Source organism: Schistocerca cancellata, chromosome 12, assembly GCF_023864275.1.
Source record: "Schistocerca cancellata isolate TAMUIC-IGC-003103 chromosome 12, iqSchCanc2.1, whole genome shotgun sequence".
NCBI classification, from domain to species: domain Eukaryota; kingdom Metazoa; phylum Arthropoda; class Insecta; order Orthoptera; family Acrididae; genus Schistocerca; species Schistocerca cancellata.
The window spans coordinates 113,255,330-113,327,418 of record NC_064637.1 but is presented as its reverse complement, the minus strand read 5'-3'; the positions used below and the strand labels follow the sequence as shown (position 1 = coordinate 113,327,418).

Here is a 72,089-nt window from a genome sequence, read left to right as displayed (position 1 = left end):
CAGAGGAGTGGAAAGTTACCTTGATACATCCACTGCATAAGAAAGATAATAAACAGCATGGAAACAACTACATAGTAACCTCTCTACTGTCAGTAGCAGCTAAGTATTTTCCAAAATTTTATCAAGCAGAATAAAAAACAACACTAGACAGCCATTAATGTGAATATCAAGCTTGCTTTAGATGAAGGGAAGGTCATGATCAGATCAAATATTTAATCTCAAGTCACTAATTCATCACCAATTACTAAATTCAAGGGATATTGTATTATGTTTGTGGATAACAAGAAGGTTTTTGATTATATTGACAGAAAAACTACAGATAAAATAATTTGAGGATTTGGTATAAGGTCTAAACTGACAAACCTAATCCATGAAACACTTACAGATACCACTCTGTAAAGTAAATCTTATGGAAGAAATTTCACAGTCTTCAAAATAAAAACACATGTACCACAAGGTGATGGCCTGTACCCACCTTTTTTATACTGTATTAGGGAAAATTGTAAAAATTTCTTACAAAGAATGTATTGAACTCAGCATTTTTCCAATAAGATTAGGAGGAGGAAGAAAAAAGGTCGAAATCAATTTGGAGGTGATTTTGTTATACCTGCCAAAAATGTGGCATCTGCTGTAACACAAACGAATTTCCTTGAGGAAATAGCCAGTAGAAGTGGTTTAAGGATTTCTACAGCATGAGGGGGGAGGAGGGGGGGGATGTTAAGAATGCTAGAAAATCCTTTAAAACCGATGTGGTCCAAATAGATAGGTTCACTGTTAAGTTGATACATTATTGTCGCTCTAACCAACACAGGTTCCACGTCTCAAACTTGGCCCTGGACTGACTGTCTCAGGACCAGAAATCAGGCCCTTATACATTATCACAATGATAGGTACTGAAACTACACATTGTTTGAAGTTTAATTTACAGAAATTACAATTAAATCTTAACTCGTTAAATTGACTGATTACATTGAAAAATTCCGTCTTTTTAACAGTTTCTTCTACTACAAGAGTTAGACAGAATTATTTGTTTAAATAATCAAATTGACAAATTAATGTATGCAAACAATACTTTGGACAAAGCTATTAATTACTTTGGGATTAAATAACAGATAATTTTGCTAACATGTTTCTGAATAGAGCCAAATAGATACTTTAAGATTACTAGTATTTTGTCTCCCAAATGTTTATAATTAGTACAGAATTTAGATTTGTTTATACATCAACAATAGAATTTAAGTTATGAAACAATTACTGATTTCACCTAATAATGGAAGATACTGACAAGGAATAGTCAAAATAAACTGGGAATTCAATTACATACATAAAATTAAGCACAAAATTTGATCTGATGTTAAGTTCTTTAAAACTGAGGGCCAACGTTTCTCTCTTATGAAAATGCAGATTATATTGACATATGTTAATAGTACTTAATTCAAAAGTGACAAAATGAATTTTAAGGAGGCAGATGGCAAAACAAGAATGGGAGTAAAACTATCCCAGCTTGCTTCATCACAAACACAAGACAGTAGATTTACAAATAAGATTTTAAAATAGCTGTGGGATAAGCAGTACAGAAATAACTGGGTCAGTGAAGTAAAAAAAAAAAAAAAAAATAGAAAGAAACTATATAAGGACAGAAGATGCTAACAGAGAAATCTTTCAGGAAGAACTATTGAAAATCAAATTATTCCGAGGCAGGGTAGCTAAAAAGACTGGTTCAAAATGGTCTGCAAAGAGACATAATATAGTGAACAAATGAAATCATAATGGAAGAAAAGGAAACAACAAACCGTGAGGATCTAAAATTGGAATGTGTTCCTCAGATGAACTATTCACAGGAGAAAAAATAAATAAATAAAAAGGTTATCCATGAACTTTTACAAACAGGCTTTTTCTGTTTGTCAGTCACTGTTTTCTTTTCATTTCAAACAACATATTTCAGTCACAAGATGTCCTGTGTGTATTCCAGAAAGCCAAAAAGTTATAAAAGTAAGTAGATTATAGACGATAAGAAATTTGCACTGTGCCAAATTTGTTCAAGAAAAGTTCTGTGCCATACTAGAATGAAACAGCATGCATATTCAGTCAAAATCTGCACACCAAGTAGGAAGAAACATTCTTTAAGCCAGGGGAGGTGCAATTTTGGAATTAAGCAGAAGTATCATTCTGGGCACCGTAATAGGAGAGCATCTGCAGCATATGTGAAAAGTAGCAAGGATGAACTTAGCACAAGAAGGGAACAAATGGCTACACCATACTTAATAGGGCTCTGTGAAGTTTATGTCTATGTGCTGGAGGGACTTTATATTTAGGCTCATCAGATAAAAAGGCCAGGGAAACTGCTGATTTGATAAAGTTATTTAACACATCACAATGACTACGGAATTTAAGACATTTTTGGCCTTACCTCTGTTTGACCTACACAGCTCTCTCTATCATCATCTAGTGGAACGAAGGGAAGATACTTTTTCAAGGTTCTTAGAATTTACCTAACTTTCACCTGCAATAAAAATAGGAACTTGGAAAAACTGTCTCTTAAATGAGTAATGATGCTTTTTCTGCTGCCAACCTTGAGGGATTTCAATAGTTCCCAGGAGGTTGCTTTGTCTGCATCCATGTACAGCCTAAAGTCACACTGGTACTGGTATAAATATCTATAGAATTTAAGAAGTATCAGTTCACCCTCCCTTTTCCTTTGAATAGTTTGCACATTCCAATGTCCTGAGGATTAGGGTACTGAATAGGTTTCAAGCCTAACCTTATTCAACTCCTGGGAGAGAGCATCTTCTCAATATACATCATTAAAAACTTTAAAAATGCATATTTTACTGTAATTGCTGCGATATTTTGGATGTTCTCAATGTATTGTGAGAAAATTTAGTGCACCATTGGGCATCCACTCACTGGAGGGAATATGTAACAACATGAGACTCAAAGCGCTTCTCGAATTTTCACGGATCATCCTCCTGCTGTTCAATCACCAATGCAAAACTGTCATCTGTACTAGTATAATGTTTAATGAACAAAGTTTATGGCTCTGTGTTTATATATTTACATGTTATCTTTGGGAGCGAATTCAGCTGTCACAAAACACATTCATTGAGGCCAACATACCTCGTAAGAGTGGTGTGCATTTTCTGTAATATATCTATTGTTCCTAATTTATATAAATGGTATGCCCTCTGTTTGCTGATGACACTAGCTTGGTAGTAAAGAATGTTTTGTGGAATGTTGGTATTGTTTCAAGTAGTGCAGTTTGAGATATAGGTTCATGGCTTGTAGAAAATAAACTAATGCTAAATCACAGCAAGAATAAGTTTTTACAATTTCTAACAAAAAATTCAACAAAACCAGCCATTTTAATTTCACAGAATGGCCGTACGATTAGTGAAACTTAACAGTTCATATTTCTATATGTTCAGATGGATAGTGAACTGTTGTGGAAAACTCGTGTTCAGGATCTTGTTCAAAGACTTAATGCTGGCATTTTTACTATTTGAATGGTATATGAAGTAAATGACAGTGTGACACAAAAATTAGTATACTTTGTTTATTATCATTCGCTTATGAGGTATGGTGGTATATTTTGGGGTAATTCTTCCATTTTCCAAAGGATGTTTCGGCTCAGAAATGGGTGGTTCAGGCATTAAGTTGTATAAGCTCGTGTAACTCCTGCTGACCCATGTTAATTAGTCTGGGTAATCTGACATAGGCCTCTCAATAAACACACGTTCTTTGCTGTCATTTCTTGTTAACAGTGTCAGCTTACTCCCAAGAATTAGCAGCTTTCACTCAGTTAACACTAGGAAGAAATCCAATCTGCTTATGGGGCACACTTTCTTGATTCTTGAGCAGAAAGGCGTGCAGTACACTGCGGCATCCATTTGCAGTAAGTTACCACAGGAATTCAAACCTCTTAGCAGTAATCCATGTAGTTTCAAATCAAAATTGAAGAGTTTCCTATCGTGTTGAGGATTTCCTTGAAACATTAAGCTGATTCCTGTGTTACATTCTTGATTGCATTTACATAAACTTATAGCTCCTCTTTTTTGGTTTCTTAAACATTTTATTTATTCTGGCATATTCCATGACCTTTAAGATTTGTACCAAGTATTGGTCCTAGAAAACAAGGTGTATGAAAATTAAAGCACTTACTGGACGAAAGACTGTTTGCCATGGTCAATGCAAGATCTGAAACACCATCACAAGAGTTATCATTTGATTTTGTTTCAGGTACCAAGACCTATCTTAATATCACTGACAGCAAATCCCAAAGGACAAAAGTAGCTAAACAGTTACATCTACATCACACTGCACAATTTGTGACACATGTGTTTAAGTACATTAAGGTAGTTCCATTGAATTACTAACCAACACGTGTCAAACACAACAACCACTAAGACAAGTAGATCTCTTGAAGTAGTCTCTTGGTACTTATTTAGCAACCAGGAAAGTATTTTCAGAAGACTTCAGGAAGTTTGTCATGCCATGATTATATGGAGGAGAATGAGTCACTTATCATTTGTGTTTATGATATTTGCTCAAAAATGAGGAAAACTCACTTCCAAACAGCAATAAGTAAGTATTTTAGACAACAGTAAGTGGTAGTTGTCATTCTGAAAGAATATTAATTGTCATATTTAATGAGTAACAACTATGATATGACCTATTGATTTGGTAAATTGTTTACCTCACCATGTCTATAGTACTGATGAATAGTGGTCACCACCATAAAGTCTTTTTTTAGTTCAAATGGTGGCTTTAAACTTTTATACACTTTAGGAGCTTTCTGTGCTGCACATGAGAACTGGTGCAGATTGATGTAGGATATCTGCAGGGTGAGATGACAATAGTTGCTTTGTCGTTCTTCACAGTACATGATGATTTGAGTGGTTTACTTCATACTGATGATATCTCTCCTTGGGTTAATTCCTTGCTGTTTCATTCTGGTTCAGCATTGTGGATTCCCCCTAAATCTGTGAGCACTGTGACAACTACCATTACACAGAGAACAAAGATGAAGTTGAGCTGTCATTAAGATTCTGCATACTAACCAATGACACACAACTTGACATTAATTATTAGAGTTACTTGTTTTAAATTAAGAGCCAGTATATGATTGGTCTTTGAGAAATGTTTTGGATCATTCAGCAGATAATTTAGACTTGAGATAGCATTTCAGTTTCCATTGGAAAAGAAGTTGTGATGTTTGTGGTGTCAGGAAACAAACTGGCATGGGAGATGTAATGAGAATGAAATGGAAATGAATAGGATATGAAGGAAGTAGTTTTTTTTTTTTTATTTAAGTAAGTGTGTAGAGTGCATGGCAGTACAGAAGAGGAGGAAGTATTGTAATGGCTAAAAGGCCAAATGTAATGAACTTTGTGAGCACCTGAAAAGAGACCAGGAAGTAGTGTGGTGTTAATTACAGGCCACAAAATCGAACTTTCTGCTACTGGTGAAACATACCATGGCTCCATCAGTTGTCCCGGTGCTCTTTCCACTTTCACCCTCCTCAGCAATAGGAGATAGAACGCTTTGAATTGTACCTGATTGACAGAAAAAATTTTGAGTTAATATAAAAAACTATCTGCAAAAGTAAAACAAATAATTGATTAACTAATACTGTTTCAACATGGCATGATAAAGAACAGAATCAATTATTTGAGTCTTGTAGAGTGCCTACTAATCAGTGAATAACTGAGCATCTAATCTACTCAATTATGTACAACAGTGAACATTAATAAAACCCTGTCTTTCTGGAACTCAGTTAGTGAAGTTGCAGGCTGCTATCTGAAGACAATCAGGGGAAAATAAACTTTCATTGTCAACACTTCACATAATTGCTGATCAATATTTAAAATGCTGTAATAATCTGCTACTTAAAACATATAATCTTATGTTACATGGTTAACACACTGTGGCAAGTTTAACAGTTAGGAACTGTGTCTATGCCTGTGTATGCAGCTTCACTCATTGCAGGCATATACCGACATTATATTCATCTGGTATTTGACAATGAGAGCACTTAGTGACTTCCAAAAAACTTCACCCATAATTTCAAATTATCATGAATTTTTCTCAGAGAGAGCCCACAGAAAGCAATAGCAAAAACGCTTACCAATTACTATATTTTCATTGTTCTACATTAAAATTGCCACATCACATACATACAATGTAACACACCTTTCTTTACTTACAGATGGGTACAAGTAGCCAGGAGAATGAGTGGCAGATGAGGTGGGGTACTTCTCAGGAGGATTCTTTGTAGAGGTGAGTCAGAAAGGAAAGATGATGAATATGGCAACAGAATGGAGAAGGAGACATAATAGGAATGAGGTTGAAATGTGTGGTGTAGCATCTGGCTGGTGCTTCACAATCCCTCCTTATGGCCAACAATGGAGGGCTTTCAGTTGCTGGCATGCTAACAGGGCTGAAACTGAAACTCACACTCAGTGCAGCTCATCTTTCCCATGACAGCCACTGCATAGTTTCCACATTTGAGCCATGTGACACTGGGCTTTACAGCATTTCTCCATTTCACAGACTTTGTAGGTCAATTCACAGTGGCTCACTTGCCATTCAAAGTTCCAGACTCGATATCAACTCTCTGCTTCTGAGTGCCATGACTATATAAATAAGAATGCAGCCCACAATATGGGCATTGCCAGTCCAACCTAAACTGTAGATGCCTACAGGAGTGTTTGTGACTTATTACAGACAGAGGGCTCAAGTGAACGCTTAAAGAATAGTTTTCATATTAGCGACATCTTTTAGTAGATCAGGGCATTCTCTACCTTGTCTTCACCAGAGAGCTGTTTCATTTTCTGCATGTTGGCATGTTCAATCTGTGTCACAATGAAAGACTATTCATGGCGAAAGTCGACTCCAGGAGGTATCAGAAGAGGGACGAGTCCCGTACTGTTGATCAAAGGTATCATCGAAGAAGGATGCATAGGCAGAGTGGCCATGCTTGGCAGACAAATGGCATGCATAATTGCTGAGGAGAAAGTTATGACAGTAGGACAGTTGTAGTTCAGCAGTGTCAGCATACAGACCCTAAACTGGGCTAGTGTAAAAGGTGTCCTTGGCCAAACAGATGCCATGATGATGGATAGTGTTGAGACAGCGTAAGAGGGATGGGTGTGCAAACTCCTAAACAAAGCACCCATAGTCGAGTTTCGAATGGACAAGGGTCCGCAACAAACTGAGGAGAGTGGTTTGATCGGCACCCCACGAAGTATCTTTGAGGACATGTAGGAGATTGGGGAACCTCGTGCAGCTGCGGGCTGCCAGGTAAGACACATGGGAGGACCAATAGAGTTTCCTATTGATCATGAGCCCCAAAAATTTCGTAGTTTCAATGAATGGAAGAGCAACAGGACGAAGGTATAGAGATGGTGGGAGAAATCATTTTTGCCGCCTGAAATTCATACAGATGGTTTTATCAGGGGAAAAGTGTAAGCCATTGTCAATGCTCCAGTAGTAAAGACTATCAAGACAGTGCTGAAGACACTGCTCAGTGAGACAGGTCTATGGAGAACTGCAATAGATGGCAAAGTCGTCTACAAAAAGAGAACCGGAGATGCCTGGCGGGATACGGGCCATTGCAGGGTTAATGGCGATAAGAAAGAGGATGACACTCAGGGTGGAATCCTGAGGCACACCATTTTCCTGGATAAAGATGTCCAACAAGGCAGAACCCACATGCAACTTGAAAACTCGGTCTTGTAAAAATACCTGAAGAAATCAGGGTTGGTGCCTACGGAAGCCCAACATTTTATGAGTACAGAGGATACCAGTTCTCTAGCAGGTGTTTTAGGCCTTCTCCAAATCAAAAAACACAACCCAGTCTAGGATTTTCACAGAAAACCATTCATAAAATGGGTGGACAACGTAAAGAGATGGTCAACTGCAGAACGCCACACTAAATCCACACTGAGCATCCATCAGTAAATTGTGAGATTCAAGCCACCACACCAGCCAGTCATGAATCATACAAATTCCATCACCTTGCAAATGCATCTGGTAAGATATAGGGGGGGTGGGGGTAGCCAGAAGGGAGGTTTTAGTGGAAAGCACTTGCCCACAAGAGAAAGGTGCTGCAACATCTGAATGTGGATGGTGTCTGGCCCTGAGGTGGAGGATCAGGATGAGCTGAGAGTATGATCTAGCTCTGTCATAGTGAAGACAGATTTGTAGCACTCATTATTCAGAGAAGGGAAGGGTCTCACCCGAGCCCCCTCCACTTGTTTCTGATGGAGGAAGGTAGGGTGGTGGTAGGAAGAGCTGGAAACTTCTGCAAAATGGCATCCCAAGTTGTTAAAGATAGCAATAGCGTCCACAATGAGATCATCAGCTACTGTCAAACAAGAAAACTGGGAATGGATCTTTGTTCCAGAGAGCCGTCTGATGTTGGCCCACATGACAGAGCAATGTGTGGTACTGATAAAAGAACTAGTGAATGAAATGCAGCTAGCTCTTTTGCTATCCTGAAGAACACGATGACTCTTTGCATGCGTGTGTTTATAATGAATGAAGTTTTCCAGACTAGGGTGGGGGTCAAAAATGTGGAGAGCACATCTACATGTGCAAATTGCATCGCAGCATGCCTCAGTCCATTAAGGGACTGGGACACGACATGGTAGAGAGGAAGTGTGGGGGATGGAATGTTCTTCAGCAGTAAGGATAACATATCCCAGTAAGGATAACATATCCCACAAATGTGGAGAGCACATCTACATGTGCAAATTGCATCGCAGCATGCCTCAGTCCATTAAGGGACTGGGACATGACATGGTAGAGAGGAAGTGTGGGGGATGGAATGTTCTTCAGCAGTAAGGATAACATATCCCAGTAAGGATAACATATCCCACAAATGTGGGATATTCGACCTAGTCATCACAACTGGGAAATCTCATTCTTTGAAGGTCACCAGGGAGGAAGGGAGGAGTAAAGCTGGCAGTTAGCCCTAGAAAGCTGTGATGGGCAAGCTGGGCAGTGTAGAAGGATAGGTCCAAAAGGAATAGGTGCACGAGGAGTTGGACAGAGAAGTGGGTGCTCCAGTATTAAGGCACAGGAGAGGTTAAGTTCGTTCAGCAGGTCAGCCAAGATGGCACCTCTCTGACAGGTCCTGGGGGGAACCCCAAAAGGGATGATTTGCATTAAAGTCACCAAGCAGCAAAAATGGGGAAGGTAGCAGCCAATAGTGACATACCCTATCATGTATTTAAGTGCCTGCCTCTCACTCAATGAAGCAGTGCGATATTCGCCTAAGTCTCTCTATATCTGGCTTACAGACATCACGTTTACTTGGCTTACTTCCATGTACCAGTGAACATTGTTGATTTTGTGAGGTTTTGCGAGGTTTTCACTTGTGACCCCATTGCTTATTGCTTGCTGTTCTTGGTGTCTTTCTCGGTCATCTGTCGTCATGCTTGTCCTTCCTGTCCCGTTCCTCCATTTTGTTTGTTCACGGTCTGCTCCCTTTCAGTTCCACCGCACTTTCCTTCACGGCCAATGCCACAACAACCCTCGTGAGTTGTGGTGACCCAGCCAACAGAGGCCAGTTCTGTTGGGACTCCTCTTTGCCTGATGTGTCTATGGCATCTGCGTCTCCAGTCGGCGGTCGGGCGGTCCACTTCCATCTTGCCCACAGTCCTTTACCACACATTCTCGAGCTGAATGTCCCCACCACTCAAAAACGTGTATGCTGTGTGACAACAAGGGCCACATCCAATCGTCTTGTCACAGTTGCTCGACTCGCTTCAGTCCTGCCCCTCCTGGGCCTCAAGATACCATACATGCTCTGCAATCGATTGTCCCACTGGATGACCCATCGGTGCGGTAGCTTTTAGCTTTTCCTCACATTCAGCCATTTCACGGAGGATGACAGTTTTCAGGTCAACACTGGGGCCACTGTCTCCCTAATTAATATGGCAACATACATGCGACTGGGTTCTCTTGAGTTGTCACCTACCTCTCGGCAGTTGGTCACCTCCAGAGATGGTTCAATTCCCCTTCATGGGCAGTTCATTGTCCAGGCAATTTACAAACACGTTCCCCAGCTCCTTACCCTATTTGTCGTCTACTATCCATTAGCTTCGAATATTGTTGACCTGGATGCATTTCAACTGTTTAACTTCTCAATTTCTGATGAAGTTGAGGTCGTTTCCACAGCTGTTCCTTTTCAGGACCTGGGCAATCTGTGCTCAGCTTCTGTGTCATTGTTTGTCACAGATCTTGGATGTGATTCAGATTTTCAGGCTCACATCACACTTTGGCTGGAAGTGCAGCCTCACTTTTTCTGGGCCCCACCCCTTCCGGTCAAGCAGGAACTGTATCGGCTCCAGGTTACTGGCATTCTGGAGCCTGTGACTTGTAGTGCTTGGGTGAAACCTTTGGTGGTCATACAGAAACCCAATGGGTCCCTTCGGCTGAGTGGGGACATTGTGCTACTGTCAATGCTCAGTCCCTCATAGACACTTACCCCATTCCCTGACAGGAAGACCTTCTCACCAAGCTTGCCAATGGAGAGGTCTTTTCAAAGATAGACCTGGCTGAGGCATACTACCAGTTACCCTCAGATACCAATTCCTGGAACATCATGATTATCAACATGCCTTTCTGATTGCACAAGTACAAGCACCTAACATTTAGTGACTATTTGGTGCCAGCCATTTTCCAGCAGTTCCTGGAGCAGCTTAGGCAGCCCTGCAGGAATTGTCTGAATGACGTCTTGGGTACAGGTCATTCCCGCCAGGAACACTTACAAAACCTCAGTGCCTTACTTCACACTCAGCAGTCTGCAGGTTTACGCTGTCAGCTAGACATGTGATGTTTTTCTTTCAAACCAGAAGTGGAATACTTAGGCCACTGGCTTAGCAAAGATGCAAAGATGGCATTTGCCCTTCAGGTCATAATGTTGTGGCCATTGAAGGCCCCCCTCATCCCAAGGACTTATCTGAACTCCATGTATTTTTGGGCAAGGTTACTTATCACTTGAAGCTCTTACCCCAGACTGCCTCTGTAGCTCAACCCCTAATTCACTTGTGTCACAAAGGGGTACCTTTTGATTGTGACCAGGCTTTTCTCTGTTTAAAGGTGATGCTTAACTCTGCCCCTTGCCTTACTTCCTTCTTTACGGACCACCCCTTGGTTGTGGCAGCTGATGCATCAGCATACGGCATTGGGGCCCTCCTCATGCATCGGAATGTCAATGGCTCTGAACAGCCCATCATTTATGATTCTAAGATGTTTACCCCAGCACAACAGAACTTCTCCCAGATTGGAAGGAGGCCCTGGCAATAGTGTTCGGCGTCCAAAAGTTTCACAACTATCTCTTTGGAGCAAAGTTCACTTTCCTGATAGACCATAAATCCTTAGTTATGCTTTTTGGGCTCCACTCCCACATTCCAGAGTGGATGGCTCATCGTATCTAGCACTGGGCATTTTTTTTATGGAATTACACTTACACCATCCAGTATAAGCCAACCACCTATGATGCTAATGCAGACGCTTTGTCACATCTCCCAGCAGGTCCCGAAACTGTGTTTGATGAACAGATGGTCCTCTGTTTCCACATTGATTCCACCCACCAGGACACGCTGAATGCTCTGCTTCTTATGGCTGCTCAAATTGCCATGGTTACATGCCGAGACCCTGTCTTGTGGCAGGTCCTCCGCTATGTGGTCCACTGGTAGCCCATCTATATTACTCGTTGGATGTGGACCAACTTCAGCCCCTGGCACCCACTGTACCACAGTCTCTCGATGGTCGATGATGTCCTTCTGTTAGCCATGGAGTCTGATCCCATCAGGTGGACATCCCTCCAGATTTGTGGCATCAAGTGCTCAGTTTGTTACACTGTGGGCACTGGAGTATGTCCCACATGAAATTTTTGGCTCGTTCGCACATGCATTGGCCAGACATCAATGATGATGTTGACCGGCTCATCCGTGGGTGCACTTTGTGTGCACGTCACCAGGCAAGCCCCTCCTCAGTCATTTGCACCCTGGCTTGTACCTCACCAGCCATGGCATCGCACTCATCTTGATTCTGAGTGCCCGTTTTTGGGGGCTGTGTGGTTACTTCTCATTGACACCTACTCCAAATACCCATATGTTGACCGTGTGGCGGCCACCGCCATGGAGGCCACACTCGTGGCCCTGGCCCAGGTTCTCACCACTGAGGGCCTGCCTCACACATTGGTCTACCATAATGGCCCACCAATTCATGGTGTCCTCCTTCCATGACTTCTGTCTGGCCAATGGTATCAAACATATCATCCAATGGCGCAGCAGAGAGGCTTGGCCACACGTTTATACAGCTGACAAAGGCAGTCTGAACATCTCCAACCACATCGGCCCTCACCCTGTTCTTGAGCACCTATCACACCACGCCATTTAACGGACGTAGTTCAGAGGAAATCCTCCATGGGTGACAGCCACAGACCCTGCTGCATTTGCTGATGCCATCCTCTTCCTGCCCCCGCTCTTGGCCTTCTCAGCATTACAGCCCATCACGGTAGTGTGGGCCCAAGTTTACAGGAGCAAGGCGGGTTGGATACCTGCCAGTCATCACAACCCATGGGTTGCATGTGACATCAGTGCACACGCTGAAAGGGTTGGAGTGCCGCCATCATAACCAGCTCAGCCCACGTTCCCCTGCGGGACTCCCGCCACCAACTCCTCAACCACTACCTCCTTCACGTACACATGTGGTCCTTGAGTCACCACCACTGCCCCAGTTGTTGCCTCCCTGCCAGCCTGACACCAGCCCTCCCCGCCCCGAGATGGATCGGCAGCTCCCTCAGCTGCCATGGGCTCTGGGTTGGCCATCATGAACACCTCAGACGTCCTTTCCATGTACGAGTGGCCTTTGTCGATTTATGAGGTTTTCACTTGTGACCCCGTTACTTATTGCTTGTTGTTGGTCTTTGTGTCTCAGTATCTTGCTCAGTCATCTGTCGTTGCGTCTGTTTTTCCTTTCCTGTTCATCTGCCTTGTTTGTTCGCGGACTGCTCCTATTCGGTACCACTGCACTTTCATTGACAGCATACCTGCAGCCATTCCGGTCATGGTTACAACAGGGAAGATCAAAGCAAATCAGTAAGAAATTTGAAAGCTCAAAGCGGTCATGAGGGCACAATTTCATTTCCTGAAAGCAGAGTACAAGGGAGTGCTTCAACACTAAAAGCAGTCACAAATCCTCATTGTGGGACTGAAGGTGGTGAATGTTTCATTGGAGAACAGTCATGATGAACAGGCGTTGCGATATCACCTCGGCAGATGCTGAGTGACAGCCTAGGAAGAGGTGCTACTACAGAGTGCAGACACAGGAGGATCCTGCTACATGGAGTCAGACAGAAACATCAGATCGCTTGTGCGGGCTGTCTGTGGAGTCCAGTGCCGAAAAACAGTTTTTAGTTAACATCGGCATCATGGAGGCTGGCCGGCCTAAGGTATTACGTGCCGACACCATCAAAGAGGATCTTCAGGGTGGCAAAAGGAGGACTGTTTGCCTTTGGAGGACTTCTTCGAGCCCTCCCAGTTGATAACTCAAGTGTTGTTTGGCTGGAGGGACGGAGTAAGTCTTCATGGGAGTACTCCTTCTGGCCTTTCTGGCCTACCGGTTGTGTAGCTGGTTGCTTGGGCCCTTGAGGCAAGAGTTCGATGGTTTCTTGCAAAGCAGGACAGAGGGATGGCGATGCTACCTTGACACTGGGCAATTTCATGTCCTCAGAGTTGAATTGGAGGTTGTATGTCTGCCTGGCCACGTCTTTCATGGAGTAAGGGGTAACAAAAACAGAAATAGATTCCAGACAGGAGAACACAGGGTTTGTGACTACCCAGTAACTGGATAAGGCACCTTTTCCTTTAACTGGATCTCTTGAACAACGTGCACACCAAGATACACTGGTCACTCCTAAGATGAATTCGCATGGCCGCATTTGCAGTTGATACAGCAGGGGGATAGAGGTGGATGATCGCCCTCGTGCGCATCCCTACCACAGGTGACATGTGGCTGGGTGTTGACAAGATGTTCTAGAGTGGTTAAAATGATGACATTGGTAGCAGCACATTGGGTTTGGAATGTATGGCAATTTGGAAAGTTTACTGCTCAAGCACACACCCCACCCTGAGACTGGCCTACAGCAGGAGGAACGAGAGAATCCAACCTGTCAACACGGGGCTGGGAATTATGAGTCATCCAGTTACTTGTTATGCACAGATGGGCCAGCCTTTAGGAGCACACAGGGAGCAAGAAGAGAAAAAGAGGACCCTCGAACGCAGAAGCGGAGGAACAAGAGAAGGAGAACAGAGAAAGGAAAATGGAGCGGAAGACAAACGTGAGATTGTTTGTACATCAGTGACAGAATGCTGGACATTCCCAAGAATACCCCAGACATGTTCCCCAAGGGGAAAAAGAACAGCAAGATGATTGACATACAACACAAAAGGGAAAAGGTGCTGCAAAGCCTGGGGCCCCATGGTAGCCAAGAATGAACCCACCAAGGAATGGCGTACCCCCGGAGGGGTGGGGGGGCAGTGTTACCAAGCTACCAAGTGGTGGCATGAGAAAAACACACACACACACACACACACACACACACACACACACACACACACACACACACGTTTAACTTATACAAACATTTGGAGCCACTCCACTTACATTACATTGCTAATAAAATTGGTTTGCTATATTTTTAGGTGGGGCTCATGTGTCTTGCCCCATGGCCACCCCTCACTCTCCGCAGTCCTGGTTGCAATGGCTGAGCAGTTTCTCAAAACCGCACACTCCTGTTGTCAACACTAAACAATACTGAAGGTCACGTAATGAGCAATGTCCACTGAACAGTGGACAACTGGAAGCAGGGGACTAGGAGTGAAGTGACAAATCATTCTATATTCCATGGCAATGTGACTGAAGGATTTGGGTTAGCTGAATGCTGGCTGAACTTTACCTGCCATCATCTTTAGTACCAATAATCATGTGAAGAGGAGGCAGTGTTACAGTATGCAATTCCTCATCGTTAACTTGTTGTCCTCTTATTGCACTTTAGAAAATGCTAAATTCAGAAGGATAATTATGTATTTGACAGTAGTGTACTGTCTTCAGCAGAGGAAGTGTTCAGACACAAAGACTGACAATCAGCTCAACAATGCTGCCTGTCACTGAGCAGCATTGTGAGGCGAAGATTTATTGACAATGACTTTCCTGAAGTGAACTTGCGTGCCAATGTTCCAACCTGAAAACAATGGATCATCTTCAGGACGAGTCATAATGGTGACCATTCCAAACCTGATGTCCAACATCTCTACCTTCTTTGGGTTTAGCTCTCGAGGAAGAATGGGCTGCCATTCCTTCACAGAGGTTCAGACGTCTCAATGAAAGTACAAACAGAAGAGTTCAAGCCACCATAAAGGAAAAGGGTGGACACACTCCATCTTAATGTCCACTAATAGTTGTCCTGATACATTTGATTCACAAGCCTCCCACTGTGGGCTCTCACTACTACTCACCCACTGAGTGCCTGGCACCTCCAGCTCTTGCTTCTTTACTGGGTACGGCATCTTCCTCGAGTTGCCGCCGTCTTCCAGCAGCTGCAACTGTACACACACAGAGGAAAGCATCTCTTAATAACTTTATTTACTGCTTTAGTGATGTGCTCCTTCTACTATTCCCACATTATGGCTGCAATGACTGGAACATATGTTAATTTTAACACACACTGTTGCCATACTGAGCCTCTAATCAATCTCAGAAGACATTATGAAGAAACAGAAAGCCACATTCATGGTCTGTGTAAAAAGGAAACTTTTAGACAGTGTCAATTAGCGCACAACTTTCATGGAATATGCTTGTACATACCACTTCAAAGGAGTGATGCCTTCTTAATGAATGACATTTTAAAAAATGTCATTAATACAGTATGAAAATAATAACATAAAACAACCTGTCATATTGTTCATTAGATTTATTTTCATTTTTTATATGGTGAATTTTTGACATGGAACAATATGCACCCTCAGCACTGGAGAGTTTTAACAGCAGCTTTCAGTGAGAAACTATGTGCTTGGCTGTGGAAATAGGTACTCCGTGGGTCACCACACTGTCCTGCTGATGCATAGGCTTCCAAAGGGCAGTTATTTCAATAAATTATACATGCAGTGAGACACAGAAGAGGACTGTTGGAATTATAACAATTCTATCTTTTATACTGAATGAATGAAAGTGGTCTTTTAGGGTGTGTGTGTGTGTGTGTGTGTGTGTGTGTGTGTGTGTGTGTGTGTTTTCTATGACTGTTAAAAATCAACAACAACAACAACAACAACAACAACAACAACAACTACTACTACTACTACTACTACTACTACTACAATACCAATAATGTCTGCAGGAAGGATGAGTTGGAGAATCTTCGTTACCCTTCCAAACTCTGTGTCAGACATTTAAAAATCATATAAAGGGCTGCAATGCTCCAATGTATTTACATCACAGATGAAAATGGTAAAATAGGTCCAAGCAATAACCACACCTGTAAATTACTAATAAGTACTTTGATCAACTCTTGAACTGTAAACAACTAAATTGTTCCATCATCTTTCGGGCGTGCACTTGGGACAGCAACAATTCTTCTTGTAATATTTCAGCTAGAAACCTCTCAGCAGTCTTCAAGGCGAGTCGGAGACTGAGTTCATAGTATTTGCGCATGCCTATTTATATGGAGAGTCATGTGATACAAAGCTGCTGAGGATTAAAAGCGCATGTGTCAAAGATATCAAAGTCGCCACTACCGTACTAGTCATAGTTAAGATTTATATAGCAAAGATAAACATATAAGCACAGAGTGCAAACAAAATAGTGCTGCTGCAAATCCACTGTGCTTGTAAATAAATAATTAATCTTTAAAAGAGGTAACATCTGTCAGAAGTGAAAATGCAGAAATTCTTTCTGAACGAAGGTGTGAAATAAGTGGTTTCCAAGCATTGTCAAGATGAAATCCTTCGTCATGGTTTAGCAGGTTGTGGGCTAGTTGTATTTCTACAGCTTCCTTAACAACTGAGTCCCAGAAAGATGAAGCAGTAGTTAAAATCTTAACATCTATATAATCCATGGCATGGCCAGTAGAAATGCAATGTTCAGCAACTGCTGATTTGTTGGACTGAAGAAGGCGTGTGTACAGCTGGTGTTCGACACTTCGTTCCTGTACAGTGCACGTGGTAGCCCTATGTAACATTTTCCACACTCACAAGGGATTTCATAAACTCCCACCTTTTGCAAGAGCAGATCATCCATAACAGATCCCAACAAGGCTGCAGTCTTAGCGGGTGGGCGGAATATCACATCCACTTTATGTTTCTTCAAGATTCCAGCAATTTTAGAAGAAATATCACCCACGTATGGGAGAAAGGCTGTAGATTTCACTTCACTTTCCACTTACTCATCCTTTTCCTGTGATTTTTCTGCAGTTTTTATTTGCAGGGCTTTCTTAATCTGCTGTTGCGAATAGCCATTTCTCTGAAATATTGCAAGAAGAATTGTTGAGCTGAGGTCATCCAACAATCTTCACAATTTTAAACCCATATCTGAACCAAAACAAATTTAAATAGGTGTTCCTCAGGGCAGCATTCTGGGCCCGTTGTTGTTTCTAATTTATATCAATGATATACAGGCTCCAAACAGCTCAGAAAAAATTCTACTATTTGCAGATGACATGAGTATCATAATTAGTGATAAAAAAGGATCACTGTGTACTAGAGCAGAAAAAATGCTCTCATACATACAGTCATGGTTTTATTGAAAAAGGGCTACCATGCTCCAATGTATCAGAGACGAAAATGGTAAAATAGGCCTAAGCAATAACCATACTCTTGAACTGTAGATAACTGAATTGTTAGCTAGAATTTCCAGATATTTGATGAAAACATGGAAGCTGATCTACCACCTACAGCAAACAAACAAACAAAAAAAAACCTGAAAAACAACAAAGCCAGTGGAGAAGAAATAAAATCATCTCAACCATAACTGGTGTCAAGCAGGAATGACAACTAACCATCAGATTATGTCTGAAGAAATATGGGAAACTTAAAAGATTCCAGAAGACTGGAAAGTGGCTCCTATCCATCCTGTGCACAAAAAAGTCATAGGCATTATCTACATAATTGCACAGGTATATATCTGTTGCCAGTGTGCTGTATTATATTTTTAACAATATTACTAAACAAGGTAGAAGTAACACTTGACAGCCATTTGGGAGAATATCAGAGTGGATTTAGAAAGATCAAATCTGGCACAGAACAGAATTTCAACTTTAAGTCCATACCAATTCTAAAGACATAGTTTTAACATTTACAGGTTTTAGAAAAGCATTTGATTGACAGGTAAACAGTGGGTAAAGTGACTTGAGAACTTGGCATTACACTAAACTAGCAAACCTTATTCGTGAAACACCCACACACTGAAGCATAAGTAAAGTTTTGGTGTGAAACACCTAAGGCACTCAAAATAACAGGTGAAATGCAGGGTGACAACATGTTTCCACACCACCTCAACTGCATCTTAGAGGAAATAGTAAGATAATTGAAACAAAAGGCAAAGAACATAAGCTGTCACAATGAGACTGGAGACTTCAGGAAAAAGAGATACTGAAATTCAGTGTCTAGTATTTGCAAATGATTATGCCATTCTTTATAAAAATAAAACAAATTCAGAAATACAAATCAACCTCTTAGAAGGAATACCTAACAAAGCAGCTTTAAAAGTTTCTGTAGAAAATTTTTTTTTTAGGACAAAAATAAAATAATGACCCAGAAATCCTAGTAACAGATAATTAACAGATAAAGAGGGTTTATAAATTTAAATATTTGGGAGGAAAGATTCAAGGCAATGGCTTCAAAAATATTTGCTGTAGACAAAATAGTATGTAAAATGGAGAAAGCATATGATATAAACATGAACATTTACAACAAGATGTGTGTGTCTAAAAACTTGAAAATACAGCACTACAGCACAGTAGTAAAACCAGAATGTCTCTATGCAAGTGAATGTTTAATGTTGAATTATGAATTATACAAACTTCAAGTCCTAGAATTAAGAATTATTTGAAAAATACTCAGACTGCTAGGAAATCCATGAGTATGAATATTAAGAAGTAATGAAGTATATTGCAGCATAGGAAAAACAATTGAAATGCTGCAGAAGAGCTGACTATTATTTTTTGGACATTTATACAGAGTGAACAGCAACAGGTTAACCAAACAGATTGTTAAGCATCTTTGGGGCAAGATGTCAACAACAGGACAGATTCAAGTAGTTAGGAAAGATTTGGAAAGAAATACAAGAAAATGACCCAGCAGAATGATAGGATTTCAAGAAGAAAGTGTTGCAAATGAAAGCATTCCAAGGCAGGAAGAAGAAGAGGAAGACAGGGTCAGAATGGTCTGAGGTAGAAAAAAGGATAGATAGTGAAGAGGAAGGAAACCTGGAAGAAGAACAAAGGAGGAAGCATTGAAATTAGAATGTAGTCATTAGATACCCCAAACAGAAAAACAAAAAGAAGAAGAATATCTGTGATGTCATTAATATAAAACATCAATATCAAGGGCCCCACACACTTCCTTGGAGCACATCTACAGTTACATCTACAGTGTTCCATATAGTTCTATGCAGTGTCCTATGTACCGATATATCTTCAGCCTTGTCACGAAGCTCATTTCATTTGTACATATTTTTTATTTAAACCACCCATCATCAATGCATTATGATGTTGGTACATCATTAGAACACTAAATGTTGGGAGCAAAAACAGAGAGACATCTTAAGTGAACAGTGTGCACTGTGTTATTGTTACTTATGCAGCCGATACCAATAATGTAACAGTGAGCACACAATGTATGCTTTAAGTCAGCCTTTCCCATCATTGTGTTTTGTGTTGTTGGGGGCATTACATGTGATCTAAGACAAGTTCATATGCCTAGGGATCAAAGGATACAGTTGTCTTTTCCACCATTTTTACGAAGTACATTACCTTGTTCTCACTTAATGTGGACACATTCTTATAGGTAAATTGTCATTTTATGAATATTATGTTGACACAAAGCACTGCTACATTTTAATTTAAAATGGCTAAGTGGGCAAAATGAGAACAGTGGTGTTTATGAATATGTGGTTTCAATGGTAACGTTTTCACCATGTATGGGGATAATGCCATGGGACAGAGCATGGCAAGGAAAGATTTTCTAATTTAAAGGATGATTGTTTTGACATTATTGACCCTCCATTTTCAGAAAGACCTTCAGCGTTTGATGAAGATCATCTGAATGCATTAATCCACGATGATGCACATCATTGCACTCAAGAACCAGAAAATGTGATGAAGTATGACCATTCCGTCACTGTGCAGCATTTGAATACAATGGAGAAGGTTCAACAATAAAGCATACGGGTACCACATGCCAAACCATATAAATCAGTGGTTGGCCGTATGTACATTACCCTCTTGCTAGTTCTTGTTTAGTGGGTGAATACCACTGACCATTTCTAACCTGTATTGTTACTGATGACTAGAAATTTTGTTTTTATGCTAATGTAAGACAAAGAACAGAAAGGAATGCTTTAGTCCAAACAAAGCAGCAGTGCCACATAGACTTTTGAGCATCCATATTAGATAATGTTATGGATATTGTGCAGAGGTCCGGTGTTAGAATATTGCTGCGGGGTGTGGGAGCCTTACCAGGTGGGATTGACGGAGGACATCGGAAGGGTGCAAAAAAGGGCAGCTCGTTTTGTATTATCACGTAATAGGGGAGAGAGCGTAGCAGATATGATATGTGAGTTGGGATGGAAGTCATTAAAACAAAGATGTTTTTCATTGCGGTGAGATCTATTTACGAATTTTCAATCACCAACTTTCTCTTCTGAATGCGAAAATATTTTGTTGAGACCAATCTACATAGGTAGGAATAATCATCAAAATAAAATAAGAGAAATCAGAGCTCCAACAGAAAGGTTTAGGTGTTCATTTTTGCCATGCGCTGTTCGGGAGTGGAATGGTAGAAAGATAGTATGATTGTGGTTGGATGAACCCTCTGCCAAGCACTTAAATGTGAATTGCAGAGTAATCATGTAGATGTAGGTGACCATGTGGTGTACTACGAGTTGCTTGCATGAGGTGTAACTTTCCTGTTGGTATTTATTATCAACAACAGACATCTTGCAGATATAATCCCAGAAAAACATCCAGGAAGACTGTGTGAAGTGGTGCTATTCCACAGTAACAGTCACCAGCATTCTGCTAGACTGGCAACAAACACTATAGAACAACTGGATTGAGAAGTCATTTTGCACCCACCCTTTTCATCTGATCTTGCACCCTCAGATTTCATCTTCTCTGCTCTCTGTTCAATGATCTTGACATACTTCCTTTGGGGTGAAAATACACTTTGAACATGGCTCTTTGCTACAAAATCACATGATTTCTACAGTTGTGGATCCAGAAAGTTATCCCAACAGACTGAAGTGAACAGCAAAACAAATTATATTATTTATGATGATTTAAGTCTCCAGTATGTATAGTCTGAGTTTTTTAACTTGTAGGAAACACTACAATGTTATGCATCAGCCTAAGATGTTCGATTGGCCATGAAAGGGTTAATCTGGAAATAAGCAGTAAAAGGCTAAGCCTGGAATAACATTTGTTGTGTTCTGTCCCTCTGCCAATCAGATAAATTGTCATAAACCTGCAGGCCAACTGCGTGAGGAGTTGTGGTGGACAGATTTAATGCAAATGTCATAGAGGGGATGGGGTGGCAGAGGGTGTAACATAGGAGGTACAGGTACAGGTACAGAGCTAGGCATGGGAAAGGGCAGTGTAGTGGTGGCTAGTACTGAGGGAAGGATTGTGAAACGTAAGTTAAGGGGAACTCCAAAATTTTCAAATTAGGGAAGCTGGTATGGGAGTAGAGGGGGTGAGAGGAGTATGAGATGGGTCTCGAGAATGCAGTACACAAGTTGTGAAGCCACCAACAAGTCAGCCACCTTGTACTCAGTAGCACGTTGTCACCGGGTAGTCAATAACACTCTTGGCAGGCGAGGGATTGAGAGTAACTGTGGCACCCAGATGGGTCAGGCTATTTCACACATCAGTCAGGTGGCAAAATTAATTACTACTTATCGTAGTGTGCCTATTTGTAATGTTTGCTTAACATTACAATGACAAATTTCTAAATGTCAATTTGGTACTTAAAAATGTGTCTTTTTTCTCTTTGACCACATTTCCCTCACAATCTACCACAATCTGCACTTTTGTAACCAATCTTTTGTAGTTACAATAACACCACCAATTTTCGGTATGAATTATGTATGACATAATAAACATCCAGTGTTAAGTTACAGTATAGAATTTTGAAAAACTGTTTCACAAAAATTATTTAGCACACCACCAATGGAATATTAATGTCAAAGAAAAAGATGAAAAATAAAGTACCACATAATAAAATATTAAAGTCATAACTTTAATGTGTAATTAAGCTACTGAAGAAAGCAAATATCTCACCTGCCAACAGCTCCTCCAGCCTCAACTTCTGCGGCATCTGCAAAAATATTAAGAAGCTGAATAACTTTACATCAACAGAATTTGAGTGTAAATCAAACATCTTGATATGTGGCAGTGGTTGCCTTCTCACTGCACATGCTCATTTTAATGTCAAGAAGTTGCTAAACTAAAATAGTGATGGACATTAGGAATCAGGTGCTGTGGCAAGTACATACATGTGAAATTTTATAAAAGTGAGATTGATGAAAACTGCATAATGATCCAAGCGAAGAACCACAAAATATTTTAATTTTAATTGTCTGAATTCATTACAGCTGCCATATACAGCCACTCTCACAGAGAAGGACAAAGGTGCCCACAAAAAGCAAGTCAACATTGGTGTTTGGAGGCTGGTGTAAGGACACTGCCAGTGACCGAAATAAAGGTACAGCATAGTTTGCTGGAATGAACACCCCTCATGAAAGGGGGAAGGAATAACAGACCATTATAAAATTACAGACTGTCACAGTTAGGAGATGGAGAAATTATGTCATGTACAATTCTGATAGTGTCTCCATTGGATTTCAAGTTACTGAGAACCAGCAGATCCCAAAGTGTTGAGCCACAGCAGTTCAAGTGGCACATGTCGCAAATGACATGCCATGTAGTGTACCAGAGTTGTGGCAGCTTACAACCATGTGACTCACTCTCTTTTGTATTAGTAGTGTGATGTTGATAGGAAGCCATAAAGGCCACATGAATACCGAGAATCCTGATCGAAACACTTTAAACTATCTGCAAGTACTGTAATGACTTCATACCTACAAAACTGGAGGACACTGGCCTCAACAATACATTATGATTTTATGAGCTTTGTCTATTTAGGGGTGTACTAACCTGTTCCAGAGTGTTGTTGTGTTAGAGTAATTCTTCATCAAAGTTCATATTTTGGATTCCAACATGCTAATAGCTGCTCCAGAGGTAAGGAGGTTTAATGTGTTGAGGGTATGCCCACAGATACTTAACATGCATGGCCAGCACATAAGTTTTCATTTCAATTGAGTCACACTACCCTGTTAGGGAGTTTCTTACAGATGCAAGCAGTTTGTTCAAGGTGCATTGTTGGTTAGGGTTTGGATAGTTATTTTCTATGTGAATTATGTATTTTGTGTTGATTAGCACATGCTCAGTTAGCCCCCAAACTACTCTCAATAGCTCTAGTTGTTCACACTGCTACAGCAGACTGCAATGTGATTGAAATATAGCACTGTAGGCATCCAAATCGCTATTGATGGCATTCTCCTGTAAAAATGCATCAGTGGCAACTGGCATCAGTGTATCAGCCTCACTGATTTGTACCTGTACACACAGAACAAGTGAGACTTGTGTGTTTCATAGTGAATGACTAGGCGGAAGCCAATTCATACTGTGGACAGTGTTAACGTGATATGCAGGAAAGTAAATCTAATTTACAAAGAAGATAGTGTAGGTGTCTTGAAGTGTACTATGTGAAATTGGTAGCAACGATATATGGCATCATAAATCACAAATACTGTAACAGCCTAGCACATATTCATAGTAACACTGCAGAGAGCAACAATGACTGCATGAAGAACCAGCATAAAGGTGTGGGAGTTTAAACAATTGGAAAATTTTATATCCAGCAACTAAAGGAACTATATGCCAATTTGGATACACAGCTTAACCAACAAAACTATCATCAACAAGTGTGGTACTCAGTACTGATGACCTAACATCAGGTATTCCTTTCAGGGACTGCTGTTACAACTTTTACAAGAAACTAATGTAACATTTACACAAAATCCAACTGCAATGTAAATTTGGATTCCTTGACATGCATAAGGCAAGTCCTACATCACTTGGAGGGGAAAGGAAATTTCAAAACTGAAGTCTTTAAAGTAATCTGTAAGAGCACAGTTTGACAGAACTACAGGCAATGCATCATTATCCCATTTTGGTATATTCGACCATTTAATTGGGAAGCTGTTGGAGCAGTTGCTGTGGACAATTTTGAAGCAACTTGGTATTTTGGCCGTGCATATCTCCATGGTCATGGCTAACAGGGATGGAAGCTGATATGACAGCAGCAACACAATGTGACTAATGTGAACACATCCAATAAAGAGGAAACTGCAAATAAGAATTTTTTGTCGAGTAGTGACTTGAGCAGGAGCGTAATTGGACTGGGGCAGCCCAACAACTAGGGTCCCAATGGCAGTCAAAACAAAGGAAATACAACAAATTAAAATGGAAACAAAAAGTGGAAAAATAGGTAAAAACATCTGACTAAACACGTCCACAAATGTCCATAGCTCATTGAGGGGCTACAGCAGTGGTCTGGAATTAGTCCTCTGAAAGTGAACTAAATGGATTTTGGTCCACTCAGCTTGTGTCAGTTGCTAACAGGATGTGGCTTAACTTCCAGCACTGCAGTACCTCATGAGAAACAAGTATTTTATTCACTCTGTGAAGGCAGTACAGAATTCTCTGACCAGTCACTTGCAAAGAAATTGGTGGTGGTGGCTGCACTGAAGTCATTCCATGTGGTACTGTGTTACAATCATTACTGTATGCCTCCTACCAGATTTAAACACATCATAATGAATTTAATAATGGTTACCGAGAGCCAAGGATGCTTGCACAAGGTAGACCAGAGTGGAGAACTGCATCAAACCCCATTTGGACTGACAATAACAATAACAACAACAACAAGAACAACTGCAGTCCATAAACTGGGTGAGTATGAGCCTAATACCAAGTGGTGCTTACTTTACAAACTGATTTTCTGCTACATCAGTTCCATACTGACTTCCCTCCTACCTCCCTTCCACCCACCCTACCTCCCTCCTTTTGCACTGCAGTTCTGCAAGTATGAAGTGTCTGAGATGAGTGGCAGTATAGTTACTTCCCACTCACCAAATCTATCACTCTTACTGAAGGGTGCAGTGATGTAAGACATATTGTGATTTAGTAAGCAAATTGAGTGCACGGTCTTGCTATTGTTAGGTAGCACTGATTGGGACAAATGACCGACAGTCGAGATCAGATGGCCTCTAACAAATCTGTGTTTAGTCAGGCTGTGGAGGATGCATGGGGAAATTACATGATGCAGTGTCCACAGTTGCATTTTTCCTCCATTACATGAAGGAAGAACAATCTCTGGACAAAGTTCATTGCTATAGCCCAGGATTCAGACAAGAAATAAACACGTTTTATCCAACAGAAATTAAATGTCATATTGTTTCTTATTCTACATACAGCGTGAGTGAGTGAGTGAGTGAGTGAGTGAGTGAGTGAGTGTGAGGAGAAGATATATTTTGCACATTTTTGGCCGAGTCTGTTGGGTGGCAATAGAGTGGGAGAGAGATGAATTTGACATAACAAAAAATAGCCCTAAAAAGGGGCACTCTTGATTTATTCATTTTATGTATGTAGGCAGAGAGCAAGTAAAGAGAATGTAATACTCAAAATATTAAATTAAAATAATTTTATTTCAGGTACAAGAATAATGCCAACTAGAACTAGCTCAAATATCCTTCTCTCATCTTTGATATTTTTCCGTCACCAAGAGATTTTGTGCTGGCTCTCACTGACAGAACACTGCACAGCAGAACAAAGAAAGAAAGTAAAATGTTCTCACTCCATAACATTTTATCCAGAATGCCCCATTATTTCTGACTTCAGTCATGCACCCTGGCACTGAATCTGTGAGGCATTGGACCTATTTGTCAGAAGAGGCAACCCCACCGAGGCTTCAAAAAAAGCAATCCAAAAGAGAATCAGCTATAAATGGTGTGTTTCACAGCCAGTTCTCTGTGGGTTCGTGCTACTTACACACACATAATTTCCATTGTGTTCAAGTGAGCAGTCTCTCACAGCCAGTCCATTACATTGATGTCTATGTTGGACAGCTGCAGTTGAATGAGCAGACCTATACACAAGTAAATATTCCTCCTGTAGCATGAATTCCCCTCCACAATATAGCATTCACACTAAATGCAGCACCACTTTCTTCAAAATGTGGGCATACGGCCTGCAACTGAGGAAGCATTCCTGCTCCTCTCACAGCAAACCGACGCCCCCGGCGGGCAAACCGACGCCCCCGGCGGGCAAACCGACGCCCCCGGCGGGCAAACCGACGCCCCCGGCGGGCAAACCGACGCCCCCGGCGGGCAAACCGACGCCCCCGGCGGGCAAACCGACGCCCCCGGCGGGCAAACCGACGCCCCCGGCGGGCAAACCGACGCCCCCGGCGGGCAAACCGACGCCCCCGGCGGGCAAACCGACGCCCCCGGCGGGCAAACCGACGCCCCCGGCGGGCAAACCGACGCCCCCGGCGGGCAAACCGACGCCCCCGGCGGGCAAACCGACGCCCCCGGCGGGCAAACCGACGCCCCCGGCGGGCAAACCGACGCCCCCGGCGGGCAAACCGACGCCCCCGGCGGGCAAACCGACGCCCCCGGCGGGCAAACCGACGCCCCCGGCGGGCAAACCGACGCCCCCGGCGGGCAAACCGACGCCCCCGGCGGGCAAACCGACGCCCCCGGCGGGCAAACCGACGCCCCCGGCGGGCAAACCGACGCCCCCGGCGGGCAAACCGACGCCCCCGGAGGGAAAAACCGACGCCCCCGGCGGGCAAACCGACGCCCCCGGCGGGCAAACCGACGCCCCCGGCGGGCAAACCGACGCCCCCGGCGGGCAAACCGACGCCCCCGGCGGGCAAACCGACGCCCCCGGCGGGCAAACCGACGCCCCCGGCGGGCAAACCGACGCCCCCGGCGGGCAAACCGACGCCCCCGGCGGGCAAACCGACGCCCCCGGCGGGCAAACCGACGCCCCCGGCGGGCAAACCGACGCCCCCGGCGGGCAAACCGACGCCCCCGGCGGGCAAACCGACGCCCCCGGCGGGCAAACCGACGCCCCCGGCGGGCAAACCGACGCCCCCGGCGGGCAAACCGACGCCCCCGGCGGGCAAACCGACGCCCCCGGCGGGCAAACCGACGCCCCCGGCGGGCAAACCGACGCCCCCGGCGGGCAAACCGACGCCCCCGGCGGGCAAACCGACGCCCCCGGCGGGCAAACCGACGCCCCCGGCGGGCAAACCGACGCCCCCGGCGGGCAAACCGACGCCCCCGGCGGGCAAACCGACGCCCCCGGCGGGCAAACCGACGCCCCCGGCGGGCAAACCGACGCCCCCGGCGGGCAAACCGACGCCCCCGGCGGGCAAACCGACGCCCCCGGCGGGCAAACCGACGCCCCCGGCGGGCAAACCGACGCCCCCGGCGGGCAAACCGACGCCCCCGGCGGGCAAACCGACGCCCCCGGCGGGCAAACCGACGCCCCCGGCGGGCAAACCGACGCCCCCGGCGGGCAAACCGACGCCCCCGGCGGGCAAACCGACGCCCCCGGCGGGCAAACCGACGCCCCCAGGAAACTGACAATCGGCTAGTACTACCTGTTGTCACCACTTATTCCCCATTATGTCTAGACCCTCGCGGCTGCTGAACTACTGTTTGGTTTTGGTAAGACAACTTATCTGTGAAAAGTACATTTTTCCACATTGCATTCAGATGGAGCTCTGTGGCTGCCAGCCAGTGTAACATTTCCTCACTGAGTTCCTGATTTATAGTGGATCATTTTATGTGCAGTACAGCTTTCCTTGGTCCTCAGTTAACTGCATCATTGGAACTGGGAAGTTGGTCACTCACTACAACTGCTTTATATCTAGGGGAGGGATTTGTTGGCTCTTACAGGCAAGCTATGTGTTATACTGCTGTGTGCTCAGTATCTTGAGCCAGGCATTCTGCTGATAGTGACTCCTTCAACAAAATTCTTTAAAATTCTGTTTATAGTAGGGGTAGACTTCTGACATTCCAAAGATTCATCAATCACACAGGTTGATATTTTATCCAAAGTTCCCAATACTCAGGCAACTTCCATTCCCATAGTCACCTTTGGGGTGAATTTGTATAGCTTTAAAAATGCACGTTACTACCCCTTAAAATTTGTCATGTCAACACAGGATACATAGCAATTCACGACTCTGCCAGATATGTGACAAGCATGGATGGAAAGCCAAATCATCTGCATACTGCAGACGTTTGCTTAACCTTGCACAGCTTACACTGAGGACAGGCCACATATTTGAACAAAATTTCCTTAAACATTTTTGCCATTTATCAGCATGACAAGAGAGAAATCAGCATTGGACTAATATGCCATTTCTGATGACTAACACCTCTGACAATACCTCAGTTACAGTCATCCACTCACAAGCAGCACCACAGGAATATCACAGTCAAGCAAACATTAATGGTTTGAGTGGAGCCAGGGCATGGGTAACGACAACCAAAGGTGTATTCATTTATTTCTTATGTCTGTTACTTGTAATTAGGGTCTCAGTGATGTTCTAAGGCCTTCCATGACATCTTCCACTGATCTGTGCCCACAACTATTGTTGCTATGATGGTCTAACACAAGACTGCAACTCACCTCGCCATCATCTTCCTTATCTTCCCCTTCTCCCTGTTCCCTTTTTTGAGCACGATATGCAGTACACTAGGACTCCCATACAAGACAAACAGTGTGTGATGAAAACCTGAATAGTATTGTAGACCTCGTGAAGAAATTTGATCTCTTTTTGCTGTAGAAATGTTTATGGAAGTGCACTTCACAATGTTGATATTGTGCTGGACTATACACAAGCACTGTAATGGAAAGTGAAGTTATAGTTTGGCACATGTGACAGATGAGATCTGATGGAATATGATCAAATGTTTTGTTGCAACACTTGGCTTACCTAGGCCTGCAACTGGATGATACTGTGAATCATTAGTTTTACTGTTTCTATTCTTTGCCATGAGGTCTGGTTTGTGTTCAAATAGCTATATCAAACTTGGCACCCATTTACATCTACATCAGTAAAGGCACATAAGTGAGTACTTAAGATGCCAGCATCCAAGTTCAAATGCATCTGGAAGCTTTTAATTGTTGGCATTCTTCTTTCTGGTTTTTCATAATTGATCTAATAGATTAAAGTTAATATTCTCTGACAAGTAACTGACCCAGTAATGTTGATAACTAATTTGATAATGCTGCCTGCCCATTCATTAGAGCTTTAATGGCTGTATGTAGGTGCACAAGTACATCATTATTTGTTCACACTTTGTCAAAGTACTCTGGGAAATTTTAACCACTGCTTTAAACATTTAAGGATGGTAAGTATTAAGTGTGGTTGTAGTAGTGTGTAACATTTCTTATCATGAACTGTTAAAGGTATCATGTTTCATTCTGTCTTTTAAGAAGAGCTCTTCAAATGTTGCTTTTGTTGTTGGTTATTTTCTCTATCATAAAACATTATAACTTTCATGACTTTAGCTACATGTAGTTTAATAAATGTATCTGAAACTGAGTGAAGCCCATACGCAACAAGAGCAGCTATTTCATTACTCAGACACTCAATTCCATTATTTGCATAAATGTCCAAAAAATCTGTCTCTCTTTCTAGTGAATTTGCAAATACAATTAAAAAATGGAAATGTGTAGCTTTGAACTCTGCACCTTCAGGTTACTGTGCAATGCTTCTATCATTTCACCATGGAGAATGGATTTGGGAAGAGCAGGTAATTTTGAGGCCTTAACCTTCATTCGAAAACATGCAGAGATATATTTTCAAGCTGCAAAATGAAGAATATGAGTGGCAGTGGAATACAAAAAACTTGTTGGTAAAACTGGTCTTCCATTCTTAGTTGCTTGAATGGTAGACAGTGAGCACTTAGAATCTGAATGCCAATAAATATACTAAAGCTAAGAGTGTGCTTATGTCAGTGATTTGAACCTTCTGAGAGGTCCATAACCTATGCAGTTAAGTAAGCGATCACTAGCATTTGGGGCATACATGAATACTGAGTTAGTATCAGACACCTCACATTTACCACACCAATGACACTCATCTCCCCGTGATCAATCCCTGGTCTGGTTTTTACGGCACTATTGCCAAATGGTCTGATCTTTCCTGGCTTTTGTCTAATAAGGCACAATTGTTTGTTTGCTGATGAGTGTACACTGACCCCTACCTCAGCACCTCAATGCCTTGAGCCATCACAATTCTTCAGAAATGAATTTAACAATACCATGGAAGGCACACAGGCACGACAAAAAAAAAAAAAATAAACTGTAAGAAAGTGAGCTCTCAGTGAACAAGGCCTCTGTTATATATAGGTAACATACACTCACATACTTATGCAAATGCAACTCTCACACACGTGATCACACTCGCTGGCAGCTGAAGCCAGGCTGCGAGCAGTTGCACATGATGAGACAGGCAATCATGTTAGGGTAAGGAGGAGGCTGGGACAGGGTGTGGGAGGGTAACAGGGTAGGGGTGGGCAACAGTAGACTGCTGGAGATGACCTGCAGGAGACAGGACATAATAAGGTTAAAGGCAATAGCAAAGAGGGTCACACTCAAAACAGTACCCTGAGGCTCACCAACTTCCTGGTAAAGGTGTCTGACAAGGCAGTACCAACATTCCTTGAAAAATCAATACTTTAAAAATACCTGAAGGACATGGGGCATGTGGCCTCAGAAGTGCCACGTGTAGAGAGATCATGAATACCCATCCTTCAGAAGGTGTTTTAGGCTTTCTGCAAATTTAAAAACACTGCCAGTGTCCGATATATCCACAGAAAACCATTCGCGACACACGTAGACAAAGTGATGAGATGGTCAGCTGCAGGACGGCCTGCTCAAAATCCGCACAGTACGGTGGTCAGTGAATTGCCACACTCTAGTCACTATACCAGCCAGGCATGAATTACATGTTTCATCAGTTTGCAAACACAGCTTGTGGGAGAAATGGGGCAGTAACTAGAAGGAAGGTATTTTTCCTTACTGGGCTTGGGTACGGGTATGGGAATGACAGTGTCTTTATGCTGGCACCTGGCAAACAGCGCCCTCTGACCAGATGCAGTTGTACATAAGAAAGAGCAAGTGCTTGCCCACAAAAGAAAGGTTTAGCAACATCCGAATGCAAACATCGTCCAGCACTGTGTTAGAGGATCGATAAAAAGTGAGAGCAAGTTCTCGCCCCCTCATACTAAAGGCAGCTTGTAGCACTCGCTAATCTGCCAAAATAAGGATACTACCCAAGCCTCCTCCACTTGTTTCTGGTGGAGGAAGGCAGAATGATAGTGGGTGGAGCTTGAAATCTCCGCAGAATAGCAGCCCAATGGATCTTGGTCCTGCAGGGCCCATACAACAGATGAGGTAGTGGAACTGTTAGAAGAACTAGTTAAGGAATCTAGCTAGATTTTTGCTATCCTGAAGGGTGCAACGACACTGTGCATGCAACTGTTCATAATGAATGCAGTTTGCCATCATAGAATGATGGTTAAAAACATGGAGAACACATCTCTGCATGTGAGTTGAGTCACAACACAGCTCAGTCAATCAAGACACTGGGACATGGCACAGTAAAGATGAAGTGCGAGAATGGAATATTGTGTGGTGGTAATGATAGCATTTGTAAGATATTCTACCTGGCCATCACAACTGGAGAAATTATGTTACTCAAAGGGTGCCAGGGAACAGTAAATCTCGAGTCATCCCTAGAAAGTTGCCATTTGGGTGTGCATATATGTGGGGTAGGAGTCAGAAAATGGATAGCAAATGGTAAATGGTTGCTCGAGTACGTACTAGAGACAGTGATGAGATGATGGGCAAATTGGGCAGTGCAGGAGATTTCCAGATATGGGTAGGAGGGCATGTAGTATAAAAGGAAGATGGGTACTCCCACGATAAGGCAAATGAGGTTAAGGTGACTGAAAAGTTCAGCCTAGAGGGCACCTCTCTGTCAGGTTCTGGGAGATTTCCAAAGGGAATGGTGTGCATTACAGTCAACGAGCAGCAGAAAGGGGTGAGGGAGTTGGCCAGTAAGCTGGATGAAGAGTGTCCATGACACCGAATGACTGAAGGATGTAAACAGTACATATGGAAAAGTTCAGGAGAGGAAGTAAAATGCAGACAGGAATAGCTACAAGCTGCGTAGTCAGGGCGAAGGGTTGACTTTGAACATCCTTCCATATGAGCAGCATGACTCCCCTCTCTCCTCCTATGATATGAAATGCCATCTTTGGAGAGAGGGAGTCAAAGCAGACTGGGAAGAAATACAAAAGCTCAAATCAGTCTGGAGGATGCAATTTTGTTTCCTGCAGGCAGAGAACTAGCAGAGGCTGCGATTCCAAGAGCAGCCGCAAGTCATCTTTTTGGATTGAAGGCCACTAATATTCCATTGGAATAATGTCATGATTAGGAAAGAGGAGGAGGAAAGAGATGGAGAGGTGGCAACTCAGCGGCCATTCCTGTGTTACATTCTTGACTGCATTTACATAAACTTATTGCTCCTCTTTTTTGGTTTCTTAAGCATTTTATTTTATCTGACACATTCCTGACCTTTAAGATTTGTGCCACATATTGGTCCTAAACAACAAGATGTATGAAAAAGAAACCACTTACTGGATAAAGGACTGTTTGCCATGGTCATGGGAGCTGGCAAGTAAGTCAATGCAAGATCTGAAAGATCACAAGAACGATCATTTGATTCTGTTTAATGTACCAGAGACCTATATTAATATTACTGAAAGCAAATCCCTAACGACAAAAGTAACTAAACAGTTACTTTGAAATCACACTGCACAATTTGTGATGCACGTGCTTAAGTACACTAAGGTAGTTTTATTGAATTACTAATCAACACGTGTCAAACATAACAAACACTATGACAAGTATACCTCTCAAAGTAGTTTACTTGGTAGTTATTTCACAAGCAGGAAAGTATTTTCAGAAGAGTTTAGGAAGTTTGACAGGCCATGAATGTATGAAGGAGAATGAGTCTGATATCATTCTAGAAAGGTACTTTGAAACATTTTTGCGATTGCGAGTACCTGTCATTTGTGTTTGTGATATTTGCTCAAAAACAGGGAAATCTCAGTTCCCAACTGCAATCAGTAAGCATTTTAGACAACAGTAAGTGGTAAGTGTCGATTTTAAGGAATATTTATTGTCATGTTTAATGAGTATCAACTATGGTGTAACACATCGCTTTGGTAAAGGTGTACATCTCACAATGTCTATAGTACCGATGAACAATGGTCACCACCACAAAGTGATTATTTTTTTTTTACTTCAAATGATGGCTTTAAACTTTTATACCCTTCTCTGTTGTGCATAATGTGGTGTCACCGCCAGACACCACACTTGCTAGGTGGTAGCCTTTAAATCGGCCGCGGTCCGGTAGTATATGTCGGACCCGCGTATCGCCATTATCAGTGACTGCAGACCGAGCGCCACCACACGGCAGGTCTAGAGAGACTTCCTAGCACTCGCCCCAGCTGTACAACCATCTTTGTAGTGATTGTTCACTGACAAAATACGCTCTCATTTGCCGAGACGATAGTTTAGCATAGCCTTCAGCTACCTCATTTGCTACGACCTAGCAAGGGGCCCATATCAGTTACTATTGATATTGTGAATCATGTACCATCAAGACAGATTTTCATCATTAATGGATTAAAGTTAAGTATTTCACCAGCTATGTCTGTTTTTCTAAATTCTAATTTCCTTGTCCTGTTCCAGACCTCACGCCAGCCTGCGTGAGTTAAAACGCATGCATTTTGGCCTCCTCTAGTAACACCTGCCAACCACAACACACAAAATCTAGTGGAGATTGATGCAGCATATCTGCAGGGTGGGATAACGATAATTAGTTTATCATTCTTCACAGTTCATGATGATTTCAGTGTTTTATTCTATCATGATGATGATGATACCTGGTTAGGGGGCACTCAATGGCATGGTTATCAGCATCCACACGAATTCCCAAATTTTACATGGTCCAGCCATGCCACTTTCACAAATGATGATGGCAACACACACAACCAGTCCATGGGTTTATTCCTTGCTGTCTCATTCTTGTTCAGCAATGTGCCTTCCCCCTAGAACTGTCAGCATCATGACAACTGCCATTACATCAGGAGAACGAAGATGAAGTTGAGCTGTCAGTAAGATTCTGTACACTAACCAATGACACATGACTTGACATTAATAATTAAAGACAGTTACTTGTTTTAAATTAAGAGCCAGTATATGAGTGGTCTTTGAGATATTTTTTGGGTCATTTAGCAGGTAATTTAGACTTGAGATAGCATTTCAGTTAACAGTGCTAAAGAAGTTGCAAAGTTTGTGATGTCAGGAAACAGACTGCCATGGGAGACGCAATGAGACTGAACTGGAGATGAATAGGATATTAATAAAGGAATTTATTTGATTAAGCAAGAGGGTAGTGTGCAGAGTAGCTCAGAATAGGAGGAAGTATTTTAACGGTTCAAAGCCCTGAGCTGATGAACTATGTCCTCACCCTGGGAGGAGGACAGGAAGCAGTGTGGGGTTCATTACATGCCACAGAACCAAACTTTATATGCTACTGGTGAAAATCACACTTGCTCTGCCACTCTCATACGTGCATCCACTACTTTCACTCACCTGAGCGATGGGACGCGTGCCTTCCTCCTCAGCAGGGCCTGATTGACAAAAGAGGAATTTGCGTGTTAATATAAAAAATACTTTATCTGCACAAGTAAAACAAACTAGTGATAAACTAAGTGTGTTTCAACATGACCTGATAAAGAACAGAATCAATTGTTTCTATCTTTTAGAAAACCTACGGATCAGTGTATAATTGAGCATCTAATCTACTCAATTATAAACAACCATTAATATTACCGAGTTCCAGAAAGCCAGAACTTTATTCCAGTTGCACGCTTGCTATCTGAAGACTGGCAGGGACAAATAAATGTTTATTGTCATCATTTCACATAATTATTGATCAAATTTTAAAATTTATAATCTTGTAATTATCTGCTTAATAAAACATACAATCTTATGTTACACAGTTAACACACTGTGTCACGTTTAACATTTAGGAACTGTGTGTAAGCTTGTTTATGCACCTTCACTAATTGCATTCATGTACCGACATAATATTCATCCAGTATTTGGCAATGAGAGCGCTTAGTGTTTTGCAGAAAACTTCACCAATAATTTTAAATAATCATGAATTTCTCTCTCAGATACCCCACAGACAGTAATAGCAAAAATGTTTATCACTTACCACATTTTTGCTGCTTGTGCAGTAATAATGCCACATGAAACACATTCAATGTAACACTCCTTTCTTTACTTCCAGATGGGTACAAGTAGTGAGGAGAATGAGTGGCAGGTGAGGCAGATTATTTCTCAGGTGGATTTTTGGTAGAGGTGAGACAGAAAGAAAATCTGATGCGTATGGGAACAGGATGGATTAGGAGACATAATAGGAATGAGGTGGAAGTGGGTGGTGTAGCATCTGGCTGGTGCTTTACAATCCTGCCTTATGCCACACAACAGAGGTATGTCAGTTGCTGGCATCTTAACAGGCTTGAAACTGAAACTCACCCTCAGTGCAGCGGATCTTGCCAATGCCAGCCACTGCATGGTTTCCACCCTGGAGCCATGCGACACTGGACAATTTAACAGTATTTCTTCACTACATAGCCTTTGTAGGGGAATGTACAGTGACTCACCAGCCAACCCAAGTTCCAGACTCGACATCAACTATCTACTTTGGAATGCATGACTATATTAATAAGAATGCATTGCCAGTGCAACCTACAGCAGTGTTTGTCAGTTGTTACAGACAGAGTGCTCAACAGGAAGCTTCAAGAATAGTTTTCATATTAGTGGCAATCTTTTCATGCATCAGGGCATTCTCTACCTTGCCTTCATCAGAAAGTTGTTTCATTTGCTTCATGTTGGCATGTACCATCTGTGCCACAATGAAACACTCTTCCTCTTGCCCACTCAGGAACATCTCTCTTCTTGTGCTTTTATAATTCATTTTTTGTCTCTGGAAGCTTTTTACCAGTGTCTTGTGATCCATTAGGTAGCCTTCATCTCTGTGTTCAAGTGCTTCTGCATAGTGTTTGAATGGTTTTGCTCCGTGTTCAAATGCCTTGTGCCACTTCTTTCTTTCATCCTGGTATCTTTCTGCCTGCACCATTCCACATCATCATCCCTCCTTACTGATGTCTTGGCCCAATTTCTGTATTTTTCTTCCAGGTGTGTGCCTCATGGATGGCACTGCCATCTCCTCCATGTGGATGACAGTTCATACTTTTGGCTGCTGTTACAGTCAAAACTTTTCCTCTGAGCACAGCAACATTGGAATCTAGGACATCATCAGTGCAGCTTGCAGTGCTCAGCTTAGCTCATATTAGTGACAACCTTACAGCACATCAGGAGTATTTTTATGTTGCTTGCACTAGGAAGCTGTTTCACTTGCCCAACATTATCATGTGCCTTCTGTGTTGCAATGAAGTTCTAACGTTCATGGCTACCTGAGCACATTTCTCTCCTTGTGCATGGATCATCCACGTTAGGTGGGACATATGACCACGAGTGTGGGTGGTCCCTGCTGGACTCCCTGTAGAGAGGTGAGGCAGAAAGACGAACAGATTGGTCTGGGATCAAACTGTAGTGAAAGTCTTGATGGGAAATATTTTATGAACAAAGGTACTGGCACCAGAGACAAATCTAGTGAACAGGGAGTGATACTGTATTATCAGCCATTCTCTCCAAAAGCATTGACACATTCATCCCACATGCTTCAGTTGTTTTCACTATACTATACACTCCCAGCACCTTCATTTCAGAGGTGATCAGTTTTCATAGGTTATAAAGTAGATCATAGAAACCTTATTTCTGCTGACTGGATTCTTCATAACCACCCTACCCATAATTCAAAAGACAGCTCCATAAATAATAGTAAACAATTAATTCCAAGAAACTACTGAGACATTCAAGACAAAATAAGGAAAAGAAAACAAATGTCTCCAGTACACTATCTCATGAGAAAGAAGAAAAACAGTACATCAAAAGAACAGTATCTGTACATTTGTGGTGGTAGATTTCCTACTACAGTCACAATTTTGATATGATTTTCATTAATAAAGACATGCATTAATTTTAGTTACAAGGCACAGACATCAGTTTTCTTCAAGAATGAGTTATCCGTGAAAATATATGTCAAATAGTATATACACCTAGCAAATAATGTAACAAAGATAAATAATATCTACACTGTCTTTGCCATCCACAATTAAGCCAAAGATAGGAAGCTCCTTCTACAAAACATACTGTACTCACTTCTGTACCAACAAAGAAAAAAACACATTCTAGCATCACCTGTCAGCTTCTGGGTTCTAATTGTACATAAACTGAACAACAGATCACAGTACACAATGAAATGGGACATTCCTATGGTTGTGCAGATTCTGAAACAGACATTTTGGCAGGACATTTATGTCTGATTGACCACAGAAAGGTTAATGGAGCCCCTGAAAATGTTAGTATCAAATAATTTATGGTAGTGCTGAACGCATCAGCTATGACCATTTATAAACTAGATTCACACCCCAATATTTCCATTTAAGTTACTACCCTAGTAGGTTGTACAAAAATGTTCAGTTTTGAAATACAAATCATCCTCAGTTTCTTCTACTCAAATCGTACATTCATTGGAGTCCCACTGTTTGATTAAGCCTCTTCCCTGGGTTCTCCTGGTATTCTGGTCTCAAGCTACAGGCATTGCAGCTTGTAGTCCATGTAGCCTGATATCCACTCAATGCCTCTCACCAGACTGTCCCCTCAATGTTCCCCCCACTCACCTCTAGGATAGGAGCATGTAATTGTCTTATCCTATCTGTCACTCACTCCATCACTACATGTATCACTCATCTCCACTACCTCCCCACTACGTCTCCAACTCCTGCCTGTTCCCTGTCCATTTTTCTGTTTCCTTTTCCCTCCCAGTAATTCTCAGCACACATATTTCCACAGCTATATCGGCAAACTTTGTATTTCTGTAAGTCAGTAAATACTCGCCCCAAATCAAAGTCCTCAATATTCAAAAACATAAATATAATAAAATATATTGTGATTTCTGGATTCTAATTCAATTGTGTATGGTGGACTGACTAAGGTGTTGCAGAAATCACATAGATAAGAACTATAAACACACTATCCAATCAAAATACCTGGGCACCCTTATGTAATGGGCAACTGAGCACTTTAATTCAATGAGAGGTGGAGCTACTATTATAGGAAGTGAAATGATAATTAAATGGACACCCTAGCTGCAAACAGGTGGTGATATACCTCATTGGGGATATGTTGAAAATGTGTGCCCTGACCGGTACTCGAACCCGGGATCTCCTGCTTACATGGCAGACGCTCTATCCATTTAATTATCATTTCATTTCTAGCAAAGCTGCATGGTCATCCACAGTAATTGTTCTTTCAGGAACAGATACTACCGTCATATATAGTTAAAATATGGCTTCCCGGCCATTGACCTTGTGCGAATGTACACGATGTGCCCAAACTCATACGGGACTTGGTAGATTAATCTGCCACGAGTAATGAGTATGATCGGCAAACATCTGTTAGGCACACTACGAATGTAGTGGTGTGGACATGTTGGGAATGTGGATCTCACGGGGAGTGTGCATGGGGTAACTCCCTGCAGACGCACTATCCTCTGTGCCCGCGGTGGCTCAGATGGATAGAGCGTCTGCCATGTAAACAGACGATCCTGGGAACGAGTCCCGGTCAGGTCACACATTTTCAACATGTCCCCAATGAAGTACATCACCGCCTGTTTGCAGCTAGGGTGTCCATTTAATTATCATTTCGTTTCTAGCAAAGCTGCATGGTTATCCATGGCAATTGTTCTTTCGGCAACAGACACTGCCGTCATATATATTATAGGAAGTGGCAGGTAATACTGTTTTGTAAGCAGAATTCATCAGTCAGGGATCTGAGTACACTGAACATTGTCTTTTCTTTGCATTACACCTGAATAATTAACACAGGGATGCATTTCAGCCCTTCCAAACTTGCCCAAGTCAGCTGTCAGTGATGTGACAGTTAAGTGAAAATGTGAAGGTACAACCAATGCTACATGAAGTCCAGGCACACACAGTACACTGATGGACAAGTGCTTCTATCATTGTTGTAGGAAATAATAAAAACCAGCTTGCAGTTAGCTGCTGCAGTCACTCTTCAGATTTGAAGTGCAGCTAGGAGCCCGCTAAGGAAATGGCTGTGTACAGGGAGTTAAAAAAACTGGTTACAATGGCTGAGCAGCTTCTGGAAACAACATATTTCTGTTCAACATAAAGTCACACTGACTGTAGCATAAAAACCTATGACTGCTGGTGAGTGGATGAGTGGAAACGAGATTTGGAGTGACAAACAGTGCTATACTCTGTGGGTATCTGACGGAAGAATTTGGATGTGGTGACTACTAAGTGAACATTATCTGCCATTACCTCTACTGCCAACAATGCAGTGCAGAGCAGGCAGTGTAACAATATGCAATTTCTCCTCTTTAACTTGTTCTCCCCTTATTGTACTTCAGGATATGATAAATGCAGAAGGGTAAGTACATATTTGACAGTATTGTGTACTATACACAGCAGAGGAACAGTTCACAGACAACGATCGATTTGATCAGCTCAACACTTGTACGTCTCATGGATCAGCATTGTTAGGCAAAGGCTTATAACCAGTGGCATTCCTGAAGAAGGCTTGCCTGCCGGTGTTCCAACCTGAAAGCAATGGATCGTCTTAGGGATTAGTTATAAATGGCATTTTCACTCCATACCCTGTGTCCAATATTTCTACATTGTCTGGTATCAGCTATCAAGGAAGAATGGGCTGGCATCCACCCACAGAGATTTCGAAATGTCAAAGTGTCCCCAGAAGAGTTCAAGTCCTCATAAAGGAGAACACAAAATCTTAATGTCCACTAATAGGTGTCCAGATACATTTGATTCTCTAGTGTACAGAGCAGGAATGTAAGCCTCCCACAGTGGGCTCTTACTCTTACTCACCAGGTGACTTTGCTGCACCTGCAGTACTGGGTCCAGCCTCTGGTGACCGTAGCTGCTGTTGTTCTGCACTGCCTACTATTGTACACACAGAGAGTAAAACGTCTTTTAAGTACTTTATGTACTGCTTTAGTTAAGGCTGCAATTACTTGTAAATTTACTCTTACTCACCAGGTGACTTCGCTGCATGTATGTCCCCAGGCCTAGTACTGGTTCCAGCCTCCGGTGTCCGCTGCCGCTGTGGTTCTGCACTGGATACTATTGTACACACAGAGAAGAAAACATCTTTCAAGTACTTTATGTTCACTTTAGTGACATGCTCTTAAATTATGGCTGCAATTGAGGGTAAATTTGCGTATTTTATCATGGACAATGATGTACTGAGGCTATAACCAATCTCAGAAGCCATAGTTACGAAAAGAAATCCACATTCATGGCATATAGGAAAAAAATTTTAAAAAACTTTGGACTGTGTTCACTGGGCACCATGTTCACAGACTGTGCTTGTACGTACCACTCCAGAGGAGAGATGCACATATCAATGACTTCTTATCAATGAATGCCATTTTGAAAGAAGTGTTGTGTACACATTATGAAAAGAGCAATAGAAAACAACATGTCAAACATAAACGTACAGATATTGTTCATTAGTGTTATTTCTATTTTGTGTGTGGTGACTTACATCAGGGGACAATATGCACCTTCAGCACTGTACAGCTATCGCAGCAGCTTTGGGTGCCGAACTACATGTGTGAAAATAAGTATTCTGTGGGGTCACCACACGGTCCTATAAAGCAATAGGCTGCCAAAGGAGTTGTTTCAACAACTGATGTATGTTGTGAGACACAGAAGAGGAACCTTCAAAATTATTGTGAGTGTCTCTTTTATACTGAATGAAGGTGATCTTTTAGTGTAGTTCACGAGTGTGATGATGAAGGGAATAAATAATTTGTTAAGTCAAAAGTGACATAGTAAGTTATTTATAAAAATGTGATGCGTCAAAGGCATCAATATTGAATTTTAAAGTAATTATAACAGAGTTTGAGAAGAAGTATAGAAGATAAGGTACTGAATATAATACATCATTGTATTAAATAGTTACACCACATGACACCTGACTGCAGTGTTAGGAGACAAACAACATGAAAGGGAAGCTGTGTTGACAGAGGAGTGAGACAAGTGTCAGAGTCCTGCACAACTGAGTAAGCGAGCACAAAATGTGAGATCAGGAGACCACAGCCTAACTTGATAGGCTGCCCACCCCACCTGTCATAGCCATGCACAGAAGTTGTGACTGAGCCTTATACAATGTACAGATATAGTTTAAGTCCTTTTGGTCACACATATAATAAACTTGCCAGTCAGTACTATAGGCAAAATGTCAAAGGTGGTGGTGTATGCATTTATCTAAATCCCAAGCTTAAATTTAAGTTAAGATATGAGGCTAAACCATTAATCATAGAAAAGAAAGTACTTGTTGCAGCAATTTACAGATCACCATCTGGAGATACTGAAGTCTCTCTTAAGAATTTGGAAGAAATGCTCGACATTTTCTCAAATGAGAACTCTGCCATAATTCTTTGTGGTGACTTTAATATTAATCTATTGGTCCAGAGTTCAGTAAAATACAAGTTTTTAGACATACTAAAAGCTTCAACTTGTTTCCCCACGTATCAGCTCCCACTAGAACAACAGATTCCAGTGAAAGCCTAATAAATAACATCTTCTCAAATGTGGCCACACATGAAGTTGCAGCTACAAATGTGAATACAGGATTATCAGATCATAATGCACTAACCTTTAATCTCACTGCAACTCCCAAGGAGGGGAAAATAAAAAGGAGTACAAACGATTTTTCTCTACTGAAAATTGTAATCAGTTCAAAAATATGTTAAAAATGCAGTTTGGCCAGAGGTCTTGGCACAAACAAACACAAATGATGCTTACAATACATTTGCTTCCACTTTTATGGCATACTTTGAAATGTGCTTCCCAAAAAAGCTTTTGAGTTACAGATCATCTGGATCCAAAGGGACCTGGAGTACATCCGGAATTAAAACGTCAAGTGAAACCATGATATTACTAAGTTTAAAGTTAAAAACATGTCATGATCAGCAGTTTGTTGAGTATGTGAGAACATACAAACAGACTTACCGCAAAGTATTATCAAAAGCAAAATTATTAAGTAATGATAGATTAATAAGGCAGGCTAGTAACAAGTCCAGAATGATGAGGTAAAAAAAAAAAGAAAAAAAATTTGGGTCAAACTAAAGAACAGGAAATCCATCTTAAAAATAATGAAAATATCCCCATAGAAAAAACGCCATGGCAAACCATGTAAACCATTATTTTGTTAATATTCCCCTTACTTTAAGCAACAATTAACAGTGATGTCTCTAATGGTAAATACCAGCATGATGGCAATCCCATCAGACGAGCATTAAGTTCTAAAAGTCATTAAATGCTTGAAATCCAAATTGTCCTCTGGTTTGGATGATGTACCTGTATCAATAATTAAAAAATTGCTCCACATGTTGTCGAACCTATAGTGCACATAGCAAACTTGTCCCTTAGTGAAGAGATATTTCCGGATAAACTTAAAATCTCTAAAGTTATACCTCTATACAAAAATGGTGACAGACATAAAATAGAAAATTACCAACCTATATCTCTCCTCCCATCCTCCTCCAAAATACTTGAGGAATTTATGAAAATCAGGGTTACAAAATATCTAGAAAAAAATAAACTAATAAATAACAGTACAGAAACAGCCATATGGCACAGAAATAGTAAGAAATTTTGAGTCAAATAAACAGGTTGTTGGAATTAATCTAGATTTAGCCAAAGCCTTCAATACTGTGAACAATGTAATATTACTAGGGAAACTTGAAGCAATATGCATCAGGGGTACCGTTAAAAATTGGTTTGAATCCTATCTGCAAAAGAGGTCACAAGTTGTTGAGCTGAGGTCATCCAAGAATCTTCACAATTTTAAACCCATATCTGAACCAAAACAAATTTATATAGTTGTTTCTCAGGGCAGCATTCTGGGCCCATTGTTATTTCTAGTTTATATCAATGACATACAGGCTCCAGACAGCTCAGCCAAAATTATTCTATTTGAAGATGACACGAGTATCATAATTAGTGATTAAAAAGAATCACTGTGTACTACAGCAGAAAAAATGCTCTCATACATACAGTCATGGTTTTATTCAAAAAGGGCTGTCATGATCCAATGTATTTACATCAGAGACGAAAATGGTAAAATAGGTCTAAGCAATAACCACACATGTAAATTACTAAGAAAGTACTTTGATCAACTCTTGGACTGTAGATAACTGAATTGTTAGCTAGAATTTCCAGATATTTGATGAAAACATGGAAGCTGATCTACCACCTACAGCAAACAAACAAACAAAAAAACCCTGAACAACAAAAAAGCCAGTGGAGAAGAAATAAAATCATCTCAACCATAACTGGTGTCAAGCAGGAATGACAACTAACCTTCAGGTTATGTCTAAAGAAATATGGGAAACTTAAAAGATTCCAGAAGACTGGAAAGTGGCTCCTATCCATCCTATGCACAAAAAAGTCATAGGCATTATCTAAATAATTGCACAGGTATATATCTGTTGCCAGTGGGCTGTATTATATTTTTAACAATATTACTAAACAAGGTAGAAGTAACACTTGACAGCCATTTGGGAGAATATCAGAGTGGATTTAGAAAGATCAAATCTGGCGCAGAACAGAATTTCAACTTTAAGTCCATACCAATTCTAAAGACATAGTTTTAACATTTACAGGTTTTAGAAAAGCATTTGATTGACAGGTTAACAGTGGGCAAAGTGACTCCAGAACTTGGCATTACACTAAACTAGCAAACCTTATTTGTGAAACACCCACACACTGAAGCATAAGTAAAGTTTTGGTGTGAAACACCTAAGGCACTCAAAATAACAGGTGAAATGCAGGGTGACAACATGTTTCCACACCACCTCACCTGCATCTTAGAGGAAATAGTAAGATAATTGAAACAAAAGACAAAGAACATAAGCTGTCACAATGAGACTGGAGACTTCAGGAAAAAGAGATACTAAAATTCAGTGTCTAGTATTTGCAAATGATTATGCCATTCTTTATAAAAATATAACAAACTCAGAAATACAAATCAACCTCTTAGAAGGAATACCTAACAAAGCAGCTTTAGAAGTTTCTGTAGAAAAATTTTTTTTAGGACAAACATAAAATAATGACCCAGAAATCCTAGTAACAGATAATGAACAGATAAAGAGGGTTTATAAATTTAAATATTTGGGAGGAAAGATTCAAGGCAATGGCTTCAAAAATATTTGCTGTAGACAAAATAGTATGTAAAATGGAGAAAGCATATGATATAAACATGAACATTTACAACAAGATGTGTGTGTCTAAAAATTTGAAAATACAGCACTACAGCACAGTAGTAAAACCAGAATGTCTCTATGCAAGTGAATGTTTAATGTTGAATTATGAATTATACAAACTTCAAGTCCTAGAATTAAGAATCATTTGAAAAATACTCAGACTGCTAGGAAATCCATGAGTATGAATATTAAGAAGTAATGAAGTATATTGCAGCATAGGAAAAACAATTGAAATGCTGCAGAAGAGCTGGACATTTATACAGAGTGAACAGCAACAGGTTAACCAAACAGATTGTTAAGCATCTTTGGGACAAAATGTCAACAACAGGACAGATTCAAGTAGTTAGGAAAGATTTGGAAAGAAATACAAGAAAAAGACCCAGCAGAATGATAGGATTTCAAGAAGAAAGTGTTGCAAATGGAAGCATTCCAAGGCAGGAAGAAGAAGAGGAAGACAGGGTCAGAATGGTCTGAGGAAGAAAAAAGGATAGATAGTGAAGAGGAAGGAAACCTGGAAGAAGAACAAAGGAGGAAGCATTGAAATTAGTATGTGGTCATTAAATACCCCAAACAGAAAAACAAAAAGAAGAAGAATGTTTGTGATGTCATTAATATAAAGCATCAATATCAAGGGCCCCACACACTTCCTTGGAGCACATCTACAGTTACATCTACAATGTTCCATATAGTTCTATGCAGTGTCCTATGTACCGATATATCTTCAGCCTTGTCACGAAGCTCATTTCATTTGTACATATTTTTTATTTAAACCACCCATCATCAATGCATTATGATGTTGGTACATCATTAGAACACTAAATGTTGGGAGCAAAAACAGAGAGACGTCTTAAGTGAACAGTGTGCACTGTGTTATTGTTACTTATGCAGCCGATACCAATAATGTAACAGTGAGCACACAATGTATGCTTTAAGTCAGCCTTTCCTATCATTGTGTTTTGTGTTGTTGGGGGCATTACATGTGATCTAAGACAAGTTCATATGCCTAGGGATCAAAGGATACAGTTGTCTTTTCCACCATTTTTACAAAGTACATTACCTTGTTCTCACTTAATGTGGACACATTCTTTAGGTAAATTGTCATTCTATGAATATTATGTTGACACAAAGCACTGCTACATTTTAATTTAAAATGGCTAAGTGGGCAAAATGAGAACAGTGGTGTTTATGAATATGTGGTTTCAATGGTAACATTTTCACCATGTATGGGGATAATGCCATGGGACAGAGCATGGCAAGGAAAGATTTTCTAATTTAAAGGATGATTGTTTTGACATTATTGACCCTCCATTTTCAGAAAGACATTCAGCATTTGATGAAGATCATCTGAATGCATTAATCCACGATGATGCACATCATTGCACTCAAGAACCGGAAAATGTGATGAAATATGACCATTCCGTCACTGTGCAGCATTTGAATACAATGGAGAAGGTTCAACAATAAAGCATACGGGTACCACATGCCAAACCATATAAATCAGTGGTTGTCCGTATGTACATTACCCTCTTGCTTGTTCTTGATTAGTGGGTGAATACCACTGACCATTTCTAACCTGTATTGTTACTGATGACTAGAAATTTTGTTTTTATGCTAATGTAAGACAAAGAACAGAAAGGAATGCTTTAGTCCAAACAAAGCAGCAGTGCCACATAGACTTTTGAGCAACAACACAAGATAATGTTAAGGATATTGTCCAGAGGTCCGGTGTTAGAATATTGCTGCGGGGTGTGGGAGCCTTACCAGGTGGGATTGACGGAGGACATCGGAAGGGTGCAAAAAAGGGCAGCTCGTTTTGTATTATCACATAATAGGGGAGAGAGTGTAGCAGATATGATATGTGAGTTGGGATGGAAGTCATTAAAACAAAGACTTTTTCATTGCGGCGAGATCTATTTACGAATTTTCAATCACCAACTTTCTCTTCTGAATGCGAAAATATTTTGTTGAGACCAATCTACATAGGTAGGAACAATCATCAAAATAAAATAAGAGAAATCAGAGCTCCAATAGAAAGGTTTAGGTGTTCATTTTTGCCATGCGCTGTTCGGGAGTGGAATGGTAGAGAGATAGTATGATTGTGGTTGGATGAACCCTCTACCAAGCACTTAAATGTGAATTGCAGAGTAATCATGTAGATGTAGATGTAAGTGACCATGTGGTGTACTACGAGTTGCTTGCATGAGGTGTAACTTTCTGGTGGTATTTATTGTCAACAACAGACATCTTGCAGATATAGTCCCAGAAAAACATCCAGGAAGACTGTGTGAAGTGGTGCTATTCCACAGTAACAGTCACCAGCATTCTGCTAGACTGGCAACAAACACTATAGAACAACTGGATTGAGAAGTCATTTTGCACCCACCCTTTTCATCTGATCTTGCACCCTCAGATTTCATCTTCTCTGCTCTCTGTTCAATGATCTTGACATACTTCCTTTGGGGTGAAAATACACTTTGAACATGGCTCTTTGCTACAAAATCACATGATTTCTACAGTTGTGGATCCAGAAAGTTATCCCAACAGACTGAAGTGAACAGCGAAACAAATTATATTATTTATGATGATTTAAGTCTCCAGTATGTACAGTCTGAGTTTTTTAACTTGTAGGAAACACTACAGTGTTATGCATCAGCCTAAGATGTTCGATCGGCCATGAAAGGGTTAATCTGGAAATAAGCAGTAAAAGGCTAAGCCTGGAATAACATTTGTTGCGTTCTGTCCCTCTGCCAACCAGATAAATTGTCATAAACCTGCAGCCCAACTGCGTGAGGAGTTGTGGTGGACAGATTTAATGCAAATGTCATAGAGGGGATGGGGTGGCAGAGGGTGTAACATAGGAGGTACAGGTACAGGTACAGAGCTAGGCATGGGAAAGGGCAGTGTAGTGGTGGCTAGTACTGAGGGAAGGATTGTGAAACTTAAGTTAAGGGGAACTCCAAAATTTTCAAATTAGGGAAGCTGGTATGGGAGTAGAGGGGGTGAGAGGAGTATGAGATGGGTCTCGAGAATGCAGTACACAAGTTGTGAAGCCACCAACAAGTCAGCCACCTTGTACTCAGTAGCATGTTGTCACCGGGTAGTCAATAACACTCTTGGCAGGTGAGGGATTGAGAGTAACTGTGGCACCCAGATGGGTCAGGCTATGTCACACATCAGTCAGGTGGCAAAATTCATTACTACTTATCGTAGTGTGCCTATTTGTAATGTTTGCTTAACATTACAATGACAAATTTCTAAATGTCAATTTGGTACTTAAAAATTTGTCTTTTTTCTCTTTGACCACATTTCCCTCACAATCTACCACAGTACACATTTTCAATGGAACTGCACATTTGTAACCAATCTTTCGTAGTTACAATAACACCGCCAATTTTCAGTATGAATTATGTATGACATAATTAACATCCAGTGTTAAGTTACAGTATAGAATTTTGAAAAACTGTTTCACAAAAATTATTTAGCACACCACCAATGGAATATTAATGTCAAAGAAAAAGATGAAAAATAAAGTACCACATAATAAAATATTAAAGTCATAACTTTAATGTGTAATTAAGCTACTGAAGAAAGCAAATATCTCACCTGCCAACAGCTCCTCCATCCTCAACTTCTGTGGCATCTGCAAAAATATTAAGAAGCTGAATAACTTTACATCAACAGAATTTGAGTGTAAATCAAACATCTTGATATGTGGCAGTGGTTGCCTTCTCACTGCACATGCTCATTTTAATGTCAAGAAGTTGCTAAACTAAAATAGTGATGGACATTAGGAATCAGGTGCTGTGGCAAGTACATACATGTGAAATTTTATAAAAGTGAGATTGATGAAAACTGCATAATGATCCAAGTGAAGAACCACAAAATATTTTAATTTTAATTGTCTGAATTCATTACAGCTGCCATATACAGCCACAGTCACAGAGAAGGACAAAGGTGCCCACAAAAAGCAAGTCAACATTGGTGTTTGGAGGCTGGTGTAAGGACACTGCCAGTGACCGAAATAAAGGTACAGCATAGTTTGCTGGAATGAACACCCCTCATGAAAGGGGGAAGGAATAACAGACCATTATAAAATTACAGACTGTCACAGTTAGGAGATAGAGAAATTATGTCATGTACAATTCTGATAGTGTCTCCATTGGATTTCAAGTTACTGAGAACCAGCAGATCCCAAAGTGTTGAGCCACAGCAGTTCAAGTGGCACATGTCGCAAATGACATGCCATGTAGTGTAGCAGAGTTGTGGCAGCTTACAACTATGTGACTCACTTTCTTTTCTATTAGTAGTGTGATGTTGATAGGAAGCCATAAAGGTCACATGATTACCGGGAATCCTGATCGAAACAATTTAAACTATCTGCAAGCACTGTAATGACTGCATACCTACAAAACTGGAGGACACTGGCCTCAACAATACATTATGATTTTATGAGCTTTGTCTATTTAGGGGTGTACTAACCTGTTCCAGATTGTTGTTGTGTTTGAGTAATTCTTCATCAAAGTTCATATTTTGGATTCCAACATGCTAATAGCTGCTCCAGAGGTAAGGAGGTTTAATGTGTTGAGGGTATGCCCACAGATACTTAACATGCGTGGCCAGCACATAAGTTTTCATTTCAATTGAGTCACACTACCCTGTTAGGGAGCTTCTTACAGATGCAAGCAGTTTGTTCAAGGTACATTGTTGGTTAGGGTTTGGATAGTTATTTTCTATGTGAATTATGTATTTTGTGTTGATTAGCACATGCTCAGTTAGCCCCCAAACTACACTCAATAGCTCTTGTTGTTCACACTGCTACAGCAGACTGCAATGTGATTGAAATATAGCACTGTAGGCATCCAAATCGCTATTGATGGCATTCTCCTGTAAAAATGCATCAGTGGCATCTGGCATCAGTGTATCAGCCTCACTGATTTGTACCTGTACACACAGAACAAGTGAGATTTGTGTGTTTCATAGTGAATGTCTAGGCGGAAGCCACTTCATACTGTGGACAGTGTTAAGGTGATATGCAGAAAAGTATATCTAATTTACAAAGAAGATAGTGTAGGTGTCTTGAAGTGTACTATGTGACATCGGTAGCAATGATATATAGCATCATAAATCACAAATACTGTAACAGCCTAGCACACATTCATAGTAACACTGCAGAGAGCAACAATGACTGCATGAAGAACCAGCATAAAGGTGTGGGAGTTTAAACAATTGGAAAATTTTATATCCAGCAACTAAAGGAACTATATGCCAATTTGGATACACAGCTTAACCAACAAAACTATCATCAACAAGTGTGGTACTCAGTACTGATGACCTAACATCAGGTATTCCTTTCAGGGACTGCTGTTACAACTTTTACAAGAAACTAATGTAACATTTACACAAAATCCAACTGCAATGTAAATTTGGATTCCTTGACATGCGTAAGGCAAGTCCTACATCACTTGGAGGGGAAAGGAAATTTCAAAAGTAACTACTTTAAAGTAATCTGTAAGAGCACAGTTTGACAGAACTACAGGCAATGCATCATTATCCCATTTTGGTATATTCGAGCATTTAATTGGGAAGCTGTTGGAGCAGTTGCTGTGGACAATTTTGAAGCAACTTTGTATTTTGGCCATGCATATCTCCGTGGTCATGGCTAACAGGGATGGAAGCTGATATTATGACAGCAGCAACACAATGTGACTAATGTGAACACATCCAATAAAGAGAAAACTGCAAATAAGAATTTTTTGTCAAGTAGTGATTTGAGCAGGAGCGTAATTGGACTGGGGCAGCCCAACAACTAGGGTCCCAATGGCAGTCAAAACAAAGGAAATACAAGAAATTAAAATGGAAACAAAAAGTGGAAAAATAGGTAAAAACATCTGACTAAACACGTCCACAAATGTCCATAGTTCATTGAGGGGCTACAGCAGTGGTCTGGAATTAGTCCTCTGAAAGTGAACTAAATGGATTTTGGTCCACTCAGCTTGTGTCAGTTGCTAACAGGATGTGGCTTAACTTCCAGCACTGCAGTACCTCATGAGAAACAAGTACTTTTATTCACTCTGTGAAGGCAGTACAGAATTCTCTGACCAGTCATTTGCACAGAAATTGGTGGTGGTGACTGCACTGAAGTCATTCCATGTGGTACTGTGTTACAATCATTACTGTATGCCTCCTACCAGATTTAAACACATGATAATGAATTTAATAATGGTTACCGAGAGCCAAGGATGCTTGCACAAGGTAGACCAGAGTGGAGAACTGCATCAAACCCCATTTGGACTGACAATAACAATAACAACAACAAGAACAACTGCAGTCCATAAACTGGGTGAGTATGAGCCTAATAACAAGTGGTGCTTACTTTACAAACTGATTTTCTGCTACATCAGTTCCATACTGACTTCCCTCCTACCTCCCTTCCACCCACCCTACCTCCCTCCTTTTGCACTGCAGTTCTGCAAGTATGAAGTGTCTGAGATGAGTGGCAGTATAGTTACTTCCCACTCACCAAATCTATCACTCTTACTGAAGGGTGCAGTGATGTAAGACATATTGTGATTTAGTAAGCAAATTGAGTGCACGGTCTTGCTATTGTTAGGTAGCACTGATTGGGACAAATGACCGACAGTCGAGATCAGATGGCCTCTAACAAAGCTGTGTTTAGTCAGGCTGTGGAGGATGCATGGGGAAATTACATGATGCAGTGTCCACAGTTGCATTTTTCCTCCATTACATGAAGGAAGAACAATCTCTGGACAAAGTTCATTGCTATAGCCCAGGATTCAGACAAGAAATAAACACGTTTTGTCCAACAAAAATTAAATGTCATATTGTTTCTTATTCTACATACAGCATGAGGAAACACATGTACTCCATGAAATAAATGCAGCATACAGACCAATTTCTATATATAAACACCATTTAGAAACTACAAATTATCCTACTGCCCTGTTTTCTTATTTGGTCATGAGAGACTTTCCAATTTGTAATTTGCCTGTGTGTGTGTGTGTGTGTGTGTGTGTGTGTGTGTGTGTGTGTGTGTGTGTGTGAGAGAGAGAGAGAGAGAGAGAGAGAGAGAGAGAGAGAAGATATATTTTGCACATTTTTGGCCGAGTCTCATGGGTGGCAATAGAGTGGGAGAGAGATGAATTTGACATAACAAAAAATAGCCCTAAAAAGGGGCACTATTGATTTATTCATTTCATGTATGTAGGCAGAGAGCAAGTAAAGAGAATGTAATACTCAAAATATTAAAATAAATTTATTTCAGGTACAAGGATAATGCCAACTAGAACTAGCTCAAATTTCCTTCTTTCATCTTTGATATTTTTCCGTCACCAAGAGACTTTGTGCTGGCTCTGACTGACAGAACACTGCACAGCAGAACAAGGAAAGAAAGTAAAATGTTCTCAGTCCATAACATTTTATCCAGAATGCCCCATTATTTCTGACTTCAGTCATGCACCCTGGCACTGAATCTGTGAGGCATTGGACCCATTTGTCAGAAGAGGCAACCCCACCGAGGCTTCAAAAAATGCAGTCCAAAAGCGCATCAGCTATAAATGGTGTGTTTCACAGCCAGTTCTCTGTGGGTTCGTGCTACTTACACACACATAATTTCCATTGTGTTCAAGTGAGCAGTCTCTCACAGCCAGTCCATTACATTAATGTCTATGTTGGACAGCTGCAGTTGAATGAGCAGACCTATACACAAGTAAATATTCCTCCTGTAGCATGAATTCCCCTCCACAATATAGCATTCACACTAAATGCAGCACCACTTTCTTCAAAATGTGGGCATACGGCCTGCTACTGAGGAAGCATTCCTGCTCCTCTCACAGAAATCCGTCGCCCCCAGCGGCGAAACGAAACCGTCGCCCCAGCGGCGAAACGAAACCGACGCCCCAGCGGCGAAACGAAACCGACGCCCCCAGCGGCGAAACGAAACCGACGCCCCCAGCGGCGAAACCAACGCCCCCAGCGGGGAAACCAACGCCCCCAGCGGGGAAACCAACGCCCCCAGCGGGGAAACCAACGCCCCCAGCGGGGAAACCAACGCCCCCAGCGGGGAAACCAACGCCCCCAGCGGGGAAACCAACGCCCCCAGCGGGGAAACCAACGCCCCCAGCGGGGAAACCAACGCCCCCAGCGGGGAAACCAACGCCCCCAGCGGGGAAACCAACGCCCCCAGCGGGGAAACCAACGCCCCCAGCGGGGAAACCAACGCCCCCAGCGGGGAAACCAACGCCCCCAGCGGGGAAACCAACGCCCCCAGCGGGGAAACCAACGCCCCCAGCGGGGAAACCAACGCCCCCAGCGGGGAAACCAACGCCCCCAGCGGGGAAACCAACGCCCCCAGCGGGGAAACCAACGCCCCCAGCGGGGAAACCAACGCCCCCAGCGGGGAAACCAACGCCCCCAGCGGGGAAACCAACGCCCCCAGCGGGGAAACCAACGCCCCCAGCGGGGAAACCAACGCCCCCAGCGGGGAAACCAACGCCCCCAGCGGGGAAACCAACGCCCCCAGCGGGGAAACCAACGCCCCCAGCGGGGAAACCAACGCCCCCAGCGGGGAAACCAACGCCCCCAGCGGGGAAACCAACGCCCCCAGCGGGGAAACCAACGCCCCCAGCGGGGAAACCAACGCCCCCAGCGGGGAAACCAACGCCCCCAGCGGGGAAACCAACGCCCCCAGCGGGGAAACCAACGCCCCCAGCGGGGAAACCAACGCCCCCAGCGGGGAAACCAACGCCCCCAGCGGGGAAACCAACGCCCCCAGCGGGGAAACCAACGCCCCCAGCGGGGAAACCAACGCCCCCAGCGGGGAAACCAACGCCCCCAGCGGGGAAACCAACGCCCCCAGCGGGGAAACCAACGCCCCCAGCGGGGAAACCAACGCCCCCAGCGGGGAAACCAACGCCCCCAGCGGGGAAACCAACGCCCCCAGCGGGGAAACCAACGCCCCCAGCGGGGAAACCAACGCCCCCAGCGGGGAAACCAACGCCCCCAGCGGGGAAACCAACGCCCCCAGCGGGGAAACCAACGCCCCAAGCGGGGAAACCAACGCCCCAAGCGGGGAAACCAACGCCCCAAGCGGGGAAACCAACGCCCCAAGCGGGGAAACCAACGCCCCCAGCGGGGAAACCAACGCCCCCAGCGGGGAAACCAACGCCCCCAGCGGGGAAACCAACGCCCCCAGCGGGGAAACCAACGCCCCCAGCGGGGAAACCAACGCCCCCAGCGGGGAAACCAACGCCCCCAGCGGGGAAACCAACGCCCCCAGCGGGGAAACCAACGCCCCCAGCGGGGAAACCAACGCCCCCAGCGGGGAAACCAACGCCCCCAGGAAACTGACAATCGGCTAGTACTACCTGTTGTCACCACTTATTCCCCATTATGTCTGGACCCTCGCGGCTGCTAAACTACTGTTTGGTCTTGGTAAGACAACTTCTCTGTGAAAAGTACATTTTTCCACATTGCATTCAGATGGAGCTCTGTGGCTGCCAGCCAGTGTAGCATTTCCTCACTGAGTTCCTGTTTTATGGTGGATCATTGTGCGTGCAATACAGCTTTCCTTGGCCCTCAGTTAACTGCATCATTGGAACTGGGAAGTTGGTCACTCACTACAACTGCTTTATATCTAGGGGAGGGATTAGTTGGCTCTTACAGGCAAGCTATGTGTTATACTGCTCTGTGCTCAGTATCTTGAACCAGGCATTCTGCTGATAGTGCCTCCTTCACTAAAATTCTGTTTATAGTAGGGGTAGACTTCTGACATTCCAAAGATTCATCAATCACACAGGTTGATATTTTATCCAAAGTTCCCAATACTCAGGCAACTTCCATTCCCATAGTCACCCTTGGGGTGAATTTGTATAGCTTTAAAAAATGCACGTTACTACCCCTTAATATTTGTCATGTCAACACAGGATACATAGAAATTCATGACCCTGCCAGATATGTGACAAGCATGGATGGAAAGCCAAATCATCTGCATACTGCAGACATTTGCTTAAAATTGCACTGAGGACAGGCCACTTATTTGAACAAAATTTCCTTAAACATTTTTGCCATTTATCAGCATGACAAGAGAGAAATCAGCATTGGACTAATATGCCATTTCTGATGACTAACACCTCTGACAATACCTCAGTTACAGTCATCCACTCACAAGCAGCACCACAGGAATATCACAGTCAAGCAAACATTAATGGTTTGAGTTGGAGCCAGGGCATGGGTAACGACAACCAAAGGTGTATTCATTTATTTCTTATGTCTGTTACTTGTAATTAGGGTCTCAGTGATGTTCTAAGGCCTTCCATGACATTTTCCACTGATCTGTGCCCACAACTATTGTTGCTATGATGGTCTAACACAAGACTGCAACTCACCTCGCCATCATCTTCCTTATCTTCCCCTTCTCCCTGTTCCCTTTTTCGAGCATGATATGCAGTACACTAGGACTCCCATACAAGAAACATTGTGTGATGAAAACCTGAATAGTATTGTAAACCCCATGAAGAAATTTGATCTCTTTTTGCTGTAGAAATGTTTGTGGAAGTGCACTTCACAATGTTGATATTGTGCTGGACTATACACAAGCACTGTAATGGAAAGTGAAGTTATAGTTTGGCACATGTGACAGATGAGATCTGATGGAATATGATCAAATGTTTTGTTGCAACACTTGGCTTACCTAGGCCTGCAACTGGATGATACTGTGAATCATTAGTTTTACTGTTTCTATTCTTTGCCATGAGGTCTGGTTTGTGTTCAAATAGCTATATCAAACTTGGCACCCATTTACATCTACATCAGTAAAGGCACATAAGTGAGTACTTAAGATGCCAGCATCCAAGTTCAAATGCATCTGGAAGCTTTTAATTGTTGGCATTCTTCTTTCTGGTAGCTCATAGTAGATCTAATAGATTATAGTTAATATTCTCTGACAAGTAGCTGACCCAGTAATGTTGATAACTAATTTGATAATGCTGCCTGCCCATTCATTAGAGCTTTAATGACTGTATGTAGGTGCACAAGTACATCATTATTTGTTCACACTTTGTCAAAGTACTCTGGGAAATTTTAACCACTGCTTTAAACATTTAAGGATGGTAAGTATTAAGTGTGGTTGTAGTAGTGTGTAACATTTCTTATCATGAACTGTTAAAGGTATCATGTTTCATTCTGTCTTTTTAGAAGAGCTCTTCAAATGTTGCTTTTGTTGTTGGTTATTTTCTCTACCATAAAACATTATAACTTTCATGACTTTAGCTACAGGTAGTTTAATAAATGTATCTGAAACAGAGTGAAGCCCATACGCAACAAGAGCAGCTATTTCATTACTCAGACACTCAATTCCATTATTTGCATAAATGTCCAAAAAATCTGTCTCTCTTTCTAGTGAATTTGCAAAAACAATTAAAAAATGGAAATGTGTAGCTTTGAACTCTGCACCTTCAGGTTACCGTGCAATGCTTCTATCATTTCACCATGGAGAATGGATTTGGGAAGAGCAGGTAATTTTGAGGCCTTAACCTTCATTCCAAAACATGCAGAGATATATTTTCAAGCTGCAAAATGAAGAATATGAGTGGCAGTGGAATACAAAAAACTTGTTGGTAAAACTGGTCTTCCATTCTTAGTTGATTGAATGGTAGACAGTGAGCACTTAGAATCTGAATGCCAATAAATATACTAAGGCTAAGAGTGTGCTTATGTCAGTGATTTGAACCTTCTGAGAGTCAGGTCCATAACCTATGCAGTTAAGTAAGCGATCACTAGCATATGGGGCATACATGAATACTGAGTTAGTATCAGACACCTCACATTTACCACACCAATGACACTCATCTCCCCGAGATCAATCCCTGGTCTGGTTTTTACGGCACTATTGCCAAATGGTCTGATCTTTCCTGGCTTTTGTCTAATAAGGCACAATTGTTTGTTTGCTGATGAGTGTACACTGACCCCTACCTCAGCACCTCAATGCCTCGAGCCATCACAATTCTTCAGAAATGAATTTAACAATACCATGGAAGGCACACAGGCACGACAAAAAAAAAAAAAATAAACTGTAAGAAAGTGAGCTCTCAGTGAACAAGGCCTCTGTTATATATAGATAACATACACTCACATACTCATGCAAATGCAACTCTCACACGCGTGATCACACTCTCTGGCAGCTGAAGCCAGGCTGCGAGCAGTTGCACATGATGAGACAGGCAATCATGTTAGGGTAAGGAGGAGGCTGGGACAGGGTGTGGGAGGGTAACAGGGTAGGGGTGGGCAACAGTAGACTGCTGGAGATGACCTGCAGGAGACAGGACATAATAAGGTTAAAGGCAATAGCAAAGAGGGTCACACTCAAAACAGTACCCTGAGGCACACCAACTTCCTGGTAAAGGTGTCTGACAAGGCAGTAGCAACATTCCTTGAAAAATCAATACTTTAAAAATACCTGAAGGACATGGGGCATGTGGCCTCAGAAGTGTCACATGTAGAGAGATCAAGAATACCCATCCTTCAGAAGGTGTTTTAGGCTTTCTGCAAATTTAAAAACACTGCCAGTGTCTGATATATCCACAGAAAACCATTCGCGACACACGTTCACAAAGTGATGAGATGGTCAGTTGCATGACGGCCTGCTCAAAATCCGCACAGTACAGTGGTCAGTGAATTGCCACACTCTAGTCACTATACCAGCCAGGCATGAATTACATGTTTCATCAGTTTGCAAACACAGCTTGTGGGAGACATGGGGCAGTAACTAGAAGGAAGGTATTTTTCCTTACTGTGCTTGGGTATGGGTATGGGAATGACAGTGTCTCTATGCTGGCATCTGGCAAACGGCGCCCTCTGCCCAGATGGAGTTGTACATAAGAAAGAGCAAGTGCTTGCCCACAAAAGAAAGGTTTAGCAACATCTGAATGCAAACATCGTCCAGCACTGTGTTGGAGGATCGATAGGAAGTGAGAGCAAGTTCTCGCCCCCTCATACTAAAGGCAGCTTGTAGCACTCACTAATCTGCCAAAATAAGGGTACTACCCAAGCCTCCTCCACTTGTTTCTGGTGTAGGAAGGCAGAATGATAGTGGGTGGAGCTTGAAATCTCCGCAGAATAGCAGCCCAATGGATCTTGGTCCTGCAGGGCCCATACAACAGATGAGGTAGTGGAACTGTTAGAAGAACTAGTTAAGGAAGTCTAGCTAGATTTTTGCTATCCTGAAGGGTGCAACGACACTGTGCATGCAACTGTTCATAATGAATGCAGTTTGCCATCATAGAATGATGGTTAAAAACCAGTCAATCAAGGCACTGGGACATGGCACAGTAAAGATGAAGTGCGAGAATGGAATATTGTGTGGTGGTAATGATAGCATTTGTAAGATATTCTACCTGGCCATCATAACTGGAGAAATTATGTTACTCAAAGGGTGCCAGGGAACAGTAAATCTCGAGTCATCCCTAGAAAGTTGCCATTTGGGTGTGCATATATGTGGGGTAGGAGTCAGAAAATGGATAGCAAATGGTGATGAGATGATGGGCAAATTGGGCAGTGCAGGAGATTTCCAGATATGGGTAGGAGGGCATGTAGTATAAAAGGAAGATGGGTACTCCCACGATAAGGCAAATGAGGTTAAGGTGACTGAAAAGTTCAGCCTAGAGGGCACCTCTCTGTCAGGTTCTGGGAGGTTTCCAAAGGGAATGGTGTGCATTACAGTCAACGAGCAGCAGAAAGGGGTGAGGGAGTTGGCCAGTAAGCTGGATGAAGAGTGTCCATGACACCGAATGACTGACCGATGTAAACATTACATATGGAAAAGTTCAGGAGAGGAAGTAAAATGCAGACAGGAATAGCTTCAAGCTGGGTAGTCAGGGAGAAGGGTTGACTTTGAACATCCTTCCATATGAGCAGCATGACTCCCCTCTCTCCTCCTACGATATGGAATGCCATCTTTGGAGAGAGGGAGTCAAAGCAGACTGGGAAGAAATACAAAAGCTCAAATCAGTCAGGAGGATGCAATTTTGTTTCCTGCAGGCAGAGAACTAGCAGAGGCTGTGATTCCAAGAGCAGCCGCAAGTCATCTATTTGGATTGAAGGCCACTAATATTCCATTGGAATAATGTCATGATTAGGAAAGAGGAGGAGGAAAGAGATGGAGAGGTGGCAACTCAGCGGCCATTCCTGTGTTACATTCTTGACTGCATTTACATAAACTTATTGCTCCTCTTTTTTGGTTTCTTAAGCATTTTATTTTATCTGACACATTCCTGACCTTTAAGATTTGTGCCACATATTGGTCCTAAACAACAAGATGTATGAAAAAGAAACCACTTACTGGATAAAGGACTGTTTGCCATGGTCATGGGAGCTGGCAAGTAAGTCAATGCAAGATCTGAAAGATCACAAGAACGATCATTTGATTCTGTTTAATGTACCAGAGACCTATATTAATATTACTGAAAGCAAATCCCTAACGACAAAAGTAACTAAACAGTTACTTTGAAATCACACTGCACAATTTGTGATGCACGTGCTTAAGTACACTAAGGTAGTTTTATTGAATTACTAATCAACACGTGTCAAACATAACAAACACTATGACAAGTATACCTCTCAAAGTAGTTTACTTGGTAGTTATTTCACAAGCAGGAAAGTATTTTCAGAAGAGTTTAGGAAGTTTGACAGGCCATGAATGTATGAAGGAGAATGAGTCTGATATCATTCTAGAAAGGTACTTTGAAACGTTTTTGCGATTGCGAGTACCTGTCATTTGTGTTTGTGATATTTGCTCAAAAACAGGGAAATCTCAGTTCCCAACTGCAATCAGTAAGCATTTTAGACAACAGTAAGTGGTAAGTGTCGATTTTAAGGAATATTTATTGTCATGTTTAATGAGTATCAACTATGGTGTAACACATCGCTTCGGTAAAGGTGTACATCTCACAATGTCTATAGTACCGATGAACAATGGGCACCACCACAAAGTGATTATTTTTTTTTTAATTCAAATAATGGCTTTAAACTTCTATACCCTTCCCTGTTGTGCATAATGTGGTGTCACCGCCAGACACCACACTTGCTAGGTGGTAGACTTTAAATCGACCGCGGTCCGGTAGTATATGTCGGACCCACGTGTCGCCACTATCAGTGATTGCAGACCGAGCGCCACCACACGGCAGGTCTAGAGGGACTTCCTAGCACTCGCCCAAGCTGTACAACCATCTTTGTAGTGATGGTTCACTGACAATATACGCTCTCATTTGCCGAGACGATAGTTTAGGATAGCCTTCAGCTACCTCATTTGCTACGACCAAGCAAGGGGCCCATATCAGTTACTATTGATATTGTGAATCATGTACCATCAAGACAGATTTTCATCATTAATGGATTAAAGTTAAGTATTTCACCAGCTATGTCCGTTTTTCTAAATTCTAATTTCCTTGTCCTGTTCCAGACCTCACGCCAGCCTGCGTGAGTTAAAACGCATGCATTTTGGCCTCCTCTAGTAACACCTGCCAACCACAACACACAAAATCTAGTGGAGATTGATGCAGCAGGGTGGGATAACGATGATTAGTTTATCGTTCTTCACAGTTCATGATGATTTCAGTGTTTTATTCTATCATGATGATGATGATACCTGGTTAGGGGGCACTCAATGGCGTGGTTATCAGCATCCACACGAATTCCCAAATTTTACATGGTCCAGCCATGCCACTTTCACAAATGATGATGGCAACACAAACAGCCAGTCCATGGGTTTATTCCTTGCTGTCTCATTCTTGTTCAGCAATGTGCCTTCCCCCTAGAACTGTCAGCATCATGACAACTGCCATTACATCAGGAGAACGAAGATGAAGTTGAGCTGTCAGTAAGATTCTGTACACTAACTAATGACACATTACTTGACATTAATAATTAAAGAGAGTTACTTGTTTTTAAATTAAGAGCCAGTATATGAGTGGTCTTTGAGATATTTTTTGGGTCATTTAGCAGGTAATTTAGACTTGAGATAGCATTTCAGTTAACAGTGCTAAAGAAGTTGCAAAGTTTGTGATGTCAGGAAACAGACTGCCATGGGAGACACAATGAGACTGAAATGGAGATGAATAGGATATTAATAAAGGAATTTATTTGATTAAGCAAGAGGGTAGTGTGCAGAGTAGCTCAGAATAGGAGGAAGTATTTTAACGGTTCAAAGCCCTGAGCTGATGAACTATGTCCTCACCCTGGGAGGAGGATAGGAAGCAGTGTGGGGTTCATTACATGCCACAGTACCAAACTTTATATGCTACTGGTGAAAATCACACTTGCTCTGCCAGTCTCATACGTGCATCCACTACTTTCACTCACCTGAGCGATGGGACGCGTGCCTTCCTCCTCAGCAGGGCCTGATTGACAAAAAAGGAATTTGCGTGTTAATATAAAAAATACTTTATCTGCACAAGTAAAACAAACTAGTGATAAACTAAGTGTGTTTCAACATGACCTGATAAAGAACAGAATCAATTGTTTCTATCTTTTACAAAACCTACGGATCAGTGTATAATTGAGCATCTAATCTACTCAATTATAAACAACCATCAATATTACCGAGTTCCAGAAAGCCAGAACTTTATTCCAGTTGCACGCTTGCTATCTGAAGACTGGCAGGGACAAATAAATGTTTATTGTCATCATTTCACATAATTATTGATCAAATTTTAAAATTTAAAATCTTGTACTTATCTGCTTAATAAAACATACAATCTTATGTTACACAGTTAACACACTGTGTCACGTTTAACATTTAGGGACTGTGTGTAAGCTTGTTTATGCACCTTCACTAATTGCATCATGTACTGACATTATATTCATCCAGTATTTGGCAATGAGAGCACTTAGTGTTTTGCAGAAAACTTCACCAATAATTTTAAATAATCATGAATTTCTCACAGAAAGTAATAGCAAAAATGTTTATCACTTACCACATTTTTGCTGTTTGTGCAGTAATAATGCCACATCAAACACATTTAATGTAACACTCCTTTCTTTACTTACAGATGGGTACAAGTAGTGCGGAGAATGAGTGGCAGGTGAGGCAGATTATTTCTCAGGTGGATTTTTTTGCAGAGGTGAGACAGAAAGAAAATCTGATGCGTATGGGAACAGGATGGATTAGGAGACATAATAGGAATGAGGTGGAAGTGGGTGGTGTAGCATCTGGCTGGTGCTTTACAATCCTGCCTTATGCCACACAACAGAGGTATGTCAGTTGCTGGCACCCTAACAGGCTTGAAACTGAAACTCACCCTCGGTGCAGCGGATCTTGCCAATGACAGCCACTGCATGGTTTCCACCCTGGAGCCATGCGACACTGGACAACTTAACAGTATTTCTCCACTACATAGCCTTTGTAGGGTAATGTACAGTGGCTCACCAGCCAACCCAAGTTCCAGACTCGACATCAACTATCTACTTTGGAATGCATGACTATATTAATAAGAATGCAGCCCACAATATTGGCATTGCCAGTGCAACCTACAGCAGTGTTTGTCAGTTGTTACAGACAGAGTGCTCAACTGGAAGCTTCAAGAATAGTTTTCATATTAGTGGCAATCTTTTCATGTATCAGGGCATTCTCTACCTTGCCTTCATCAGAAAGTTGTTTCATTTGCTTCATGTTGGCATGTACCATCTGTGCCACAATGAAACACTCTTCCTCTTGCCCACTCAGGAACATCTCTCTTCTTGTGCTTTTATAATTCATTTTTTGTCTCTGGAAGCTTTTTACCAGTGTCTTGTGATCCATTAGGTAGCCTTCATCTCTGTGTTCAAGTGCTTCTGCATAGTGTTTGAATGGTTTTGCTCCGTGTTCAAATGCCTTGTGCCACTTCTTTCTTTCATCCTGGTATCTTTCTGCCTGCACCATTCCACATCATCATCCCTCCTTACTGATGTCTTGGCCCAATTTCTGTATTTTTCTTCCAGGTGTGTGCCTCATGGATGGCACTGCCATCTCCTCCATGTGGATGACAGTTCATACTTTTGGCTGCTGTTACAGTCAAAACTTTTCCTCTGAGCACAGCAACATTGGAATCTAGGACATCATCAGTGCAGCTTGCAGTGCTCAGCTTAGCTCATATTAGTGACAACCTTACAGCACATCAGGAGTATTTTTATGTTGCTTGCACTAGGAAGCTGTTTCACTTGCCCAACATTATCATGTGCCTTCTGTGTTGCAATGAAGTTCTAATGTTCATGGCTACCTGAGCACATCTCTCTCCTTGTGCATGGATCATCCAAGTTAGGTGGGACATATGACCACGAGTGTGGGTGGCAGATGGGGCAAGGCAGCTCCCTGCTGGACTCCCTGTAGAGAGGTGAGGCAGAAAGACGAACAGATTGGTCTGGGATCAAACTGTAGTGAAAGTCTTGATGGGAAATATTTTATGAACAAAGGTACTGGCACCAGAGACAAATCTAGTGAACAGGAAGTGATACTGTATTATCAGCCATTCTCTCCAAAAGCATTGACACATTCATCCCACATGCTTCAGTTGTTTTCACTATACTATACACTCCCAGCACCTTCATTTCAGAGGTGATCAGTTTTCATATGTTATAAAGTAGATCATAGAAACCTTATTTCTGCTGGCTGGATTCTTCATAACCACCCTATCCATAATTCAAAAGACAGCTCCATAAATAATTGTAAACAATTAATTCCAAGAAACTACTGAGACATTCAAGACAAAATAAGGAAAAGAAAACAAATGTCTCCAGTACACTATCTCATGAGAAAGAAGAAAAACAGTACATCAAAAGAACAGTATCTGTACATTTGTGGTGGTAGATTTCCTACTACAGTCACGATTTTGATATGATTTTCATTAATAAAGACCTGCATTAATTTTAGTTACAAGGCACAGACATCAGTTTTCTTCAAGAATGAGTTATCAGTGAAAATATACGTCAAATAGTATATACCTAGCAAATAATGTAACATTGATAAATAATATCTACACTGTCTTTGCCATCCACAATTAAGCCAAAGATAGGAAGCTCCTTCTACAAAACATACTGTACTCACTTCTGTACCAACAAAGAAAAAAACACATTCTAGCATCACCTGTCAGCTTCTGGGTTCTAATTGTACATAAACTGAACAACAGATCACAGTACACAATGAAATGGGACATTCCTATGGTTGTGCAGATTCTGAAACAGACATTTTGGCAGGACCTTTATGTCTGATTGACCACAGAAAGGTTAAGGGAGCCCCTGAATATGTTAATATCAAATAATTTATGGTAGTGCTGAACGCATCAGCTATGGCCATTTATAAACTAGATTCACACCCCAATATTTCCATTTAAGTTACTACCCTAATAGGTTGTACAAAAATGTTCAGTTTTGAAATACAAATCATCCTCAGTTTCTTCTACTCACATCATTCATTCATTGGAGTCCCACTGTTTGATTAAGCCTCTTCCCTGGCTTCTCCTGGTATTCTGGTCTCAAGCTACAGGCATTGCAGCTTGTAGTCCATGTAGCCTGATATCCACTCAATGCCTCTCACCAGACTGTCACCTCAATGTTCCCCCCACTCACCTCTCTAGGATAGGAGCATGTAATTGTCTTATCCTATCTGTCACTCACTCCATCACTACATGTATCACTCATCTCCACTACCTCCCCACTATGTCTCCAACTCCTGCCTGTTCCCTGTCCATTTTTCTGTTTCCTTTTCCCTCCCAGTAATTCTCAGCACACATATTTCCACAGCTATATCGGCAAACTTTGTATTTCTGTAAGTCAGTAAATACTCGCCCCAAATAAAAGTCCTCAATATTCAAAAACATAAATATAATAAAATATATTGTGATTTCTGGATTCTAATTCAATTGTGTATGGTGGACTGACTAAGGGGTTACAGAAATCACATAGATAAGAACTATAAACACACTATCCAATCAAAATACCTGGGCACCCTTATGTAACGGGCAACTGAGCACTTTAATTCAATGAGAGGTGGAGCTACTATTATAGGAAGTGAAATGATAATTAAATGGACACCCTAGCTGCAAACAGGCAGTGATATACCTCATTGGGGAAATGTTGAAAATGTGTGCCCCGACCGGTACTCGAACCCGGGATCTCCTGCTTACATGGCAGATGCTCCATCCATTTAATTATCATTTCATTTCTAGCAAAGCTGCATGGTTATCCATGGCAATTGTTCTTTCGGCAACAGATACTGCCGTCATATATATTATATGAAGTGGCAGGTAATACTGTTTTGTAAGCAGAATTCATCAGTCAGGGATCTGAGTACACTGAACATGGACTTTTCTTTGCATTACACCTGAATAATTAACACAGGGATGCATTTCAGCCCTTCCAAACTTGCCCAAGTCAGCTGTCAGTGATGTGACAGTTAAGTGAAAATGTGAAGGAACAACCAATGCTACATGAAGTCCAGGCACACACAGTACGCTGATGGACAAGTGCTTCTATCATTGTGGTAGGAAATAATAAAAACCAGCTTGCAGTTAGCTGCTGCAGTCACTCTTCAGTTTTGAAGTGCAGCTAGGAGCCCGCTAAGGAAATGGCTGTGTACAGGGAGTTAGAAAAACTGGTTACAATGGCTGAGCAGCTTCTGGAAACAACATATTTCTGTTCAACATAAAGTCGCACTGACTGTAGCATAAAAACCTATAACTGCTGGTGAGTGGATGAGTGGATGAGTGGAAATGAGATTTGGAGTGACAAACAGTGCTATACTCTGTGGGTATCTGACGGAAGAATTTGGATGTGGTGACTACTAAGTGAACATTATCTGCCATTACCTCTACTGCCAACAATGCTGTGCAGAGCAGGCAGTGTAACAATATGCAATTTCTCCTCTTTAACTTGTTCTCCCCTTATTGTACTTCAGGATATGATAAATGCAGAAGGGTAAGTACATATTTGACAGTATTGTGTACTATACACAGCAGAGGAACAGTTCACAGACATCGACCGATTTGATCAGCTCAACACTTGTACGTCTCATGGATCAGCATTGTTAGGCAAAGGCTTATAACCAGTGGCATTCCTGAAGAAGGCTTGCCTGCCGGTGTTCCAACCTGAAAGCAATGGATCGTCTTAGGGATTAGTTATAAATGGCATTTTCACTCCATACCCTGTGTCCAATATTTCTACATTGTCTGGTATCAGCTATCAAGGAAGAATGGGCTGGCATCCACCCACAGAGATTTCGAAATGTCAAAGTGTCCCCAGAAGAGTTCAAGTCCTCATAAAGGAGAACACAAAATCTTAATGTCCACTAATAGGTGTCCAGATACATTTGATTCTCTAGTGTACAGAGCAGGAATGTAAGCCTCCCACAGTGGGCTCTCACTCTTACTCACCAGGTGACTTTGCTGCACCTGCAGTACTGGGTCCAGCCTCTGGTGACCGTAGCTGCTGTTGTTCTGCACTGCCTACTATTGTACACACAGAGAGTAAAACGTCTTTTAAGTACTTTATGTACTGCTTTAGTTAAGGCTGCAATTACGTGTAAATTTACTCTTACTCACCAGGTGACTTCGCTGCATGTATGTCCCCAGCCCCAGTACTGGTTCCAGCCTCCGGTGTCCGCTGCCGCTGTGGTTCTGCACTGGATACTATTGTACACACAGAGAAGAAAACATCTTTCAAGTACTTTATGTTCACTTTAGAGACATGCTCTTAAATTATGGCTGCAATTGAGGGTAAATTTGCGTATTTTATCATGGACAATGATGTACTGAGGCTATAACCAATCTCAGAAGCCATAGTTACAAAAAGAAATCCACATTCATGGCATATAGGAAAAAAAATTTAAAAAACTTTGGACTGTGTTCACTGGGCACCATGTTCACAGACTGTGCTTGTACGTACCACTCCAGAGGAGAGATGCACATATCAATGACTTCTTATCAATGAATGCCATTTTGAAAGAAGTGTTGTGTACACATTATGAAAAGAGCAATAGAAAGCAACATGTCAAACATAAACGTACAGATATTGTTCATTAGTGTTATTTCTATTTTGTGTGTGGTGACTTACATCAGGGGACAATATGCACCTTCAGCACTGTACAGCTATCGCAGCAGCTTTGGGTGCCAAACTACATGTGTGAAAATAAGTATTCTGTGGGGTCACCACACGGTCCTATAAAGCAATAGGCTGCCAAAGGAGTTGTTTCAACAACTGATGTATGTTGTGAGACACAGAAGAGGAACCTTCAAAATTATTGTGTGTGTCTCTTTTATACTGAATGAAGGTGATCTTTTAGTGTAGTTCACGAGTGTGATGATGAAGGGAATAAATAATTTGTTAAGTCAAAAGTGACATAGTAAGTTATTTATAAAAATGTGATGCATCAAAGGCATCAATATTGAATTTTAAAGTAATTATAACCGAGTTTGAGAAGAAGTATAGAAGATAAGGTACTGAATATAATACATCATTGTATTAAATAGTTACACCACATGACACCTGACTGCAGTGTTAGGAGACAAACAACATGAAAGAGAAGCTGTGTTGACAGAGGAGTGAGACAAGTGTCAGAGTCCTGCACAACTGAGTAAGCGAGCACAAAATGTGAGATCAGGAGACCACAGCCTAACGTGATAGGCTGCCCACCCCACCTGTCATAGCCATGCACAGAAGTTGTGACTGAGCCTTATACAATGTACAGATATAGTTTAAGTCCTTTTGGTCACACATATTATAAACTTGCCAGTCAGTACTATAGGCAAAATGTCAAAGGTGGTGGTGTATGCATTTATCTAAATCCCAAGCTTAAATTTAAGTTAAGATATGAGGCTAAACCATTAATCATAGAAAAGAAAGTACTTGTTGCAGCAATTTACAGATCACCATCTGGAGATACTGAAGTCTCTCTTAAGAATTTGGAAGAAATGCTCGACATTTTCTCAAATGAGAACTCTGCCATAATTCTTTGTGGTGACTTTAATATTAATCTATTGGTCCAGAGTTCAGTAAAATACAAGTTTTTAGACATACTAAAAGCTTCAACTTGTTTCCCCACGTATCAGCTCCCACTAGAACAACAGATTCCAGTGAAAGCCTAATAAATAACATCTTCTCAAATGTGGCCACACATGAAGTTGCAGCTACAAATGTGAATACAGGATTATCAGATCATAATGCACTAACCTTTAATCTCACTGCAAATCCCCAGGAGGGGAAAATAAAAAGGAGTACAAACGATTTTTCTCTACTGAAAATTGTAATCAGTTCAAAAATATGTTAAAAATGCAGTTTGGCCAGAGGTCTTGGCACAAACAAACACAAATGATGCTTACAATACATTTGCTTCCACTTTTATGGCATACTTTGAAATGTGCTTCCCAAAAAAGCTTTTGAGTTACAGATCATCTGGATCCAAAGGGACCTGGAGTACATCCGGAATTAAAACGTCAAGTGAAACCATGATATTACTAAGTTTAAAGTTAAAAACATGTCATGATCAGCAGTTTGTTGAGTATGTGAGAACATACAAACAGACTTACCGCAAAGTAATATCAAAAGCAAAATTATTAAGTAATGATAGATTAATAAGGCAGGCTAGTAACAAGTCCAGAATGATGAGGTAAAAAAAAAAGAAAAAAATTTGGGTCAAACTAAAGAACAGGAAATCCATCTTAAAAATAATGAAAATATCCCCATAGAAAAAACGCCATGGCAAACCATGTAAACCATTATTTTGTTAATATTCCCCTTACTTTAAGCAACAATTAACAGTGATGTCTCTAATGGTAAATACCAGCATGATGGCAATCCCATCAGACGAGCATTAAGTTCTAAAAGTCATTAAATGCTTGAAATCCAAATTGTCCTCTGGTTTGGATGATGTACCTGTATCAATAATTAAAAAATTGCTCCACATGTTGTCGAACCTATAGTGCACATAGCAAACTTGTCCCTTAGTGAAGAGATATTTCCGGATAAACTTAAAATCTCTAAAGTTATACCTCTATACAAAAATGGTGACAGACATAAAATAGAAAATTACCAACCTATATCTCTCCTCCCATCCTCCTCCAAAATACTTGAGGAATTTATGAAAATCAGGGTTACAAAATATCTAGAAAAAATAAACTAATAAATAACAGTACAGAAACAGCCATATTGCACAGAAATAGTAAGAAATTTTGAGTCAAATAAACAGGTTGTTGGAATTAATCTAGATTTAGCCAAAGCCTTCAATACTGTGAACAATGTAATATTACTAGGGAAACTTGAAGCAATATGCATCAGGTGTACCGTTAAAAATTGGTTTGAATCGTATCTGCGAAACAGGTCACAAGTTGTTGAGCTGAGGTCATCCAAGAATCTTCACAATTTTAAACCTATATCTGAACCAAAACAAATTTATATAGATGTTTCTCAGGGCAGCATTCTGGGCCCATTGTTATTTCTAGTTTATATCAATGACATACAGGCTCCAGACAGCTCAGCCAAAATTCTTCTATTTGCAGATGACATGAGTATCATAATTAGTGATAAAAAAGAATCACTGTGTACTACAGCAGAAAAAATGCTCTCGTACATACAGTCATGGTTTTATTCAAAAAGGGCTATCATGATCCAATGTATTTACATCAGAGATGAAAATAGTAAAATAGGTCTAAGCAATAACCACACATGTAAATTACTAAGAAAGTACTTTGATCAACTCTTGAACTGTAGATAACTGAATTGTTAGCTAGAATTTCCAGATATTTGATGAAAACATGGAAGCAGATCTACCACCTACAGCAAACAAACAAACAAAAAAACCCCTGAAAAACAACAAAGCCAGTGGAGAAGAAATAAAATCATCTCAACCATAACTGGTGTCAAGCAGGAATGACAACTAACCTTTAGATTATGTCTGAAGAAATATGGGAAACTGGAAAGTGGCTCCTATCCATCCTGTGCACAAAAAAGTCATAGGCATTATCCAAATAATTGCACAGGTATATATCTGTTGCCAGTGGGCTGTATTATATTTTTAACAATATTACTAAACAAGGTAGAAGTAACACTTGACAGCCATTTGGGAGAATATCAGAGTGGATTTAGAAAGATCAAATCTGGCGCAGAACAGAATTTCAACTTTAAGTCCATACCAATTCTAAAGACATAGTTTTAACATTTACAGGTTTTAGAAAAGCATTTGATTGACAGGTAAACAGTGGGCAAAGTGACTCCAGAACTTGGCATTACACTAAACTAGCAAACCTTATTCGTGAAACACCCACACACTGAAGCATAAGTAAAGTTTTGGTGTGAAACACCTAAGGCACTCAAAATAACAGGTGAAATGCAGGGTGACAACATGTTTCCACACCACCTCAACTGCATCTTAGAGGAAATAGTAAGATAATTGAAACAAAAGACAAAGAACATAAGCTGTCACAATGAGACTGGAGACTTCAGGAAAAAGAGATACTGAAATTCAGTGTCTAGTATTTGCAAATGATTATGCCATTCTTTATAAAAATATAACAAATTCAGAAATACAAATCAACCTCTTAGAAGGAATACCTAACAAAGCTGCTTTAAAAGTTTCCGCAGAAAAAATTTTTTTAGGACAAACATAAAATAATGACCCAGAAATCCTAGTAACAGATAATGAACAGATAAAGAGGGTTTATAAATTTAAATATTTGAGAGGAAAGATTCGAGGCAATGGCTTCAAAAATATTTGCTGTAGACAAAATAGTATGTAAAATGGAGAAAGCATATGATATAAACATGAACATTTACAACAAGATGTGTGTGTCTAAAAATTTGAAAATACAGCACTACAGCACAGTAGTAAAACCAGAATGTCTCTATGCAAGTGAATGTTTAATGTTGAATTATGAATTATACAAACTTCAAGTCCTAGAATTAAGAATCATTTGAAAAATACTCAGACTGCTAGGAAATCCATGAGTGTGAATATTAAGAAGTAATGAAGTATATTGCAGCATAGGAAAAACAATTGAAATGCTGCAGAAGAGCTGACTATTATTTTTTGGACATTTATACAGAGTGAACAGCAACAGGTTAACCAAACAGATTGTTAAGCATCTTTGGGACAAAATGTCAACAACAGGACAGATTCAAGTAGTTTGGAAAGATTTGGAAAGAAATACAAGAAAAAGACCCAGCAGAATGACAGAATTTCAAGAAGAAAGTGTTGCAAATGGAAGCATTCCAAGGCAGGAAGAAGAAGAGGAAGACAGGGTCAGAATGGTCTGAGGAAGAAAAAAGGATAGATAGTGAAGAGGAAGGAAACCTGGAAGAAGAACAAAGGAGGAAGCATTGAAATTAGTATGTGGTCATTAGATACCCCAAACAGAAAAACAAAAAGAAGAAGAATGTTTGTGATGTCATTAATATAAAGCATCAATATCAAGGGCCCCACACACTTCCTTGGAGCACATCTACAGTTACATCTACAATGTTCCATATAGTTCTATGCAGTGTCCTATGTACCGATATATCTTCAGCCTTGTCACGAAGCTCATTTCATTTGTACATATTTTTTATTTAAACCACCCATCATCAATGCATTATGATGTTGGTACATCATTAGAACACTAAATGTTGGGAGCAAAAACAGAGAGACGTCTTAAGTGAACAGTGTGCACTGTGTTATTGTTACTTATGCAGCCGATATCAATAATGTAACAGTGAGCACACAATGTATGCTTTAAGTCAGCCTTTCCCATCATTGTGTTTTGTGTTGTTGGGGGCATTGCATGTGATCTAAGACAAGTTCATATGCCTAGGGATCAAAGGATACAGTTGTCTTTTCCACCATTTTTACGAAGTACATTACCTTGTTCTCACTTAATGTGGACACATTCTTATAGGTAAATTGTCATTTTATGAATATTATGTTGACACAAAGCACTGCTACATTTTAATTTAAAATGGCTAAGTGGGCAAAATGAGAACAGTGGTGTTTATGAATATGTGGTTTCAATGGTAACGTTTTCACCATGTATGGGCATAATGCCATGGGACAGAGCATGGCAAGGAAAGATTTTCTAATTTAAAGGATGATTGTTTTGACATTATTGACCCTCCATTTTCAGA

The 72,089-nt window shown here is 41.4% G+C and overlaps 1 protein-coding gene across 1 annotated transcript; it reads left to right on the top strand.

Annotated features, from left to right (window-relative positions):
• The first annotated feature begins 17,799 nt into the window (after nt 1-17,799).
• LOC126109501 (uncharacterized) lies at nt 17,800-28,002 on the top strand. Its single transcript, XM_049914524.1, has 3 exons — nt 17,800-17,852; nt 26,633-27,145; nt 27,177-28,002. The coding sequence occupies exons 1-3, from the start codon at nt 17,800-17,802 to the stop codon at nt 28,000-28,002; spliced, it is 1,392 nt and encodes a 463-aa protein (XP_049770481.1).
• The last annotated feature ends 44,087 nt before the right edge of the window (nt 28,003-72,089 follow it).

Coding starts and splice junctions, on each gene's coding strand:
- LOC126109501 (XM_049914524.1), top strand. CDS start 17,800: ATGGTTTTATTGAAAAAGGGCTACCATGCTCCAATGTATCAGAGACGA. Junction 17,853..26,632: donor ATGTATCAGAGACGAAAATG/GTAAAATAGGCC, acceptor CTCCTCTCACAG/CAAACCGACGCCCCCGGCGG. Junction 27,146..27,176: donor CCCCCGGCGGGCAAACCGAC/GCCCCCGGCGGG, acceptor ACGCCCCCGGAG/GGAAAAACCGACGCCCCCGG.